We start from the raw sequence: 72,089 nt of genomic DNA, 5'->3' as shown, positions 1-72,089 counted from the left end.
TACTTGCATATTTAATATTTCTAGTTGTTTTTCCATTTGTAACTCTAAGGATTATAAAGTAATGCTGTATTACAAGATAGGATCTAAGAACATAGATTAGGCTTTTTTGGTAAGTTAGCACCAAGTTTCTAATACTGTCTATTTATTGAATGCTTAAACTGCTAGTACTTGAAGCTTTGTTTCACTTTACATTCTATGTGTTATAACTACAACAGCAATAGAAAAATAGTAACTTCTATTCTATGGTTATCCAGTGAACAAGCCCATGTTGCACCTCCAATATATTTCATTTGCCTTGAGGACAACTCAGTAAGATATCAAACTCCTACAGCAGGTAGTATTTGAATTCAAATACATGATTTCTTTCTTCCTAAAGTGAATCTAAACAAATATATCTAGACAACTAGACTCAGATAGTCAGAGTTTATATTTTCCATTTTTCTGTGGAAACAAGTTATGCCTTTTTCTGCCAAAGATGTGTCAATCATCTTTAATCTTCTCAGAAGCTGGAATGGGTTGTAGAAATGCTGCATGTTTATGGTATTCAATGTGCAGCACAGATTCCAAGAACTCCAGATATTTCCAGTTCCAAGACCCCTGGTCCCAAACCCTTTGCTCCTTCTCAGGGGTGTATCAATTGTGTTGATTCTAATTCCTGAACACAATTCTTGATAAGGACTATTTTTCATCAATATATTAAAGCAAAAAGTAAAATGTGACTTGTTTAAGATGAAAAAAAAAAAAAAAAGACCAAATAAACAAAAAAACAGGCTAACTAAATTGGTAGGAAAGTTCCTGATTCCACAAGGGTATTTTCAGTCAAGTGTGGAATTTTTCACTTGGCATATACATATACTTTCATCTTACAAAGCTATTAGACATACATTTATTTCCACTTAAGATACCTGTTGATGACTGTCATAAAATTCAGTGATTTATAATGACAAATATAAATCCTTCATGAATTTTGAGATATTAGAAGGGAATTATATTTGCACCAACTAACCTTAAGCTGGGATGGATTGATGTGAGACTGGAATATTTATCTCTACAATAACTTACTCACAGGCTACTGGCTGGACACCATCCAAAGCTGTTAACTGGGGCCTTCATTCCTCTCCCTGTGGACTTTGCTTGGGCTTCCTCCCATTCCAGTATTTGAGTTCCAGTTACAAGTATGTTAAGAGAGCAAGTTGAATGTACTTGACTTCTTCGTGACCCGGCACCAAATATTGCATAAGTCATTTGGGTTGTATTCTACTGGATAGTAATGAGGTCCCATCTGACTTTGAGGACTAGTGGTAGATCCAGTCATTCCATGAAATAGTTCCAACATCAGATTGTAAGAAGATTATTTGGGATTGTACAGAACATATTCTGGTCTGTATAACCCTCCTTTCTCCCATGTGTAATATACAGCTGTTCCTTTCTCAAGCAAATCAAATTCATTCCATCAGAAAATCAGCTAAACTAGTGAGCTTTCATCACAGGAATCAGGCCTGCTAACAGTTGATCTTTTCAAGCATCTCCTACACACATCATCCTTAAATAAAGATCATAATCTAAGCAAAAAATCTGTTTTCCTATCACATACCACCAAATGACTGAAAATGGTTCAATAACTGCTAGTGTCATATTCTTTTTTACTAGGGGAAAAATGAGAGCCAGAAGATGGTTCTAAAATTTTTAAAGTCTAGCTCTAGGTACACGATTACCTTCGTGACCATATGACTATAAGTCACATCAAGACTTATAGTGGAGAATATTCTTCAATTCCCTTTTCCCTGGCCCCCAAGTCCTGTTCCTATGTGCTCAACGGCTCATCTTTATAGCTGACTTACTTTTTTCATTCTCCTAGATCTCTGGCATTCAAGTATTCATTTTATATGTTATATTACATTTTTTTTTTTTTTTTTTTTTTTTTTTTTTTTTTTTTTTTTTTTTTTTTTTTTTTTGGTTTTTTGAGGCAGGGTTTCTCTGTGTAGCCCCGGCTGTCCTGGAACTCACTCTGTAGACCAGGCTGGCCTCAAATTCAGAAATCCACCTGCCTCTGCCTCCCAAGTGCTGGGATTAAAGGCATGCGCCACCACTGCCTAGCGTTATATTACATTATGTTAAACAAAATAATCATCTTAATAGCACGTGTTTCTATTAATTCACTTTTCTTTATTAGACAGAAGCCATATCCATACATCTTTGTCATTCCTTGAGCTCCCAGTGAACTTACTGCCCAATACCATTCCAAAACTTTTTAAAGTTTCAGTATTAAATATAGAGAATCTGAGTTATAAAGAAGTGCCTTAAAGGGGTTTTTATAGGCCTGGTAGATTTGTTGAGGTATATCCTACAAATGTCTGGTGTTTTAACAAAAGATTTCACAGTAGAGTCCCAGATTAAGCCTTTGTTCTGAATCTATTGAAGGTAAATTGCTATACTGTGATTGAGGATAATTAGCAGTTTTATCTTTGAACTCTGAAACATCAGGTCCCTTCATTATTTAGTTAGTCACTGTGCTATTATAGTTCCATCCTAAGTATAAACAAGAAGCAAAAGAGTATTCTCAATATCTTACTGGGAATTTCCATTAGCTATATTTCTGACTTGAATTTGAATGTTTCCTCCTTTCATCCTTACTGCAGACACCAAGCCTGCCAAATGTCTAGTTCTACATATTGTCCCCCTTCCCCACTGGTGCTAAGAACATTTCCCTGTTCTTCTTTCTGTCTACAACCAACTTCCTCATGCCTACTCATCCTTCCATTTACCAACCCTTCAATAATGTTAAGGCTTTCTTAATGGTTTTTCCATAATCTAACACTTCACAAACCATCTGACCTTAGAAACTACCAATTGTGTTTCCCCATAGAAAAATAACTTCTCTTTACATAATATGTTTTTGGGAACAAAGACATTACATACAGTCTACACTTTAGAAGTAAAGATTTGCGCTCTACCACCAGAAGACTACGTTGTCTATAAACATTTTGGCCCTTTTATTTATATCTCAGTTCTCTCTACAGTATTGATTTAAAACGTTTATGTTTATCTGGATTTGGGGGCACTTATCTCCTAGATTGGGTTATAATGCAATGGTAACTTTAACCAGTGTTTGCTTGTTCTTAATCAGCCCAGCTTTCATTATTACTAGCCCTTCCCTTCGGAACATCTGTCATTTTGCATAGTTATTTTGTATAAAGTTTATAGTTAGCTTTAAAAAAAGCCTTTGGTGCCTGCCTCCCTTTAGTAAGTTGTGATAGAACTCAAGACTTATTACTAGGCGCAATACTAATAAGAGAGTGTGATTTCTTCCAAATTCATTCAGCTGAAATCAGCAAGACTTTTTTTTACTATGACTGAATATTCAATACCTGTTACATTTCTATGTGTTACTACCAATATCATCAATTGTTTCCAACCATGTTTGCCAAATGAATCATTTAGCCATGTTGGTTTTAATTTTCATGTAATTAATATTTTCTTTTTAAAAAGCCAATACAATAAAATAAAAAAAATAAAACTGCAAAGAAGACTGCAAAAAATAGATGGACAACTGAGTTTTTCTCTTGAAGAGAATATTTTGTGCTGTACATTTCAATTACTTTGATTTCTCTAATCTTCCAAAGGTCTAATTATTGGATGATTTTTTTCAATTCTCCAAGTATAGAGAAAGTAGGATGAAGTAGCTACAGTTTACCATTTGAAACAGAGAACCCAAGCTTTTCTAAAATATCAAAATAAAATTTTATTTTGATATAGCTCACAACTCTATTTATGCATTCATAAGGGAAGTTTTCATAAAACAAGTGATCAGCGTGTCACTAGCACTGCCTCAGGCCAGTCGTTGCTCTGAAGAATTTGTTCCTTCACTAGGAAAGGGATTCATAGGGAATAATAAAATTTGTTAATATTTTAGTTCTTAAAGTTATTTTTATTGGATATTTTATTTACATTTCAGATGTTATCCCCTTACCCGATTATGCCCCACACCCAGGAACCCCCTATGCTATCCCCCTCTTCCTACTTATAAGAGGATGTGCCCCCACCCACATCCCAATGTGTTATGAAACTCTCTTCCAAATGTGTTGTGAAAAAGATATCCCCATGTATGGCTTGTGTCCTTGGTAGTACCTATTTAGGTCAATTTATTAGTGGTTGGCCAATCAAAATTGCTAACTTTGTTTATTTCCATAATCTGAGAGGAAATTATAAGGAGAAACTGACTCATTGTCCACCTATGTATCATAATTATGCATTTTCTAGATCTTAAACAAACTGGAATGTAATAAACAATACTTACTGTTCTACAGATATTTTGCTAAAATTAAGAGTATAGTAGGGAATAATTTGAATTTTGTTATTGTAAATTGTAAAATGCACAGCCAGAGAACTTAGGAGTCTTTATGTATATAAACTGAAAATAGTTTTTAAATTATAAAATTATAAAACTACACTATTAACAACTAAAAATTCTGGAACTCATTTAATGGGATATATGTAAATATATTACATGCTACATAATATGCCATGTTTTATATATATTGTATAAATATTTAAATGTGATTTCTGACCAAGAGGGAATAGTTAAAGAATGTGAAGAAAAATAATGGAATTTAGCAATGTAGCAAAAAATATATTTTTTTAAATTTGAGAAAAGACATCACTGAAAAACGTATAGCTAAACATCATCTAATGCTGAAAACTCTGATTTTCTAGAAATATTGGGAACATATCAAGAATTTACTTTCTAACTATTTTTATTCAACATTTATAGGCATTACAATCATGTACTACCCATAAAATTATGAGGTGATTTTAAAACTTATTGCATTATAAAATGTTATTGAAAGTTAAAACACAGCCTAAATATGTACAGTCAATTGATTTGGTACATTAGTAAAAGTATTTTTAAGCATTTAATTATTTTATGTAATTGGATGTCTTTGCCTGCATGTATCTCTAGGTAACATGCAGGCAAATACATGTAGCAATGCCTAGAAAGGTTTAATGGACCATGGAATAACCCAGGATTGGAGTTACAGATCAATATTAGCTAGTGTGAGGTGCAAGAAAATCAACTTAAATTCTCTGGAAGTGCAGTAAGTGCTCTTAAATCCCAAGCCATCTTTCTAGCCCTGATTAGTAAAATTATAAAGAAATCAAAATGTAATGAAATACTGTTACAATAAACAGATTTTTGTAGAGCATGGTACACACACACACACACACACACACACACACACACACACACATATATATATATATGCATACACATTACAAATATAGAAATATGATAAAAATTAAAGGATTTCAAAGTAGATGGGGAGATGCATAAACTTTATAAGTTAAGGTTTTCCTTTTCATGTTAAGCCTTTCTAATTTTTCTGAAGGTTTACTTTAATGACAACTAAAATTTGGGCAGAGTTTTCTTCTGTCAACTTGGACACATTGATTCTAAATAAATAAAAATGTATTAAAAAAATGTGAAATAGTCATCAAGACAGTGTAGTGTTGACATACCGATCTTCGAAAGCACTTCGTCCCATGTCTCCTCAGATGCTCCTTCTGTCCTTCTCTCTCAACTTTTCTGGCGCTCTAAAATCAGCTTTCCTAGGAAGTGTTTGATAGTTACCAAGACTCTGTAACTTGGAAAAACATGTCTCTTTTCTCCCTATCAGGTCAGGTGCTGACACAGCAGTTTAACTCCTTTAGCATTCTTAGTACTTTTGATTGGCCTTCTTGGAGACTTGTCTCATATAAGCTCAGAAATGAACCAAGGATTTGGTGGAATTTGTATATGCAAAATGTGTGGTTTTATCTTTCCAGCTCCATTTTCATTCATCTTTTTCTTCCATCTCCAGAAAGTCTGGTAGGAAACATTGAGCTATGACTTCTCAATCCTCAATCAAATGATAATGCTTTTCTTGCTCAAAACTATTCTGTGTAGAGATGCTGATGAATGCCTTCGGATCAAAGAGCTGGTTCCACGTGGGTCATAGACCCACACACATAGCTTCTTAAACCAAAGGACAGTTTCTATACTTTTGGTGATTTATATTAGCTTTAAAGCACTGTTGAGTAAACATTTATCCTGACATTGCTATTAATAATACCTGTTGCTAAGTACACTAGTATTCCCAAAACTACTAATTATATTAAATTTTCTGGATAACATGTTTACTGGCAATAATAAGCCTATGTTACCAAGTTGATATTTCAACCACATTACATCTTATAAATCAGAAGAGATGTCGTTTTTGTGCAGTAAATTATACGATTTCCCAAAAGTGGCAAGTACTACAGAGGGTTAATGCAAATAAGATCCTTAGACAAAAGCCTGGTAGTATTCACTGGCATGATCACTTACTAAAATGATTACAGATTTTCTGTTTTTCTATTGCACACCAGTTAGGTTCTTCTGTCTTTCTAGCATTCCATACTTATGAAAGACAACTGATTGTAGATCCTTTTTTCAAGGCACATAATTTTCCAAAATTCTCTAGGCAAGTCTTCATTATCTATCACTGTGAAAAATTGAATGAACCACACAAATATGGGTAGAGCTATAATTTAGAGTCAGAAAAAGAGCTCCTTGGCTAATTCCTTACTGATACCCTTGTGTTAAGTATATATCTAAACTGGAATCTCTCACCATGATAATCAGAAAACTTCCTATAATATCAATTGTTGGAAGGTTGATATTTTCCATGTGTTATGACACATGTATTTATGCTTGAGTCCTCTTCTGAAATTTATAGTTTTCATTATGAAGAAACTGGTATCTTTCCTTCAGGCACAGTAACAATATAAGTAGTGGTTCTTGGGATATGTTCCAATAAAGATGGATGTAGCCCCTCCACAGAAACCCCAATATAAATAAAAGATTGGCATATGCGCCTCATAGGGTGTAGAAGAAAAAAGGCAAGTAGCTCAACTGAATTTTTTTTCATGTTTCATGTAAGGATGAGACATCTTTCCTCAAAAAATACAATGGTGGAGGTAAGTTAATGCTTAAGTTAAAGTGTGGTTACACTTTGATGCCATCAATATGATAAGGTAATAATCTATGTCACAAGACAAATATCTCTGAAGGAAATAATGATAATTTACTGAACTGTCTTTGAAACACAAACAGCAAACAAGCATGTACACAAACACACAAGCACAAGCACATACAAAACCTTAGTATTCTAAAATTAAAAGCAAGAAATATGCATGCCAAGACCTGTCTTTTAGATTCTATTTTAGGTATTGATGAAGCAAAGCCATGGTAGTTAAAATGTCTATTAAAATTTACTTTATACTATGAAATAATGAAAAGACCTTTTATATAAGAGTAATAAGATATGGAAACAAAACAAAGCAAAATCATATGGAAGAAACTGAACTGGTTCTTACACCCCCTATAACACCAGATCCCCTGTGAAAGCCTTTAGGCCCTTAAATCAACTGTATTAAATTTGACCAACCCAATGTGATCTCTACTTGTTTTTCTACATGTTAGTTAACAAAGAGAAAAATTATTAGTGCTCTATATGTTTCAAGCATGAGTTTCAGGAACTTTTTAAATGTGTAATACTCCATATACATTGTCAAACTGCTACCTATCCATCTATCATCTGTCTATTATCTATGTATCTATGTACCTATGCATTTGTGCATCTATGTATCTATTTATCTATCATCTATGTCTATTTGTCTTTCTATCTATCTATATGTCTGTCTGTCTCTCGATCTCTTTTTTATCTGTCTATCTACCCAAACATTCACCTACCTACGTACCTACCTACCTACCTACCTTTCACTTATCTGTCCATACAAATTTTTAACGATAATTCTATTATTGTAGATTCTGAGATTTAATGTCTCCACAGTTTAAAAGGCTAACCATTCAATAGAAAATACATTAGTGTTTAGGCACATCATTTCAGAGTCTCTCATTTCCTTCTTTATTTTCCATGAACTAGAGTGGTTAGATTAAGTATAGGCAGTGTACATTTCTCATAAATGTTTTGTAAAATTTAAAGGGATATCAGCTACAAATTCACAGCATATTCTCATTTGACATTGATTGTGTGAGCCCACCTAGCATAGACTCAGATCTGAGATCATTGTGACTTTCTACTTCTCATGTCCCCGCCTACTATTACATATAAGTTGCTCCAGGTGATAACTTTGTGTACTCAAGTTTTCAATGATCAAGATCTTTCTGTCAAATATGCTGAGATCCTTCAGTAAAACTGAACTTACTACTTACTCTCGGCATACAATTGTAGAGATGAAGTGCTTTATGAAGCCCTAGTAAGTTAATCACTATGCTAGGTAAAATTACAGAGAATTTTCGGTTTTTTAACCTTATAATAACTGCATGAAATTAATAATATTAGAATTTCAACAATAAGTAAACTTTGTTGAGTAACACATGTAAATTCTTAGAAAAAATATCTGGAGAGCTGAACTCAAAGACAGACTTTGGTCTGTCATATAAAATGATGCTTCCTCTTGGATACATATAGTAGAAAAACAAACACAGGAAAAAAACGAGACAAATCCACAGAAAATCTAGAACTATGTATGCTGGGTAGTGGACTGTCAAATTCATACAAGCTATAGATAACATCTGGAAAGAAAAATTCTTAATTGAGAGGATGTCTCCATAAAATTGGCTTGTGGTCTAGCCTGTGGTGCCTTTTCTTGATTGGTGAATGATGTGGGAGGGTCAACCACACTCGGGTAGGTGATCCAGAGTTGTGTAAGAAAGCCAGCTTAGCAAGCCATGAAGTGTAAGCTGGTAAGTAGTAGTTCCTTATGTGTTCAGTTTGAGCTTCTGCTTTCAGATTTCTGCTTGAGTTTCTATCCTAGCTTCCCCCAGTGCCATACTATTACTTGGAAGTACAAAATTAAATAAAACCTTTCCTCCCCAAGTTGTTTTGGTCATAGGATTTTACTATAGCAATAGAAACACTAACAAGACACTGTTAATCATTCTGTTTCATTTATTGTCATGCTAACAAAGATCCTTTTAACTGATAATACTTTTTTGAGTTCAAACATTAATTCACTTTTGCACTTAAGCTCAGGAAACATTGCTGAAGTGGAATCAGAAAGATTGTAAGTGCAGAAGGATCAGAGAATGCGTTATGAGACTGTCTCTACTAGTATTGTTGGAAGCTATACCCATAATATCTTACCAGTTTGACTGCATAAACCTGAGCAGCAGGTTTATACACAGCAGCAGGCATGCCAAAATGGACAGGGAAAAGCCCTCAGGTCCTCAAACCTACAAAAGGAACTACAAACAACTGAAGTGCTGAGAGTAGGAGTGTCTTCTCCAGGGAAGAGCACAGCAGTTGGTTATTCAATACCAGATGCCTAGCCTTAAAATCATACATATAAACAATATTCCACAGATTGAACATAAATACATATACGGCTATGCATGTTATAGCATTTAATAGAAAAAGAAAAAGGAGGGTTATAAAAGAGGGTTTGTATGTAGAAACAAGAAAAAGGAGATGCTGTAATTACACTATAATCTCAAAAACAAAAATAAAAAGTAGCAATATAATGTGATATTATGTATATATCATTAATTTAAAATACTACCAGTAGTAAAAATAAAATTAAAATTAATACATTAATTTAAAATATTTTACTTAAACTGGTACAAATAGATACTTAATTTTCTGGCTCACTTTATTATTCAAAGAGCATTGAAAGATCCATTTTAGTGTTGGAGGGTGGAGATAAATGGGGAACTCAGATCCTCATGAAACATGATTTCTGGATTAGAATCGTTTTTCTTTTTAAAATCAAAGATAATAAAGCTGTAATATTTCATGACACATTAAGAATTCATAAAGTCTCTGTCCTTACATCCATGAATCAGCTTTATGCAACATAGTTATTTTTTTCATTGTCTGGTTTAATTTTATGGTGGTTATCATGTAAGAAATAAATAATTGCATCAGAAAACAAAATTTATTCAAGGAAAAACAGCAACTTCAGCAACATGGGTAACTACCTCTAGAAATCAACCTTCATCATAATTAAGATTGCAAACCTAAAACTAAGATAAGCCCTCCCCCTCCAGGACTGTGATGAAGGCAAGTACAACTCTGGGAGCTCATGTGGAGAATCTAGTGAAACAAATACATACATACATACATACATACATACATACATACATGCATGCATACATACATGTATATGTGTATATATATCTTATACATGTCCATGAAAACCCCATTCCCTAGAGGCTTTTGGTTTAGTTTTCTTTAGTTTGGTTTTCTTTGTTGTTTGTTTGTTTGTTGTTGTTGTTGCTGTTTGTGTGTGTGTGCGTGTGCGTGTGCTTGTGTGTGTGTGTGTGTGTGTTTTAAAAGGGATTTCCATGAAATGGCAGGGAAGGGAAGGGATGAAATGCAAAATACATCCCACATCCCCCCTGGCAAAACAAACAAACAAACAAACAAAAATCAATTTGCTATTTTGTCCCAAGAATACAGGTTTCTAAAACTTAATACATTCACAGGTGGAGAGAGGTAGCCTCTGCTGCTATTGTCCAAATGAATAAGCTGGGAGGCTTTTTCTCCTATTAAAACTATGTTATTCTCCTTTGAGATTGAAAGGAAAACTGTGAAACTTGATATTTGAAATGGCTAAAAATAGTCAGCATCCTTTGCCAGATAACAGAAAGGTCATGTTTGTGACGCAAACCTTAAAATTACTTGCAAGTCAGACTTCCCAAGCAGAAGGATCAATGGAGTCAGGAGTACAATTTTATTCATGTGACAATATAAAGTAATGTGCTGTGTGGTTCTCCCTAGTCTCCTAGTCAGTGAAGCATTGTGGGCTTTAATATACAAAATTGTTGAAGTTTTGGTTGAAGATATATCTTATATTTATTTTTAGTACATGTAATCATTTTTATTAAAAATAACATTAAAATTTGATCTCAGTGATGTATGTATGGGCAGAGTTATCATTTACACATAAAGTCATTGCATTTCTTTAAAAAAAATTCTCAGTAAAATCTAATACATATTTTTGCCAAAGTAAAGAGTCATTAAGTATTTATAAAGTTTAAATAGTAGTTAGGATGAAGAAACACATATATACCTACTCATAGACATACATTTTAGGTTGTTATTAAATGTCCTAACTTATTCTGAAATAAATTATCACTGCTAAAGTTATATGAGTGCAACGGTCTCAACTATGATATATGAAAACCAGAATCCACATATACTGAAGTTTTTTTTCACATGTTGAGTTGTTTATGCTAAACATTCATCTTTATCAAATGTATAACTGTTAAAGATTTCTTTTTCATTATCTGAGCTCTCTTCACTCAAGTGACAGTTTCATTTATCACACAACAGGTTTTTTATACTTTAAGATTCTTAAAGACTTGTGTGTGTGCATGAATATGTGTGCATGTGTGCATACATGTGTGTGGACATTCATGTATGAGTGCAGGTGCTGGCTTAGCAGAGTAAAGAAGAGAGACTCAGTTCCTTTGAGGCTATATGTAGTTGTAAACTGCCTGCTGTGGGTGATGGGAAGTGAGCAAGTGTCCTTCAGAAGAGAAGAAGCATGTGTTCATCATTTTTGAGCCACTTCTCCTAAATAGAGAAGGTTCTTGTTTCATGAGATCCCATTTGTCAAGTGTTGCAATACTGAGTCCCAGTAGAAGTCCAGTAGAAGGTGATATATGTGCCTGCAAGATGACCACATTCAGTAGTATTTTGCTCTAGAAAGTTCAGAATCCTTCAAATAAAAATTTCTCCCAGAAAGTCCTTAACTATGTCCATACTGTGAAGTTACTCCCTACTGTTTCATGGTTTCTTCCATAAGTCTTAATGATTCTTGAACTTTATTGAGGTCCTTGAACTAGTTAGAATTGAGTTTTGTGTGGGATGAAAGATAAACATCTAATTTTAGGCTTTTCATTTTAAAATCCAGATTTCCCAGTAACGTTTTTTGAAGATGCTGTCTTTTATATCTAGTATAGAATTTGAAATCTTTGTCAAAAATTAAGTAGCTAAGCTGTGTAATTATATATATATATATATATATATATTGCATATTTATTGTGTATGTGTGAGTTATATCTATAGTTGTTATATATAATTGTTACATATATAATTGTTGCATATGTAAAATTGATACATATATAATTGATACATATAATTGATACATATATAATTAATACATATATATGTATATTATATTAATTTAGTCTGGTATGATTATGTTTTTATTATATTTTTAGTGGCATCAAATATGGTGATAGCTCAAACATTTGTTTTACCCATTATTGCTCTGGCTATTGTTGGCTTTGTATTCCTCTCTATAAAAATTGAGGTAGTTTTTCATATGCCTCTGAAGGAAAACTCTAATTTTTTACTGACTTTGTATTCAAACTGTAGATTGATTTTGGTAGGGTAGCCATCTTTCTAAGATTTATTTTCCTAATATATGTGCATGAGATGTCTTAAACTACTTTAATGTGATTCCATGTCACTCTTATCAGAATAGCTGTATTCAAAGATAAGTGACAACAAATGCTAGCCAAGTTATAGGAAAAGATTATTCTCTATACTCTGTTGGTAGGGGTATAAATAAGAGTGACAACCTCAAAATCATCCTGCGGCATTGAAAAAAGAAGAAAAACTACCATATGACCCAGACGACTCCTCAGCATATAACCAAAAGACTGTATATCTTACCACAGAGATACTTGCATATCATAATCACTGTGTCTCTAGTCATAATGGCTAGGAAATAGAATCAACCTAGCTGTCTCTCTCATCTGAGCCATGATGAGTGGATAAGAAAAACGTATGGTTCTTTCTGTCCTTGTAACTTGTCAGCTGATAAAGTCAAAGGGAGCAGAGATGACAAGTTCCGGGTTTGGAAGCCCTGCGAATATGTACAGTGAATCACCAGACTGGCTCTATGGAGGCAGATCAACTTTTCTTGAGTTTTTTTTTTTTTTTTTTTTTTTTTTAACTTATAAAGTTTTGGGGTACTGAGTATAGGGACATCCATCCTCAGCCATCATTGGCTGGGGACTTAGGGTACTGAAATGACTCATTAGCATAGGAAAGCATTTCAGGAATCTCATAAGTCTTAATGATGTTAATGAACAGGTTTGATCAAGAGAAAGGAAATTGATCCTGTAATCTAACTAAGGCTATGTGTAGGGGTCCTAGAATTCCCCAGACCAGGTCAGAGAAAGAGAAACCCCACTAATGAAGGGAGTCTCCCATTATGCACTAAACCTCATTTATCCAGTCAATGGTGGACTTCAACCATAATTAGCAGAGTTTTCATTCATTAAAATTAATTTAGAGTCATTGTTAATTTTGGCTCAGTAAGTGTCTTTTATGAACATGATCATATTCTTTCTTCTGTGTTGAATATTTTCAGAACTGTAATTCTTGGGAAAGTTTGCTTTAATATTATAGATTTGTACAGAGCATCAGGATGCTTTTCTTATATGAGGCATGCTTGAGCTCATTCTGTTCATTCAGTTTCATGCAAAAAAAAAGAGAAAACCTTTGATTTTGCATACAAGAAATCAAGATGAAAACAGGAGGAACACAGCAAAGAAGGAGTCATTGTCAGCGTGCTAATAACATTTTGATAATATAGCTTGGACTTTATATTTGTTTTGTGAATGTGTCCACATTCAATTAGTGCTTTTTAGTGAAAGACTTTTATTTTTATTTGATTATAAATTATTCAACTTTGAACACTGCAATATATATTTAATGTGAAGGAACTTTATTTTAACACACTAACTAGAAAATAATCTCCTTTTCTCAAAATCTATTTCCTAGTGATATAATATTTTTCAGTTATCTTTTTTAAGATTAATGATATTTGAAGGTCACAGTTTCAAGACATTGAGCAGATCATGGGCCACATTTGCAATTGGACTGATGAACCGTCACCTGGGAGGTGACAGCCAGACAGAGGCTTGGTTAAAGAATTGTAAACCAAACAAGATAAAGGAAGAGAAAAGAAAATGTCAAGTTGACATTTATGTTTTACTTTTGAATATTTTAATTAACTTGCCATCCCTTAAGATAGTCACTTTACACCCTGTCTTTATACTTCAACACAAAGCTCTGACTCCGAATGTCCACAGCATGTATGCCTATTCAGTTTCCTCTGAAAATTATTTGTCAGTAAACAGCTGACTGAAAGCTCATAATTTTTTATTAAAAAGGTCCACTGTTGTGCTCTATTTGTAAGAAATAGGTCGTTTATAACGAAGAAATTCTGAATTTTCCTTGTATCCACAGATGTAAAGATGTTTCAATGGGGAAAACATAAATTGAATTTGCAACTTCTGTTTATCTTCAAGATACATTTTTTTAGATTCACTAAATTTGTTTTAAAAATGATAAAACGTTTCTTACAAAAGAGCATTACATTCTGCACACTGCTCTGAACAAATGCCAGGGACATGTGGACTATTACTTTCCTCCCTGTCCCACCCCCTCAATGTTACAGTGACCACAAAGCAAAATGGTCACAATAATTACATGTGGGGAGTTTTTTTTTTTTTTTAACCACCAACAATGAACAACAACAAAAAAAAAGTCACTCACTCTGTTGCTGTTTCAAAATTTCAATGTTAGTTTTTACATGCCCTCCCCTCCCCCCAACCCTGTTTGTAAGGAACAAAAACATTATATCTGGTGAACAGCAAAGATTTCACTACACCTCAAATGCAGAACACCTATGAAGCAGAGGAATGTTGGCTTTTTAAACAGAAGCAGATAAAAAAAACAATGCAGGACCCCTTCAGTTCTTCACTGGTCTTAGAGAAACTTTCCAGAATACTGCTTCACACTATAAAAAAAGATAAAATATCTTGCATTAGAATCCTTCAACATCTGCATACCGCTTCACACTGTTCTGTAGCAAATAATGTTCATTCTGTATCTGGTCCTGTGTTCCTGTAATGGTAATGATCCGATCTTCAGATCCTTCTAAAGGTTCATCGATTTTGATTGATGCTCTAGACTCATGAAGAATTTGTTTAATCCGCTGACCACCTTTGCCAATAATAGATTCAGCCAAATCTTTGGGACTAGTTACTTGTGTAGTGATAATAGGTTCGCCAAGATCACCGTATGAGCCACGACCCCTTGCATAAGAATAATCATAGCTCAACCACCCGGTGGTTCATATTGCCATTTACCATTCTGATGGGTTCCACGTGTCAACTGCAGAGTCCCAAGTTTCATCAGCACTGAACCCAACCATGCCATCATAGGGGTCTCCAGGCCTTCCTCTTCTGTCATAAGCCATTAGATCGCCCCCTCTGGGTGGTGCTGGAGGAGGAAGAGGAAGAGTTCTCTTCCTGCTGCCACCCTGGCCACCTCGACCAGGAGGTGGTGGCAGAGGTCCTTGGCGAGGGCTCCTATCATCATAATCTCTTCTAGAGGGAGGCATGGGCCTACCACCCCCCATCAGGAGACATTTTGTCAAAACCAACTCTTCCCCGCATGGGGAATCCCACAGGCCGTCCTCCACGGTCATCGAGCACCATTGTAAAACCACCATAATCATAGGTTTCATCATAAAAGTTGGAATCATAAGGTTGTGCACATCCTTTGATGGGAGACTCGGATGTAAGGTCAAGGATGATCTTGATGCATTCTACAACCCTATCAGGTTTCTCTCCAATAAGAACAACTCTGTCTAGTAGAATGAGGGCAGCACTCTTGATTGTTGTCTGAGTGTTTTCTCGAAGTTCTTTGATTTTAGCACCTTTAACACCAATAATTACTCCTGCCAGACTCCGATGAATCAACAGTCTCAACTCGCAGTCAAAGTCACTTCCTTTATAATGTTGGTAATTTATGTATTCCACAGCATCAGATTCGAGCGGGAGCTGGCTGGTTGCAGTGGGTGATAGCAACTGCAGGCCCTCTTCCAAGGTAGGGATGATTTTCTTCAGAATTTCTCCAATCGTCTCAGTATCAGCTCTGATACTCAGTATGCGCTGGGGCCACTGCTGTCTGGAACTGAAACACTGTCATTGTAGTCTGTATGGCAAGCTGTAATATTCTTGCCTCCTTTTCCAATCACTGCCTCAGCATTCTTGCTCTGAAGCAAAATGCGCACTTCAACCATCTCATCAGTATTTCTAGATCTTTTAAAGGCTTGTTCCTCTTCCATATCTTCTGCAGGGCATTTTCCAAATTCACCATTGGTTTCGGTGTTGGGGAAGGTGTCTTCTGGCTGTTCGGTCTCCATTTTCTTGAATTAAATGGATCCACCAATAGGCCGCAATCCAGTGGGAGATGAGCACGGAGGATAATGTCGTCTGCAGCGTCTGCGGTGTCCGAAGCGTCTGCAGCTCTGTCATCTGTAGCGCCCTCCTCCTTTCTCGTTCATTCGCACACTCTGTAGTTTCAAGATACATTTTAAAAATCATGTTTTTTTTTTACTGTGGCTTTTAAAATACAAAAAATAAATTAAATCAGTTTCAATTCAAGTGACAAAGTATTTACACAGTATTTTTGAGATACTCGGAGACTAAACTATATTTTAATATTTTTGCATTTTATTAATCTTATACTATTTTGAATAGTTAGCCTACATGCTGATAACATTAGTAGATCTGTGAAACAGTTAGACAAACTCACTAATATTCCCCAGCCCACTTTTAGTAACTAATTATAAAACAGAATTAAAACCAGTGAGGTCTCCTATGACCTGGTCAGTTAACTTATCTAATGGACACTGTAAAACATTTTATTCTCAACTGTAGACTGTCAGTCCTTCTCAAGATCCCACATACATTTTTAAGAAAAGTCACAATCTGAAATATAAAAGTGTCAGTTAATTTTTCCTTTAAAAAAATCAAGGTGTGGCTCCTATTTCAAGAAAATTAAGCTAGAAAGCAGTCAAGAGTAGCTCAAAACTATTCAAAGCTATTAGATAGAAGATGGCACAGGATATTTGAGAAGAAACAATTATGGAACTTTTAATGGAATTGGGGGTTGTCTTAGAAAACCTGGAGAGAAGCTTTATTAAGAGTGAGAGAAAGATAGGGAGAGAAGGCTAACCACCACCACACGGCTAACTCGTGACCAAAGTGGGATTGCCTCTTCAGGGAGCAGCCAGCAGAGCTCATTCCTGCGCAAACTCTACCTGAGGAGTCTCTAGACCAATCCTTTGATCAAAAAGTGTCTGATGTCTTATAATCTTCTAGGAGTGGTGGAAAGTCGCACAACACATAATTTAGTTCAACATAATATACATGAAAAAGAGTAAGGAAGAACTAGGTGACATAATTCTACCAAGAAAGAAGAAATTAAGCCCAGTGAGAAGGTTTGAATGGGTTAAGTCGCTTATGATAAAATTTCATTACCCTTGTTTTATCCCAGGAACCAATGTAAGCTAGAAGGAGAGACCCAACTCTAATTCAACATGAAAACTCTGGCAGGTATATCATATCACACCATAGCAATAATGATAGTAATGATAAGAAGAATAATAAGAGGAAGAGGAAGAGGAAAGAGAAGGAGGAGGAGGAGGAGGACGAGGAGGAGGAGGAGGAGGAGGAGGAGGAGGAGGAGGAGGAGGAGGAAATAGTTTATTTGAAAATTAAACAATGCCCTCTTTCCTTTCTGCCACCGCCATGCCATCCAGACTGAGGAAGACCCGGAGTTTCTGGGGCCACGTGAGCCACGGCCGCATCAGTAAGCACTGCAAGTACCCAGGAGGCCTTGGGAATGCTGGAGGCAGCACCACCACAGGATAAACTTTGCCAAATATCATCCAGGTTACTTAGATTGTGCATCCAAGAAGTGCAGAAACTATACCCATAAAATGTCACCAATATCAACGCTTAAATGTGAGTTTAACATAATAAACATCTTACAGTAGATAGGGGAAAGCCCATGAAACTTCAACCATACATGAAGCAATACAGGCAATTCAGGAAGGCAGAGAGCAAAGGATATGCTGACTATCCAATACCAAATATAAATGGAATATATATATATATATATATATATATATATATGCATACACACATATACATATATTATGTTACTATATATCATATACATATAATATATTATATCATATACATACAATATATATAATGTATATACACATAATATATATACATATATATAATATATATAAGAGCAAGAGAGAGAAAAGAATAACAGTGAAAAAAGAGGCTGAGAACTTGAGAGAGGACAAGTAGCATTCATTATATTATTGTTCTGATTGTCTCTGAAACAGGTTTCTCTTTTTCTTGGTTTATATCATTATCTTGGCATAATACATTTTCTCTGAATTTCTCTGCATTACAATAAAAGAAGAATTTCATGTACACAAAATATGAAAATGATTTTTTGACTAATTTTTGGCCACTTAATAAATCTACAACCGAAAATAAAGATTATTTGGAATTCTGGGAACATTTTCCAGATTGATTTTTTCAATTTCTTCTGTTGGTACAGAGAGCAATAACGCCATTCTGATGCCAGAGTGCTACAGACTTGTTTTTGTTGTCATTGTGCTTTTTTATGTGAAATTGTTTTATCATGATATGATTTCAGCGTAGTCTCCCTATGAACTATCTCTTTATAAAGAAAGCTATGTAGAGTTCTGAATCTCAACTTTGTTCCCATTTGAATACACCTACATTGTAATTTGGATATTGATGTATCCTAAAGGCACATACATTAGTGTCTGATGTCCTGAGGAGTGGTGGGCACTGGGAGAAAGATGTCAGGCAATTTGAGGTAAACTGTGGAAGGGTATCGCTGGCCTAGCTATCTCCTCACGCTCTTCACTGAGGAACAATGTGGAAATCATCAGCTTTCCTGTGGTACTCAGGCCACCATGCTGTTTTTCGTTTCCAAACAGCCACCCCATCCCCAGGATACACAGCCACTACACATGTCTGTGATCCTCACAAACTGAAATTTAAAATGCACTCTCCCCCCAAAAAACTGATCTTGCTTATTTTTTATAGTGATGGAATGCTGGTAAACACACCACTCTTTAGTTGCCAGGAACTCTATTATTTCTGTTAGGCAGACCCTCAAAGACCACCTCTCTATTGCCAAAAAATTACTGGAGTAATCTGTCTTTAATTAGTTCTTGCCTTCTATTTTTTGATCTCATAAAATACCAACTTTTTATCCTTTAAGCAGAACGTACTAGGGGAAAAGATAAGTGTGTATGTCAATCTAGTATTCTAAATGCAATGTTGTACAACTAATTTAAACTCAATTTAGTAACATATTTCCTATAAAATATCCAATTCACTTATTTTGAAAACTTCTGTTCATTTAGTAGTTTTAGTAGATTTTTTCAAATTTAATTTTATTTTGAACAAAATGTTAGCCTCACGTTTAGGGCTTCTGTATACATAACAACCATGAATTTTATAAGAAAGCCAATGAACTATTGAATAAGAGATTTGTTAAAACTAAATGTTAGTTTTTAGATATACTGTGAACTAGGAGATTATTTTTAGTAGAAATAGTCCTAAATGCATCATCACTGGCTTCATAATATTTGGAAATATGTATAAGCAATATAAAGTTTGCTATTCTTAGTAATTTTCATCCAGCAAAACCAATGATAGGAATAAGAAGACTCATGCAGCTATATTGTGTAGGGAAGCCTGTTACTGAGCAAGCCCCATGTCATTATTAACTTGATGCTTTCTTCTCTGGCTTTTCCTGTCAACCCCTAGAGCCTTCTTTCTTATTTTACTCCCCTTGGGCTCTTGTTTTCAATTTCTTCTTGTGTACTAGAATATATAAACTAAAGAAAAATCAAATTATAAAAAAATTAAGGCAAGACATTTATTTAAAATATTAAAGCCTGTTACTCCAATACTAGGGCCTCATGGCTCTAATGCAGTATAAACTAAATAATGGGCAAACAACAATTTTTTATTTAAAATTTTTGTCTGTTTTCTTGTTTCCTCTGGGTTCTATGACAGGTTTAATTTTTAAGTAGGGTTTTATGATTTTTTGTGTGTGCATGTTTGTCTGAATCTCCATAGATCCTCATTCAAGTTGAGTACCTATCAGAGGCATCTTTTCCTGATACAATGAAATTAAGATTCATCTTTTCCTGATAAAGTCCAATTGTCAAATTAGTCTTTTCCTTTAATAAAAGATAAATACTTAAATTTCTTAAATAATTAATGAGATGTACAATACTATACACTATTTACTGAAAGTACTTAGGTGGTTTCAGGGTCTTGTCTCAGTTTCAATTCATATGTATAGTAGACATACAAGGCAATTAGCTTTTCTAAACTTTTGTTTGCTAATACTGAAAATAAAGATAATGGCAGCTCCTCATACATGGAGTTTTAGTCAAGATAATTAAACAGCCCATGAATTGCAGCTTCCTACATGATGACATCCCCAATATTATAGTTATTTTAAAAGACGGATTAATATTTAACTTATGCATATGAGTGTTTGTTTGCATGATTGTCTGTATCCACATGCATTCAGTGGCTTGGGAAGATAAAAGGTGGCAGGTCTTCAGAAACTGGAGTTACAGATGGTTGTGAACTACCATGTAGGTTCTGTAAATCAAACTTGAGTCCTTTAAAAGAACAACAATTTCTCTTAAAACTGAGCCATCTCTTCAGCTCTTCATAGTTGTTATTGTCACTGTGTTGTCTCTTTGTCAAGACTTGAACAAGGCAGCCAAAACACTACTCAACACTACTCAAAACTTCATCTATCATAAATGATGGTCAGTCCTGGGACAGAGAGTAGTACTGATAGAAACAGTTTCATAGAGTTTAACTGGAATTTGAGTTCTCGTTTTGATGCTTTTTTTAGTTGGTATTTTTGACAAATTATTTAGGATCTGAAAACCTTTTCTTCAATTATAGAATGTCTGGTCTAGTAATACCATTTTTATTTGTCAACAAGAATTATTGAATAAAAAAAAATGGCTATAAGATGACTAACATGGCCTGCTTTATCAAACTTTGCACATTCTTTGTGCACTCCATAGTGTGCTCCAAAGATCATATAATAATGCTCTTCAAAGACTAAAGGCAGGTTTCCAATCAATGTTATACATATTAACTATTATTTATTTTTAGAAAAAATAAATACATTGAAATTAAATTTATAAACATTTTATAAATAGTACATTTTTATGCTTTTTCTAATCTTTAAATTGAATCTTTTGAGAGCTGTTAGTTTTCATTCTTTTGTATTACACTTACTCATTTATTTTACGTGTGGAAGCATGTGAGTCACTGTGTGCCTGTGAAAGATGACAATTTACGGGAGTCAATTCTCTCCTTCTGCCCAGGGGACCTCAGGTCATTGGGTTTAATGGCAAGCACTTTTACCAACTGAGCAATCTCTACTACCCCTAGAATCATTTACATTAGAGAAGATGTTGGTTTGTTTGGCACCAACTCTAAAGGTATTACCTCGGGCGATGAGCAAAACAGTTTGGAACTTTTAACTAGTTTTAGTGTCACCCTTACTCCGGGTTGGATATGTAATCTACAGTTGTGTAGACTGAGAAATGATCCACATGCTCCCTCTTGTTTAGCTCTTATGAGTGGAAATATCTGAATTAATCATAAGAGACAAAGAATGCAGTTGGCAAAAGCCTTCATTTATCTCTATGAATCATAACAATCCAAATGTTGCTGTTTAGTTTTGGAAGAAAAGCAAGTTATCACTTTCAGGAAAATAGATGATACGTAGTTACTACTTTATCCATCTCTCTGCATATAAACAACCCTGACATTGAGGCACCCTATCTGCAGTGTGATCAGTTCAATGAACAATTCTGTGGATTTGGTTCTGAGAAACTTAATTAGATTAATTATACTTCATTTAAAAATTAGATAATTGGTCCAATTATTTTCTGCATTTTCGAAAGCCTGGTGTTTCACCTCACATAGACAGAAGGCAGATAGGAACAATTAAACCCATTGTCTATAGCAACATTCAATACTTTGAAACAAAAAATATATATATATTTGAAAATACATGCTATTATTCATTTCCTTGACTATATTATTATATGATTCAACTGTGGTGATTTTTCCAAACAACAGGAACTTAACGTATTTAAGAAATTAACAATCTAATTTAATTATTGTGGGTCCCTGTTCCAGAGGGCATTCCACAAAGATCTCTGGCCTGGCCTGGTGCGGGCATCTGGACCAAGGGGATAGAGAGCAAGCAGGGAGGGGGAAATGCCTCCACTCCCTCCGCTACTACCTCTGCCTGCATCTCCACTGTCACTACCCAGTCACTCCCAGGTGTTGCACCTGTCTCTCCATGCTGAGCCTGCCCAGGCTGGGCTGGTGAGAAGCTGGCTAGCTAGCAAGGAGGGGAGGGTCCTGAAGGCACTTTGAGGGAGCAGATCTCTTCCGAAGCTTTACAGCTTTTGTGACAGAAACTCTCTGACAACGGGATGATTCTCGCAGACCTTTACTTCTCCTTAATAGGGCTCTTATATACAGTTTTGGGGTTGGCTAGGGTCTGGCAGTAGATAACCCCTATTGGCTTGGTCTAAGATCTTGGAGATACCTCATCTACATGTGGGAGAGCCTGAGGCACTTTCCATTAGGGTCTGGGGTTCGAGGCCTGTGCTCAACCAGGAGCCCAGTTGCCTCTCACAGCCCACTGCCCTACAACTCCCCCTTTTTCTTTTATAAAGGAGAGGTCTCATCAGAATAAGTGTCTCCTATATTGGGAACAGTTTGATACTGAACCAAAACCTGACTGGTAGTTACCTTTGCAATGTTACTCATCTGTTGCTTTAAAAACTGAATGAGGCAGGATGCCAAGAGAAGCAAAGCTCCAATGGCTAGTATGGGGCCAAGGAGGGGAAAAATTCAAGCTATCAAGGGGTTAGAGTACCAAGGGGTAGGGGTGTTGGGAGTATAGCATGCCTGGAGGTTCCCCCGGAGCTCTTTGAGCATTAATTATACTTGTAATATAATACATATTGTACATATTGTACATATTGTTCTACCAGCCCAGATTCATTGACAGAGAAGCAACATTCCTCCCCCAGCAAAACACAAGTCCCACCCCTTGTGTTGACTGTGTTCAGCAGTACAAGTCCAGGGCCCTCCAGTTTTGGAAAGCAACTCCTTCTAAAGAGGTTATCTGGCATTGAAGAGATTCAAGGCTGTCTGTAATAGAGGCCATTGCCTGGTCAAGCTTGTTCTGGAAGTCGCCGGCCAGATGTTGTGTTTGGACAAGGGCTGCTCCAGCAGTTCCAGTAGCACCAAGTGAAGGCCTAGTCCAGTGAGCAGAGAGATGAAGATCTCTCTCTTCTTTCAGCTTCCTCCCACCTGCAAGGTGTGTTCTTCAGGTTCATAGAAATAAACCTGGGAGACAACAATCACGGGGGCACAGGAGCCCTGAAAATGAGGGTTGATACAGGCACCTGTAGTGCCTTTGCACCAGAGGAGGGCAGGAGGGTTAACACATACTGATTTGGTAATGGTGATGTCATGGGTACATGTGGGATGGGGTTTTGAGGAGGGCCCTACAAGGCAAAGAGGTGGGAGTAGGTCAAAGAGAGGAATGTCCTGTGCTTTTTCTCATGGGCAGGGATCCATGGAGGTTGTAAAGGGAAAAGTTAATGGGAATGGCTATTAATACTGATTGGGAAAGAGAGGCACAGAAAAAGCATTGGGAGGAATTTAAGGGAATGAGGTCCGCTGCATATTGGATGTACTATAGCCAGGAGAGTGTAGCTTGTAGTTTTTCCTGAGACTGGTTTTCCTGTTGAATAATATTAGCATGGGTAAAGGCTGATTTGGGGGAAGGGACAAGTTCTTGGGAGACATGTAGGTCAGCTACGGGGTATCTGGCATAGCTATTGGGGTAGAGTTTACCCATGAATCTGGTTCGCCAACATTAATTCCATGGATCGCGGATGAAAAGCTGAAAATGAGTTTTAAGGTTGGTGAGCATGGTGCCACCATGATTGGTGGATACCATCTTGCAGCTCCAATATCTGCAACCTGCATATGTGGAGACCTCCTGGAGACATTCACCTGTGTTTCCGTAAGGAAGGCAGAGAAAAGGGCTGAGGATAGTGGACTGCTGCAGCTCCCCTCTTCCCCCATTGGTAATTATTGAGAGGGCTCCTGCTATGGGCTCTCTTGAGAATAGTTTGGGGTGTAGCCATCACAACAGAGGGAAGGCAGAGGCCCATTTTTCACCAGGTTAATGGTTGTCAATTTGTCCTGGGAATCCTATTAGGTGAGAATGATTTTTGATTAGCCACTGAACGTTGGAGAGGGAGAAGGGGGTGACAAGAACGTCAGGCTCTTTTCCTAGGGTTTGTAGGGCTCTATCCATGCCATTTTTAATCATGCTAGTGAGTGCATACACTTCATTTAAAATTTGGGTGTACCACCCATCAGGGTATGGAGCCATTCTAGCACCCCCTGAGGTTGGTAAAGGGCTCCTACAAGCGTAGGGGGGGAGTTAAAGATAAGGAGAAGTACAGGTATGGTTGGATCATACCTAGCAAGAACCATATCTTTTAGGGTTGAATTGACAGAATTTGGGGTTTAGACTGCTTCTGGAAACAGTGTTCTTGGGGAGAAGGGACTTTTATCTCCTTTCAGGAGGTTGAAGAGGGGTTGAAGGGTGCTTGTGGGAGGAAGGAGCCAAGATCAAAGCCAATTGAGGTTGCCCAAAAAGCTCTGGAGGGAGGCAAGAGTTAATTTTTGAGAGAAGGAAAGGGTGGGTCTGAGGGGGCGTATTGAAGTAAGGGAGATCTCTGTTCCTAAAAATGCAATGGGAAGAATAAGTTGGATTTTTGAGGGGCTATTTTGAATCCTAGGGCAGGTATTAGCTGGTTCTTAAGTTGGGAGGGGGAGGTAGAAGCATCTCCCCTTACTAAGATGTCATCCATGTAATGGTATATGTTGAATTCTTTGTCTACATATGGTTTTAATGCAGTGGCTACAGCCTCTTGACAAATGGTAGGACTGTTAGCAATCCCTGGGGGAGAACAGTCCATTCATATTGTGAGGCTGGACCAGAGTTGTTAATGGGGGGCACTGAAAATGCAAAGTGTTCACAGTCCCGGGGATGTAGAGGGCTGGAAAAAAAAAAGCAGTCTTTTATGTCTATTGCTAATAGAGGAACATTGGCAGGAATAGCTGAGATGTGGGGTAGCCCTCTTTTGGGGGATCCCCAGAGTTGCATGGTTCTGTTAATTGCCCTCAAGTCTTGCAATAGTCTCCATCCCCCTGAGCTCTTTTTTACAGCAAATACAGTGGTGTTCCATGGACTGCAGGGGGGGTGGATGTCTCTCCCACAAATTATGTTTACTGAAACATTTTATTGTTCTAAATTCTGATCTTCTCCTATGTAGATAACTAATTTATATTTGTTACTAAAGAGGAATGTAAAAATATGCTTCCATTTCCATTTAATGACAGACAGGAACTGTGAACAAACATGCCACAGAAAGTACAGAGAAAAAAATAATAGGAAAAGAAATAAACATCACAGAAACTTTTAGAACAGAGCCAGTGAGATGGCTCAGTGGGTAAAAGTGTTAACTGCCTACCCTGACACTTGAGTTCCTTTCTGGGAAGCCACATACTGGAGGGAGAGGACCAGTTTCTGAGAGGTGTTCTTTAACCTCCAGAGGCATATAGATGCACACACACAAATAAACATATAAGTCTTAAAAAAAATCTAAAGGAATTTATCAGCACAATAAATGAAGAAAAAAAGATACTTTTATAGATTGCCCCTTCTAGCAAGTTTAGTGTTTCTTGACATTTTTATTCATCTGTCAGATGTTACTAGAGAATAAATATGGGTTATAAAATTAAATTTCTAATTTATTTGAAACTCCTTTTTTGATCTTTGTGTGGAGGCATGTGTATTGCATGTGTAAATATAGGTACACATGTGATTTATGGAAGTTAGGTTAGTCTTCACCTTTTAACATGAACATTGCAGGCTGCTTGCCTTATGAACTCCTTGGAATACCCTGTCTCTGTTTCACATTTCATTGCTTGATTGCTGAAATTGTAGACACAAGCTATCATGCCCAGTTTATGTGGGTTCTCAGGATTTGTAATAATTTCCTAATGCCTGTTCCCTACTTTATCCATAGGAATTTTAAAAAGGTTTCAGTATTCAAAATAACTGCCATCCAAAAGGTATCAATGACATAAGTTTAAAGACCACCATTGAACTCTCCTGTTTTCAGTGGAACAAGCTAGCTAGTGGCTTTGCTTAGATATGGGAGGTTGGCCTGTCAGTTATTAGCTCAGAATACAACCCTTATGCTCTGTGTTGCCTAAGGACATTCTGGACCAAAATACTTTCATCCTTCTGGGGCTTTTAAGCAAGCTTTTAAGGTCTCTTCCTCCACCAACCTATTCCCTTTGCTCACTGAAAAATCTAGACTACCAGTATTGAAAAGTTGCCAATGCAATTTGTCTTTCAATGAGACTAAGCAAAAGCATGTGGGGGTGTGTATATCTGTATATGCTAGCTGACAGTTACTCTAACTTTGCTCAAAGTAAATGTAGCTCCTATTTTCTAGCAATATTGCTAAATAGTGTTCATTTCCCTTTTCTAAGTTTACCCAGTTGGATAATAAATTTTATGACCTGCATGGAATGCATATATATTTTCATATAAAACATACCCTAACAAGACAATAGGGATTTGACAACTCCGAAAGGACCATTAGATCACCTGTCCTACTCAGTCATTTCAATGTACTCCAACACATTAATATTGGCTAAGCATAACAGACTAGATTAGTGCATGAAAAATGACACTGCTAGCAAGGCTCCATTTGGTGTTTATAAAGTCAGTATAAAAAAACAAGTGGAGATGACAGGAGGTATGCCTTCAACACCAAGCCTTGAAGAATACTCAAAATAAATCAATTACAGAAAACCTTAACAAAAACTCTGCAAATATGGTTTAAATCCATTATCATTGATTTCAAACCTTACTCTTGGAATCTCTGTTAACTAATGAAACTGTAAACCATTACAATTAAGAAATATTTAAGACCATGAGATCAATAAAAATATTTTCAGCAAATCTTTTGTAGCCATCCAATTATCTACATTTAATCCAATTATTTTACAAAAAATATTAAATGCTATTAATCTCTTTACTCTTTTAAATATCAACAATAATTGTTAGACAAGTTGTCTTTAGAATATTTGAATACTCAAAAAATATTTGTTGCTATTAAAATCACTATATAGATGGTAAACATGACTGCCATCATTCTCGGCACTGATTAACTCATTGATCTGGGTGTAGACCACAACACAGCAAGTGCTGAGCATCCATGGAGTCATCCATGAATATTGTATACCCCAAACCAAAGAATGAAAAAATTGATTCTCCATGATTTTAGATAATGTCCTCAAAGTCACAGGAATAATTTTTGGATGCCAGTGGTAGGATTAATTTCGAATAGTATAGTAAATTATTAGAATTTAGTATTAATGTAGTTCATTCAAAAACACAGTATGCATCTAAGACCCTCATATTTGCATCACATGTATAGTTCATAGATTCAAAACAGTATGAAAATCTGAAATTTTCAGTATAACAATTTATTTTAGAAATATAAAGTATATCCAAGTTTAATTTAGCTATTGCATAATTTTTAATGGGATTGTATGAAATGAAGTGAACTGCTACCATTTAAAGATTAGACAAATAAATTACAAAACATATACAAAATAGTGACAGGTTTATAATTATAGTTGCAGAAAAGAGTTTGGATATTATTTGTGTGTGGATATCTTACTATTTGTTACTATTTATGTCATGCTTGCTGTAAAGCAACATAAAAATATTCTGTATCAAAGACTGAATCATTTTTATTGATAGGAAAATTATACACACACACACACACACACACACACACATATATATATATATATATGATTTCATGGATGGTCACAAAGACTAAAAAGTTAACAGAAAATTAAAAGACAACGAGGAGTACGAGTTACCTTAAGATTTCAGAACCAAGGTAGTATAGCTGAATGGGATGAAAAGGAGATTTTTACTTTGTAGTTTTGGGGTGTTTATATGATCTTAATATGCCTAAAATTAAATTAACTAAAAATTTTAAATGCATTGAACATATTTTCTTACAACAACAGCAAGATGCAAGATGAAGTTTTTAAAAAATAACCCGATAGTGATTTACCATGCTTAAAATATCATAGTGACAGATAAGGATGTAAATAAGCCTGCTCAGTAGAAGGCTTAAATGTCAGGTCCACTAAAATGAAGCAAGGAGGAATGGGAAGTTTTAGGTAGTGAGGCAAGAAATCTGTTTGCCTGGCTCTCAGCAGAATTCACATGATCAGGGTGAAATACCTTGTCTTCCATTTCCAATGAGAACTATGGGAACACAGGAAGCTCATTGTTTTCTGAGGAGCCTTATCACATGCATCATGGGGCACAATTACAACTCCAGGTGTTGTTACCTTGTGCAGAGAGATGATCTCAGCATTTTACTTCAGACTGTTAAATTCTTTTCTTTGGAACAATGATGCTTCTGTAAGGACTATAAATGAACACCTTGTCAACAGCTTCCATCTGTACATGAATTTGAAGGATGATGGCTCTTTCTCAACAGCACACAGAATCACTATTTTTTTTTACATCTCCCAAAGTTTCAATTTGAGAAAAATGCTTTTTTTCTGCTTCTGCATCTTTCCAGTTTCCCCACTCAGATACTCTAGTTCTAGCATTGACCAGCACAGCCCTCATGTCATAAATATTTTATTTTACCTTGATAGCAAAGTTATTTCCTGTTTAACTTTCTTCCATGCAGTCTATTTTCTTAATAAGGTATAATAATGACTTTATTTCACCGTCATTCTCAGCTTAGTTTGATGTAAGTTTTGAGCTCATGTATCACATGAACCAAAGGAGAACAGATGTTATAGAGAAGTAATTGTACATTGTTGATCTAAGGTCGCTGCTTCACATTAATCAATATAAATGCTGTCGTGTGCAGTAAAGCAGAGAATAGTACAAACATCGAAAGAATTTTTCAAATGTTATGTAAAAATGTAAGAAACACATTTTGGAAACAAGAAATTGAATCATCAGTTATGGATCATGTAGGTCTCTGAAAGTTCAAGGACCAAAAGCTAATAAGAAATTAAGTTCCATTGTACACTCAAAAAAGACTTTCTATATTCATTACTTCACTGTTTGCATGGATTTTACCTATGACACTTATATACAGTGGTTTTGACTCCTTAAGTTACTACATTTTTGCAGGACGAAAGAATTATGCATCTTATGCCAAACTATCCTTACAGACGGTATGACAAAGTCTCTAGGGTGTTATCAGGAATGTGTAATGATTCCTTTTCCTATTCCAGCACCAGCTGGCTGCATACTTTTCTTTTCTAAAATATGAAAATAATAGCAATATACTGAAAGTAGTGGGTGGATTTCACTGATAGACACTGACAGTGTCATATCACACTCTGCCTCCTGTTTAAGATCATTTGTATTGTGATAACAATGACTACTTCAGTTTTTACCAAAAATACTATCAATTGTCAGGCAGTATGAACTCGGGGTGACCAGGATGACATTTAATATTAATGTGGAGCAGAATGAATTTCAAATGAGTTTTTAAATTGAAGATATGGACTATTGTTTCTGGCACATTAGAGTTTATCTTGTCAGTGCTCATTAGATCCAGAGCTTATTTCAGCTCTGAAAATAATCACAGAGGTCACAAACATGCTATTATGTTTCTGAAAAGCTCCAATATGAATTCAAGTAGTGAGTCTCCCAATTATTTCAGTGGAAGGGAAGCATTGTTACTGTGAAAATATATTAATGTACAATGCATTGCTATTCTGGACAAATCATTTACAGGGGGCATTCAGGAAGATTTTCTCTTAAAATTCATTTTGAAATAGCCAATTGTACTAGAATTGAATAAAGAAATTAGATTATTTCTTGAAATTTTTTCCCTTATAAGTTGTTTAAGACCCCACAGTCTAAGATAAAACTGGCTAAAAATTTAAGACATTTAATTCCATTGCTAATGGGTATTACAAAACTAACCTAAAATATTTTTTTCTACCGTATCTTTAGGTAGAAATGTGGAAAGATATACTAGTATGATTCTTTGAATTTCATTGCATTTCCCTTTATTTCATAAATAAAAGGAGCAGAGAATGGAGGAATGGGAGGATGGAAGGTCTTCCTGACTAGCATGCAAGATGCTAATGTCCAACTAGTGAGCATCCAGCTGGTGTTTGAAATTACTTCTGTTTATCATTGGGTTTCTCATAGCCTTTTGTAAAGTTTCTCTCTTTGAGCATTCTCACCCACAGGTCCTTCCTGTGCTGCAGAGTAATAGTGTTTGGTTGAAAGCTCATAGTCCTCCTCAACCCTTGGCAATCCAAAGTTTTATTCCTACTTCATTGTCAGCAATTCCCCACAGGTGCCCCATGTACTGCACTGAAGTGTAAAACTTAGTCAGAGTTTGTACTCTATGACTAAAAAATGTTGTGTCAGATAGATTATAAATGTTCAAATTAGTCATATCAGGACTGATGTGTTCTCCTTTTCCTATAATTATGAAACAGGACTCATTTCCTGTTTCCAAAGTATGGAACCAAACACCTATCAACTCTCTTCCAAATATCCTAACCTCTGGTTTTGTTCTCACCTGTTCCAAACTTCATTTGGGGGCTACAGACAGTACTCATAGGAAGTCATTACTATCTGCCTTCTTTGGTTCACCTCATGACTTGTGTGGTGACATCCAAATGTATCCACTATGTTTGTGGAACCTAATGTGTAGCATTTACTCATAACTCCAATTCTACTTCCCTTTATTCTTGCTAATTTAAGAATCAATGAACCAAATGCGGGAATAATTTTGGTTCAATATTATATTTCACAGGGTGGCAATTCACCAACAAAATCCTAAATTATCATGACTATTTTTTTTTCAGAAAAATCTGTTATATATTTCTATTTAGTGATAACATTTATGCTCAAATGTTTATTATATAGTTGTATATGTTAATGTAAAAATATAATAGATGGATGAATAGATAGATTATACAGACATAGAGAGATTAAAAAATGATAAAAATATAGACAGCTCCAGAATAGCCATGGCATTTCCCATCTTCCTACTGTGAGACAAAGGATTAGTGATGGTAAACAGGTACAGTCTTTAAGGTTCTGTGTGCACAGGATTGGAACAAAGGAGCTGACTCTAAAATTTTGTTGAGAAAGTCATCTTTGTCTCAGGGATAAGAGCCTCTTTTAAAGAGAGGAGTGAAGAAGTCACCACTCAAATTTCATAGGTCTTCTGCTCATCTTCCTAGACTCACTTTTTGTTGGGATACTTTAGTGCTCATCACAGAATTCTGCAATTTTGTTTCATACATTCACATGCATTCATGTTTTCTCTGTAATTTCACAATCATTCATACATTTCTTCTATGCTTAACAAATATCTCTCTTCCTCCCTTTCTTTCTCTCTCCTTCTCTCTTTCTCTCTCCCTGTCTCTCACACATACACATACACTTAATCACTGCTTAATTTTGTGACTCTAAATAATTATTTGTACCTATTAAAATTTATTCTCGGTGATTATGACTATTTTCAATGACAAGGACAGAGCTGAATAACTGCAAAGCATCAAACACACACACACACATGAATACAAACATGCACATGCACACAACATATGCACACATATGCATGCATGCACATACATAAATACACATACTTTGTTTATGAGAAGTATATATAATTATAAAAATTAAATTCAATATAAAGATTTTTTTCTCCTCCTTCTCCCAACTGTATTATATAGGACAAGGAGAAAGCTACTAGCTGAGGCAGTCAAGGGATGTTTTACAAAGGAAGTTGTGTGTCTTCTGAAGCTTGGAGCAGAGGCACACATTGGAGCTTGATTAAATATTCAGTGTAACAGGTTTGCATGGAATGCATTCCCTGTTCCTTTCAGAGTAGAGAAAGTAAGCAGAAATCCAAGATTTTAAAGTACTGAAATGTTCACTAAGGAACGATAGATAAAATTTTTTACAACAGAGTTTGAGGAGATTGCTCAATGGTTGAGCACACTTGGTAATCTTCCAGAGGACAAGAGTTTGGTTCCCAGCACCAACAATTAGACAGCTCACAACTTGGAACTTGAGTTGCAAGGAATACTATGTCTTTGTCTGACTACCATGTACTTATGAAGCTTACCCAAAAATACATATGTAAGCAAAAATAAATCATTAGGTGATTTTATTAAATTTGATTTTCATAAATGCTCTAAGAACAAATGCCTGCTTAGAGTTTTCACATGACTTGAGCAGGAATGCTACTCATGAAGAATAATCCAGCAAGAGCCTACTAAGCAGGAAAGGAGGGAATAGAGGAAGACTGGAGCATATATTGAAAATAAATGATTAAACATGACTAGAAGAGAGATTATTCCATGATGCAAACAGCTTTAAATCTCTGCCCACTAAAGGGAAGAAATGCCATAGTTATACATGCTTCAAAATGTCACAATGGCATATCCAGGAATTACTTACCTTTGTTAGAAATTATATTTAATTATGTACGGAGAATGGTTTAAATTCGTTTAAGCTTTATATCAATGTTTTCTGACCCACTCTTTTGTTACCATTATTCCAAAGCCCTAATAACATTAATCAGACCTCTCACTTTTTCATAGGAAAAGTAGTAAAGACTGGAATGAATGTACTCTTTTGCCAAAGAGATACTAAAAGTATCTTAGTTCCTGTAATCAGAAAACAAATAAAAGGATGCAATTCTTGAAGCAACAAGTAACTTGATAACAACAAGTGGTAAATAATCAGGGAGTGAGTGAATGGACTCTGCCACCCAAAGTTGTCACTACCTGCTTTGGTAACTAAGCATTGATTTGTATCTGGTCACAATTATCCTTATAACCATTGACTGCTTTCCAATACAAGGGCAGATTAAAGTATGAAACCTGACATTCTTAGCATCTGGCCTGTTCTTATTTGAATCTAAAACATCACCAAAGGATTCACGTGTTGAAGTTGCAGTCCCCAAGGCAATATTCAGAATTGAACCTTTGGTAAAGTGATGAACCATAAGGGTATTAACCTAATCACTACATTAATCTTTGGATAAGTTTTTATTGAATGGCTATAGGGGGATGATGGAAACACTGGAGGCAGGACATAATTAAAGATAGTTGGTCTTTAGGGACTCATCTTCTTCACGGATGCTTCCCCTCACTCTCTTTTTGATTTCCAACTACCATAAGGTTTTCTCTATCACAGTGTGATATTCTGCTTCACTACACACATAAAAACTATGGGTAATTTAGCTAGTGTAGAATTTAAAATAAAATAGTTTTTTCTGTGTACATTCTTCCTACCAGAGTCATATGTACAGTCCTTAAGCAAATGAGGTCTGAAGCCAGACCACCTGGTTTCAAACACATGTTCTCCTTTGGAATCATTTTGTGGTTTGGTCTGGGTTACTTTCTCCTACTTAAATTTTCTTATTTCAAAAAGTATATTAAATCGTACCTCATAAGAATTTGATGAATTTTTGTCTTTCTGGTTCTTATAAATATCAAGTACTATAACAATGTTTTATATTCTTATTCCCATGCTATACCCATAAGACAGAATATTGACTTTGGAGCTCAGGAGGCAGAAAATAAGATTCATTTCAGGGAGTTTCAAAGACAAGCATTTGAAGGTTTTTCTTGGATGTGGTTATGAACTATTGTAGAATGTGCTTCTCTGCATATCTCAAGATGTTCCATTTGCCTAAGCATCATACATGTTATGCTTATTGCATATATTTCTTATTCTTAACCAATAAATGGTCAAAGCCTTTAAATAAATGTGATTGTATATATATTTATATATACATATTTATATCTTTAAATCATTTTCAAATAAATATGATAGTGACATAATTTTCATATGCAATACAAGAATATAGAATTTAATATTGTAACATTGACAGATTTTTAACAAAAAAAGGTGATGTCCCAAGATGTTATTAAACAAACTTATTGAAGTAATTGAAGAAAAAATTATTTACTTACTTCAACAAATAAAAATATTTGAATAGTACTGTAATGCAATGTTAACCAGCCAAGACCAGGGATTTCAAGAGGAGAAAGGCAAGAAGTAAAAAGAAATGCAGAAAGCACACTACAGACTCCTGGAACTCCCAAAAATGTTTGTTTTTTTGATGTCTAAATTCAAGTACCAATAATATTCTTGTGTAATAAACATGCTACTTTAATTGATATATGAGATGGTTCATTATAACCATATTATTTTTCATTAAATACATATTAAAATAATTGAATATAAATGGATAGTGTTAAATATTATGCTAAACTATGTACCATAAAGATCTCTAGCTGTAGAAAAGAAAAAAAAAGTTGAAAAAACTTTACACCTTATATATTGATAAAGTTATATTAGTAAATGTGTTTCTCTTCACCCCCCCCCCCCGCCCCCCCCACTTCCCTTCTCCCACTCTAAAACCAACAAGAGAAAAAAGTTGGTTAGGGTTGTAAATGACAATATTAAAGTGAATAAACATGACAGAGAAAATTACCTAAAATGTAATGGATATACTTCATGTCAAATGTAAATGTAATTAGAAGATGGGATTAGAAAACGCAACTGGAGAAATCAATTGCTTCTATCACTTACAAAGTCATTAGTGTGAATCAAAACGAATGGGATGGTAGCTCACTGACATGTCTAGTTGAACTCTCTCTCAAGCAAGCCAATAAAGTATATTTACTATCAAGCTCCCTTCGCTATTAAGGCTAACAAAAAAAAAATTAACAAAGACTCTCTTCTACTGAGATAACTTTGACAGTTCAAATAGAGGAAGAACATCAAAAGGTAATATGGTGTCAAGAAGGGAGATGCTGGAATGGGGGGCTAGCTGACATGACAAATCAATAGGACTTAAGGAAGATCTAAAAAAGGAAAGAGAAATTGAAGTTAAATAATTAAAACACAGAAACCACACTTTAATTAAAGAGTATACTTTTAGTTATACCCTGAAGGATTAATTAGAATATCAAATCACATAGTCACATTTTTGTAGGATAAATTTTTATTTGTCTCAGTACATATAAATTACTTGACTAAACCGAAGTGAGGCTCATGGTTTGCACCCTAAAACTTCTTAAAATAAAATCTATGAGGATTTCTTCAAATATTAGAAATAGATATTCACATAAATCTATATATTATAACTTTGCTATAGGATAAATATTGTGATGCCTGACAAAATAAAAACTCACTGTTCTGTGTGCTGACATGATCTCCAGAGTGGGCTTTCACCTTCATTTTGCATTACAGTTGATAGAACTTATGTGGCCACCAATCAAATCTCAAGCAGCCATTGTATTTCAAGGTAAAAACAGAGATTGCAACTTTACTTTGGAATACTTTCCTTCTACTGTGTTTGTTTCAAATGTCTGAGTGGTATTCATTATATATAAAGAAGTCTTTGTTTTTATGGTAGCATCTGCAATTCACTAATTACTACCTTTCTCTCCAGAGGAGTTTCTGTGTCACAAATGATCACATTAGCAAATGACTCAAGACTGTGATATTTCCACTAATAAATTTGTTTTCTAAATCAAAAGTCTCTGTTATGGAAAAAGGCCAGAATGTTATTGAGATACTATTTTGTCTCAGATAGTTTCCTAGTTACAGTGTGTATATGATAGACATAACTCTTAGTATGTTCCTTAGGACGGATTAATTCTGCAAGTTCATTAATACCTCATCCTTCATTAAGAAAGAGTTTGTTCTTGCCATTCCTGGTAAGAATTCCTAGACTGTCATTAAAAATCGAAACAAAATACTGGAGGTGCCTAAAGAAGGAAACCGGCATCTATGTGTAGACTTAGTTCATCAATAAATTACAAGAAAGAGTTTTCCTTTCTGTCACTTGAGCGCTCCAAATGAAACTCTGCTCTACTAACTGCTGCTTAGTGGTCAGGCCCAGCCCCCAGGGGAGCAGGAGGACCAGGCACAATGAGTCATTCAGAGCTGAGCACATGGCAGGAAGTGCTTAGATGGCCAAAGTACTGTGTGGAGTTCCATTCACAGCACCACACATTTCCCTGAGACTTAGTGAGGAAAAGATTCGAAGGCTGTTTTTAGTGTGTTCTATTTGTCAATTTGAATCACAACACATTAGCTTCTTTGAACTCCTGGGCACTAAAAATATTTAGGTTACATAAGTATTTTGAGTGAAAGACTAAATGGATCTTTTAACTCAACAAATTCAAAAGCATCTCCTCATTGCCCTAACGAATAGTGAAGCTCTTGTAAGCCACTACGGAAAGCCTTGCAGCCAGCCAACCCATGTTGGACAGTGCAGTGGGGCAGCAGAACCAAGATAAACAGCCATGCATAGTTTCTGCTGCTGGAAAAGAAAGCAGTGTTTTGCAAAAATATATGCTCCTTTTCCTATTGCTTTTTACAGTTCTTGCATGACTTTCTTGTTCAATTGTTGGCTTCCTGGGATGTCCTCACTGACCGTGGAAGGAAATCAGAAGGAAGAGGTATTGCTTTTTTTTTACCTTACATGTCTTGCAAACATGTGGAAAACAGACAGTATGTAAATAGTAAAGCACATGATCTGGATTTGTAAGATGTCTTCGACTCCATTTTTTCTTTCCTTCAACATTTCTGAAGCTTTAATTTACAGTCTAGAATCTTTACATGTGGATAGCATTTCTATCTTTGGTGGCCCTATGTAAGATCTTCTTTGGCTACACACTAATCAGTAATTATGGCAGTTTTTAAATGGACATGAGCACACACATGCGTGTGTGTGTGTGTGTGTGTGTGTGTGTGTGTGTGTGTGTGTGTGTGACATTAAGTGTGGTATGATGAGTCTTTATAGAGCCTTCTGTTGTAAATATTTCTTATTATACACATAAAAACAAACTGTAAAAAAGCATAATAAACATAAAATAGTCATAATTCTCTTCTAGCATGACTAAAAATAAACGTAACACCCCATACACACCTATACCTCAATAAGAAAAAATAAACTCACTTGAATAATTTGCTCTGAAAAAGAAGAGAAGAACTTGGTGTTATAAGGCTCATAAAATATCAAAGACTAAGACTATTTTAGTTCAGTTTTCTTCTTTGATTTTTGAGTTGACTCTTTTGGGTCAACATATGTAAAATCAAAAGAAAAAGCTACAATTGGAGTTTGCTTTAAAAACCATAGCTGTGCCTAATTAATAATAATAATAATAAATGAATACTTGCTATTTTTACTCAATATAGACAGAACTTCACTTCAGAGTAGTTTCTGGAATAAATGACCCCAAAATATTCATACTCTAGGTACGAACAACAAAAGAATTCAGGTGGACAAATTACCCTGCTCCATATTAAAAGCATACTGGTATATTTTAGATATTTCTTAGGTGGAGATGCTTTTAAAGCTTTCATGTTAAAAAGAAGAAGAAGAAGAAAATGGCATTAATTGGTGGCAAAGGCAGATGTGAATAAAATGATGACAGAGGATATAGGAAAATATTTGAACTATTTTAACACTTAAAAATGCCATGCAATCGATTGAGGGTTTGGAAGGTCTTAAGGACTAGCTCTAAAAATGTCTAAGGACTGCTCTCTTATAATTGAGCCAAATAGCAATGTGAATAGAAGATTCTGGAAAATTACGTAAGCATAGAAGAACAAATTAATTGCAATTTATATTTTAATTTTAGAGATAGGGGTCAAATAATTAAGAAGGAAGAAAATGTGAAATCAGAAATATACTACCTTAGAAAAATATTAGACACCCCTCAATAAAGGTTTTATTCCCCCAAAGGGCCATATCTCATTTAAGTTACTTTACATTTTAGTTTGAGTTTGCAAGAACTTTTGGGTTATTTTGTAACACTTCAGATATTAAAGTGAATCTCATTTTAAATAATACTTCTATATTCCACAGAAATATGCCCACCATACATGAGATAACTGATGTATAACTACTTTGAAATCTCAGAAAAAAAGGATTTAACATAACTTATTCAAATCACTTTAATAATTAAAAATCAAGTTATGCAGGTAAATTCATATTTCATTCAATTATATGCATTTTATCTGCTTTCTAAATCCAGTCCTTGTAATTTAACAAAAATATTCCTTCCTATAGAAAGACAAGGTGTTTGTCATAATGAATGATCTAAAAACTGAGTCCTATTGTCTGCATTAGAACTTGTCACTATTTAACTGTCTCGCTTTTTTATTTCAGTATCTTAACTGTAATTTTAGGAAACTGTGGTTTAAGACACAGAAAATTTCTTCATCAGAGCATCTTTTTCCCATTTGAAAGACATCATATTGAGCTCAGTAAATGCATATAATGGCAAAATACAATAACCTTTTAAATGAATAATCAGGACATTCCAATTCCTTTACTAACATAATAACTGGGACTATTATCAGTGGGCAGAGATCACAATACAACTTAGTGTTATTTTCCTTATAAACCCTGCAATTGTTTACACAATTGTAATAAGATCTATTAATTTATTATTGATAACATTTCTACAGCATCTAATGTTTTTTTTTCTCCTATGGAAAAAAACATATTACACTATATGTCAACATGGGAGACAGTGAAAATAAAATTTATTTTAAAAATCAAAAGTATGACTTGAGGTTTTATGTCTTCCTCAAGGTAGTTGTCTCATACATGTAGTTTCCAACTTTCTACATTACATACATGCGTGCACATATGTGTGCTGATACGCTTACTAATGTGGATGCATGTGGAGGTCAGGTGTTGAAATGATTTTCCCAAATACTTCCTCACCTAAGTTATTGTTGTTGTTGTTAACATTATTATAATTAGGAATAGAATAGTATCTCCCACTGAACTTGAAACTGTCCAATTCGGTTAGACTGGAAGATCAACATACTTCACAAAGCCACCTGCTTCTGCTCAGAGGCGCTGGGCCTACAGGCTTGCAGCAATGTACCTCACTTCCACAAATGGGCCCTGGAGATCTAAACTCAGATCCTCAAACCTTTACTCATGGCCATCTCCTTCACTTTTAACTATGTATTCTGGGTGAGCGAGCAGGCAAATACTTTTGTGGTTTAAGATAATAAAAGTACGCACTAAGTTGATCGCTGTTTTAGAAATAATCTTTTTTACTTTTGTTTGGACAACCGACACTAATACAATTCAATTTCAGGAGTTTCAATACAACTCGTGAAAAACAGCATATTTGTGAGTTTGTTCACAGCACATACTCGGCATGCATAAAACCTTTACTGTCTCTGTATATGTCAGGCTCTGGCAAAGCTGATAAAGGTTTCAGGCAGGAATCTGACATTAGGCTAGAACAAAGAAGTAATTTCAGACAGGAATCTAAAAATTAGGCTAGAACAAGAAAATAATTTCAGTCAGGAATCTAAATCTTAGGCTAGAACAAGGAAGTAGGCTTCAGACATGAAAATGACTTTGGGCTAGGACAGGGAAGTAGGCTCAGATATTTTGGTCATCCTGATAAGTCCTTAGAAACAGTGATCATGGAATTGTGTTTAATGCCTTGCTTTGACTATTCATGTTTATTGTCTTGCTTGTTCCTTGACTATTTGCATCTATTGTATTGCTAGTTCCTCAAACTATAACTGACCTTAATACTTGCATGTAATTAAAATGGTATAAAAGCAAAAAGGAGGATGGGGGATTGAATAGGGGGTTTCTAGGAAGGGGAAATGGGGAAAGGGGATGACATCTGAAATGTAAATAAATAAAATATCCAAAAGAGAAAAAAAGTAAATGATTGGGTTGAAAATGGGAGCAATTTTTATAGTCTAATTAATAGATAAAGCCCTGACGTTTGGAGTGTGTATAGAGTTTTTATAAACTAAGAAATGAAAAAACTATAAATAGACAATTCATAAAAGAAAATATCTGCACATACTGTATATTCAGCCAGAGAAATGCTATTAAAATGACCATAAATACATCTGCTAAACTGGAAGAAATGAGAATAAAACACAATATCCACTGCTCCTGTAGGGCAGACAGTTAAGTATTAGCATTCTTCATTGCCAAACAATAGCTATTAATGTTAAAATTAATCTGTACAATCTGTAGCTCATAAAACTCTCATCTAGAAATCTAACTATCAAGATAAAACCATCAATAAAAGATATGAGAAAGTAAAAGAATAAAATAAAAAATACCTTTATCACATTAAGCAGTGGCTACAACTGTTTAAACCACCCAGTGAATCTCAGTGAGTTGTGTGTGTGTCTCTCTGTGTGTGTACCTATGCTTAAGTGTCATGTAGGAATAATTCTACCTCTTATTTAAAAACAATATAAGAATTTTTTTGCTATGGTGATACTCTATAAGCTATTGCATTTTAATGATCTTTATTTCATTGAACCTTCTGTAATTATGGTGTTCCCATAGTGCAATAGGCAATCTCATTAGCTATAAGTTAAAAAAGACAGAGTATGATGGTGTTAGTAAAGCTTGGGAGAGGTTTGATTAATCTTTTTGTCTCTTAGTGAGTTGTAAGTAAAAGCAGTCGGTAAATAACACATTTTCAAGAATGAAACAATCCTGCCTTGGTAAGGAAGTGTTCTGACAGGATGCAGAGTGCAGCCTCCTCGAGGGGCACTTAGTGTATCAGAGTGAGTCACCTTCCCACATGTCATATTGTGGTTTCCTTCCCTTTCCTGTGGCTTCCTCTAAGCTCCCAGAGAAAACAAATCTTTATTTCTAAAAGGCAACTCCTAGACAGTGGACACTTGTTCTCACTAGATACTAACCCTAAACATGAGCAGAACATTTTTAGATATGAGTAGATTAATGTTGGAGCTAAAAATCTCATCTGTGGTTCAATATTTCCCACAATCATCAGTCATCATCAATATATTGTAGTATAAATAGCATTTGATGCATTCAGCTAAACATGTTGACAGGTGAGGTATCTGGTTATCAGTATGTGTATGGAGACTTCTGATTGCATTTTGCTATAGATAATATGCCTGGGAATTTACTGTGTGTTCCTGGTACTTCAGTCAATACTCATGTTTGACCTTTACCCATGAATTTCATCTGCAGGTGTAATAAGTAACCCAGCTGTTCTGATTAAGGCCGTGGTGCTCAGTGTCTGTGAACTCACAGAGGCAGAGCAGGTATCTTTTTATTTTACAATATTGGAATAAATACGGAGCTGGATTAAGTACAAACTCGGGGTTGGTACTATTAGCACATTCATCTGAATACATACTGACATTCAGAACAATTTATCTAACTTTCCTTTGTTTTGACTTCCCGTAAAATATGTTTGAATAATACTTTTACCGAGCTGTCTTACACTCTATATACATCTTATACACTACCTCTGAGAGAGCCGGGGAAACATGAAGGGTTTCTACAACCTCAGGTTAAAAGCCTGGGTGCGGCTTTCATCCCACTCGGTTTGAACCTGTCTGTGGCCACTGACCAAGCAGACTGTTTAAAGTTCCTGTGGCTTGGGTGGACGCCAGGCTTTACAGACACTGTTTCACAGGAGAGATTTTTTTTCCCCCTTCCTAACTTGCCAAAATTAAAATCTTTCAGTGGTAGAGACTGATTGAAAGCACTGGGGGAAGGTGAGATTGAATGCAGGAGCCCTTTAGTTAGTGTATTTTGTTTAACAAATAAGTCAACAGTTGAAAAAGAAAAAGGAAGCCAAGGATTTCCAGCTTCTATTTGAAGTCACTGGTGTTCATCTTTGGTTGGGTGCAGCTTGGACTTCTAGAATGCCTGCATCCTCCCCAGCATGTCAGGAACATCAGGCATTTTGTCCATTCAATCATTTCCTTATGCATTCATCCAGTACTAACTGGAGCATCCATGTATTGTACTCAAGACTCAATAAAACATGTCATTGTTCTAGAACCAGTAGTCTCTAAGTGTATTTGGATCCTGTCTAGAATCACTTAATTCAGAAGCCACTGAATTTGCGGAAATCTAATATAGTGTAAAATGACAGCCTTGCAAAAAATATTCAACATGATATAATGATAACATGATATGATGAAACACAATCATAAAATAACACATACCGTACAATTCAATTTATATGCACAGAAAAAAACCACAGTGGAAAAAATTCAGGAAACAATTATCTCTGGAATGGTGGAGGGGATACTGACTCAAAGGAATATTAACAGTCTATTTATCAAGCTGTAGACTCTGGGAGCTATAGTAAGGACTTGCCTTATACAATGCCTATGTGTGCAAATAAATATTATAGGGGATTTAAGGTCCTCTCTACAAGAGAAAACATAGTTCTGGTCCTTTAAATCTGGACAAGAATCTGTAGATGGGGATGTTGTTATCTCTTTTGTAAACTTATAAGCTACAGGAAACCCACTCAGATCTACCTCTCATTTACCAAATAGACTCCAGCCAGAAAAGTACATCTGCCTAAAGTTCCCACCAGAGGGTGGGATTCCTCTGAGTTTCAAATGTATATCTTAAGAAAAAAAAATTTCTTTCCCCCAAATGTATTTAATCTTATTCCCTACATCTTATCAAGTCCAGGTGCATCCAGAACAGCTCCAGAGAAGCAACCTCCAGATGCTCCATCTCCTGTCACACACACAGATGCTTCTACTGGACCTGTTCCTCTGACCTATCCACAGATCCTTGACATCAGGAAACAGCCAACTCTCCTAAGACTGGACAAACGCCCCATACCCATTCTTCTAGGTTCCCTAGAAACACATTGCCCGTAATGCCAGCAGGAAGTAGCAGATATCACAAAGACCCTATTCCTGCTTCAACCTCACCTCTTTCTAATTTTTCTTTTTTAATTAAACCAAAATGGGGGAATGTTAGCATTCTATCTAAACTCCACCCCCACAGTTACATGGCAACAGCAAGGTATGCTTCTCCCCACAGTTACCTGGCAACAACCAAGTAGGCCTGGCCCACTATAAAAGGTACTGCTTTCCCCTCCTCTCTGTCTTGCTCTCTCCTGCACTCTCTTGCACTCTTGCTTTCTCTTGATCTCTTGATCCCTCTGTCCCCTCACCGCTTCCCCCTTCCCTTCCCCTCTCTCCATGTGGTCATGGCCAGCCTCTACTTCTGTCTCTCTCCTCTCTCTCTCTCTCTCTCTCTCTCTCTCTCTCTCTCTCTCTCCCTCTCCCTCTCCCTCTCCCTCTCCCTCTCCCTCTCCCTCTCCCTCTCCCTCTCCCTCTCCCTCTCCCTCTCCCTCTCTACTACCCTCTTAACTCCCCTCCCCATGCTCTGAATAAACGCTATTCACTATACTGTCCTGTGGCTGCTCCCTCAGCATGGGCCCACTGAGACATCCCCTTCCCCTATACCTCACCACACACCTCCATAGAACATACTCTTTATCTGATTATTTTTTTATAAACACATCAGGGGAATCTATATGTCTCATGGAGTATCTACTAGTTTTATTTTGCTAAATGAAGATAATATCAAACTTACCTCTAAGTTTGTTTCTCTGTCCCCATAAATGTTTTCAGCTCTCAGACTTCATCAGGGAAACACTTTGTGTAATGGACAGCAGTTAATGCAGAAGCTCACAGCTGATGAAGTGCAAAACTGAAAGTGTCTGTGGACTGCTCAATTACAGATGAGAAGGCTATGTCACATCCCTTCACTCCAAAGCTTAGGGAACATAGAGAAATAGGGGACAAAATACTCTTAGAGCCAACATTTGGAGAGGCTCACAGTCAATCTGCATGTGTACTCATGAGCTCACAGCAGCTGAAGTTGCCTGTACAGAACAGGCATAAAATCAAGCCTCAACATTCCATCATGGAGGGCAATGTGGCTGCCTCATTCCCAAGCTACTGGGCAATGGAGGGTCAATTTGGGGTCAGAGATATGACACCTGGTAGTTTGAACAAGCTCCAATGGATGGCCCACAAACTCCTGTACAATAGCAGCACAGAAATTGAAGTCCGTTGATTTTTAAAGAGAGATATATATGGATAACATAGATGATATAGATAGATATAGACACAAAAATAGTATTAACTTAAATATCTTGTTTTACCACCACCACAGTTCTAGCATTTCAGGCACATGATCTCACACCTGGCTTTTATAAATAGATTCTGAGGATCCAAGTAGTCAATTTTGCCCACTCAACTATTTCCCCAGTCTCAAAATAATATCATTATTCAATGACATAAATATAAAATGTGAGGTATTTCTTAATTATGTCTCTGAAAGGGAGAAAAATTTTAAATGTCACTACTAGAAAACTGGTCATTTTTATTCCCTCTTAAACATCTTGAGCATGAAAGCTTTTCATGTTCTTAACTTAGTCCTGCTTAAAATCTCTCTAAAGATGTATTAAGAAATAAATAATATGAACTAAGAGAAATAAAACATAATAACAGAAGCAAGGTGGTGGATATATGGACATCATTATAAAAATCCATCAACTTTTTTCCAGTTATAATTTTCACTAAACCAGATGTCAGACTTGATCTAAGATTATTCTCTGTAAAAATAGTCTTTCTAAAACAAGAAACACCTGTGGAAATGTTTTGTTGTTCCTAGGGTCCTACAGACAAGATACAGCTCATGATCTTATGCTTCTGTGGATTTGAGTGTATTCTATATAAATGACAGAGTTGTGTGAGCACCAAATACATGTTAAATTAACTGTATACTTATTTGTACTTTTTGACAAATAGCCTTTCGGTATTAAGTATAACTCTTAATATGGATAGACTAGTTAAATATATTTTAATATTTTATTTCATTCTCCTCCTTCCTCCAGTTCCAAACTTTCTCTCTTCTACATCACATTTCTGATAGTTTTATAAATTAATTGCTTTTTATATACCCACAGCTATCAAGAAATATCTATAGACAATGAGTTTGTATTTAGAAATTTTATACCTTCTCATGATACCTGTGATGTAACAATAAAAAAAAATAGATATATAATTATAGTTAAAGAGTTCAGAGCCTCTCTTTTAGCAACTGATAATTAAACAGAAAAGAAGCAAGGAAGGAACAGAATGCCACAACATAACTTATCATTTATAATAATTTTCATACAAGAACAAGCTACACGTTCTTCTCAAGTAACTATAAAATATTGGTTAGTATAGACCTTATCCTGCATCATTTAGCAAATGTCAACACATAAAAAGAACTTGACCAATGCAACCAATTAAAAAATGAATATTAAAATAAATACAATAAAATATGAAAAGATACCCAACTACAAGAAATCAATAAATCAAAAATCTCTCAGGCAGAGAGTGCAGTTCAGGAGTATCATGCACACACACACACACACACACACAGAGAGCTACACGAAGGCATCATGGTAGATTCCAGAAACACAATGAAATAATTGAAATGTAAAACAAAACCACAGAAACAAAAAGTGTGAAAAACTGGAGCAGTGCTAAGAGGTATCTGTGGCCCTAAATGAACATATCTGAAAGAGAAAAGTATTGAATCAATGGTTTTAAATGACAGTTAAATAACCTGAGAAGAGAAGAATCAAAATAAATCTAATTGAAACTAGAAAAAATAGAGAAAAATCAACAAATCAATGAGGTAATTTTCTGAAAAACTATTAAGAAGAATGGCATGTCTAGTGAAATGCCCAATTAAAGTCAAAATCAATAACATCAGAAATGAAATTAAATATCTTCTACAGACCTATTAGCTAACAACAAGATAATAAATAAACATGGAAAACAACTCTGCAAATGTCACCTTGACAATCTATAATGGCATATTACATAGAATGTACTACTCCCTTTAAAATAAAAAAAAAAAAAAAAGCACTTCCACTTGCTAAGACTTGAAGCTAGTTCCTGCACTTTTGAAATTTGGTTAAAAATTCTTGCCTTGAAAATATTCTTTATGTTTCTTGGTACCAGATTCAGTGTCTCAGGTTTTAAGATAAGGTCTCTGATCCATTTTGAATTGGTTTCTATATAAGGTAATAGATGTGGACCTAATTTTATTCTTAGGCAGAAGAATATCAGGTTTTCATAGCATCATTTGTTCATTAGGATATCTAAAACTTTACACACACACACACACACACACACACACACACACACATACACACACACAAGCTGTAAGGAAAACAACTACCCCAAGAATGGGGAAAGCCTTTACAAGCTATACAACAGAAAGAATATATCATTCAAAATTTACTAAGATCTACAAAAAACGGACACCAAGGAACTGAAGCTGCCAATCAACAAATGGACTTATGAAATGAACATAATGTTCTTAAACATAAAACAAGTGGCAAAGACATATTCTAAAAATTATTTCATGTTCTTAGTCACCAGGAGAATGTAAATTAAAGCCACTTTAAGAGATGACCTCTCCCAAACCACAATGGATACATTCTAGTTACTTTTTTATTGTTGTGATAGAACACAATGAAAAAGTGACTTCCTACCGAAGAAAAAGTTTAATTTGACTAAGAGCTCCAGAGGGAGAAGAATCCATCATGGTTGGGGAGCATGGTGCAAGCAGCAGTTGATGAGAACTAGACTCAGAAAATTCACATGAACAGCAAGAACAAATCAGAGGAAGTCAACTAGGGCACAGACACATATTCTCTAAACTTTCATTAGTTTACATTTCCCTGCTGTAGCAAGGCCACTCTTTCTAAACCTCTCTAAACAGTGCCACTAACCAAGGGCCAAGTATTCAAATACCTAAGCTCATGGGAGATATTAAGAAATAGAGAACAACACTTATTCACTGATTTGTGATGAAAAATGAATAGTCGTTATAAAAATTAGTTCAGATTTATAATACCTGTTGTTCTTGGAGCATGAAGGTGATCCAATTTGATGTCTGCAAATTCTAGAAAGTTCTTGCTTCCTATTCAAATTTTCATTATTTCTTTGTTCTTATCCTCATATGCAAAAATGGTTTGTTATAATTTTAAAAATCATACAGCTTTTTAATATACTTTATCTGATTTCAGTTTGGGAAGTACTTGTATTCCAAAATCTTTAGAAGAAATTGCTATTTCCTTAGCCATACCCAGGCTACTCATGAACTCACCCAAGCAGTCTTCATTTCTATTAAAGTATATTTCCAACATTTCCAGCGGGAGAAAACTCTGCTTGCCTTAACCATATATGCTTGCATGTCATCTTCACTCACCACTGGATCCTTTAATACTTTACACATGCATACTACAAATTTTTAGTCTTGTGATTCCTAACATCTTTGTTCTTTTCCTTTTCAAAGTGCTTTTATTCTCTTGTCATACATAGAAACTTTCTACTAAAAGAAATACACAATGTATACAAGACAATAGAAACTCCACTATATAACATCTAAACATTGAGTGTTACGTTACCCTGGCCAGGAGTTTGACTAGGCTGTGTATATCCCATACTGAAAGTAGAAGAGTCTGTAAATCTTTCTAATGATGTTGATTTTGGTTCTCTTTCATTTCTGAGGTTTTTTTAAGAGTTCTAAATTCCTTCTTAAATTTTTAATTTTTAAAACTCAATTTTTTAAACAGGCAAGGAAGACCCAATCCTCCAGTCTCAGCTTCCAAGTACTAGGATCACAGTCACATGTCCCTAAACACAGATCGACATTTAGAGATGGAAGCTCAACTTCCTTCAGCTCTAGCTCAGTACTAATATGCTGCGCCTGTGAACTAAAGCAGGCAGGTTCGTGAGTGGAAGAAGCGTTGTAAAATTCTGTGATTAGGTCTTGGCCTTGTGAACCCATGTTCTCAGCTTGTGGTCTCCACAGATTCTCATAAGCTTTTCTGTCTACTCCTATGTAAGACAGGGAGTCTGAACAGGGAGTCTGAAGATAGCCACAGACAGGGAGCCTCCACTCTTCTCTATCAGATGAGACTTGAAAAATGTTAACTTGGATATCAGCCTTACTGATGGAGAACAATCTAGAAATATTTCAAAATTCAATTCCTTCTCTGCTAGACAGAAATATGAGGAATCTTTTGTTTGTTTGTTTGCTTGTTTGTTTGGCTCTTCACTCTGAAAACCTGGGAGGGCTGCTGAAGCTAAAACCCATGAAAATATAATAATATAATGCAATTCTAAGGTAGTCTGTCTCACACAAATGCACACGATTCCAAGTGATTTACAGAAGTTACCGGTCAAGTTCCATCCATGGCTTTAGCAATATCTTCCAAGAAGCCTTTCTTAGTTTTCATGTTCTGTTTTGGTTTTTATTAATAGATATGGGATGGTGATCTGCCCTGAGGCCACAAGTCTGAAAACTTCAGACAAATGCCATAGTTGCTTCATTTAGTTGTTTTGCTTTGTTTGTTTCTTTTGTTTTATTATTCTTATGTATGGGAGTCAAGGACGTCATACCTGCTAAGCATATGCTCAGCCACTGTGCCATACTCTAAATCCTAATGCTACATTTTCCAAATAGTTGGGGGGGGGGAGGAAAAGAAAAGTCACACATATCTCAAAGGGGAGAAAATGTTTTGTGTGCAGATGCCAGATAATCCCAATAATCCTTAAAAGGAATAGAAAGAAGGCAGATGCCCAGCAAAAAAGGAAAGATCTGCCCTGTGACTAAAACAAATAAGAATAGCACTGAAATACACAACAAACTGTGTAAGTCACAAGAAAATTGTGATTTTTAGAACATTACTGCAGACCTGAATTGCAAAATTAAAAATAAAATAAAATAAAATTTTCAACTACTCAAAAAAGATAGAAATATATAATCATAGATGAAACACTTTTGATACTTAATTGCTAAGAAGAATACAATGCTGATAAAAGAAGGCAAAGACCTAAATAAGTAGGAAGAATTATTGTATATATAGACATATTTTATGAATTATTTAAAAACATTAAAGTCTAATATACAGAATGAATGGATAGAAATCTCTAAGACTTAACAGTAAACAAAATAAATATTCCAAGGTGCATATGAGTAAGAATCAAGTCTACCATTATACTTGAGAAAATACACACATGATAAATAAATAACATTAAATATTAAATAATATTAAATACAATTTTAAACAATATTAGACATCTAATATATAATATACTTTAAGTCATAGTGGGATGTTTCCATTCTTAATAAAATACTCACTAATTAATGATATAAAATAAAGTAGTGTCTCAGAGAGAATAAAAAACAAAAAAAGAAACATCAGGAACAGAAATTGTGTATTTCTTGTTTAGTTCTTACAATATTATAAAATGATGTCACAAATACTGTTAGGAGCCGCAGTGAGCATGACAACATTTGCCATTACAAGATGGCGTGGGCATCCTGTGCTCCCACAAGTAAACAACTAACTGCCCAGGTGCAAAAGGCAAAAGCGCGCCAAAGTCACTGCCCATCCCCGGGGTGTAATATGGGGTGATGAGTGAACAGCCAATCAGAAGTGAACACGCCACTCTAGGGTACATATAGCAGTGCCTTTCCTGGGCTTTGGGTCTTTCCGCTTCTGCTGATACAAGAATAAAGCCTCGGTGTAGTAACTACCCGAACACTGCCTCACGTGTCTCTTTCACAGGCTAAGGGGACTCGAAAAGGGGCGCGGAACAATTTGGTGCTAAAACCCGGGTATTTCAAGGCGCCAAGGGAGACCCCCCGAGATTCGGGGCGGGTCAAAAGACTACAGGATCGAAGTATGTCTCTGAGAGGTATGTTTGGGGTGGAAGCCTTGGTTGCAAGCAGATTTTCACTCATTGCACTAGTTGGCCTCTTGTTTGCGTTGCTTTCGCTTTTAGCTTATTTGTGTTGTGAGGATCCAGCTCGCAGCAGAGCTATTACAATATAATATTGTAATATTGCAAGTCAAGAGGTTTCAAGAAAGGTCCACTCCAGGCTATCAGAAACAGAGCGTGTTAGCCGGCATCAGGCCAAGGAGCCTGGGGAAATAGATCAGGCCAAGGAGCCTGGAAAGGAGAAGCAGGCAAAAAAGCCTGGGCAACAGAGGCAGGCCAAGGAGCCTGGTCATAGAAAAGAGTACTCAAAAGGAACAGGGGCCACTGCAGGGCCTATTAAGGTTAAGGACCCTTCACCCGTTGGTGGAGAGAGAGTGGAGGTCAAAAGGACCCCTCTATATCCCATTAAGGAGCTTGCCGCCATAGACCTTGGCAGCTCCGAGGAGGAGAGCCTAGAGGAGGAAGCAGCCACCTATGCAAAAAAATAGCCGTTCTGGGATAAGACTAAGAAAGACCTTGAATCCCTCGGCCCCAGCCTTGCCTCTGGCCTATGCCCCGAGCAGCATCTCTAATTCATTTCTCAGCCCAGGAGATCGGAGACAGCTACAGCTTGCATTTCCGGTCTTTGAAGGAGCAGAAGGCGCTCGTGTTCATGCCCCAGTAGAGTATAGGCAGGTCAAAGAATTAGCTGAGGCAGTACACGCATATGGAATTGGGGCTAATTTTACTGTATCCCAAGTGGAGAGATTAAGTACAGCTGCTATGATGCCAGGAGACTGGCAGGACACAGTGAAGGCGGTACTTAACAATATGGGCCAATACCTAGAGTGGAAATCCTTGTGGCATGAGGCACTGCAAGCACAAGCCAGGATTAATGCAAACACTGAGGGACAGCAATTATGGACTTTTGACATGCTGGCTGTAGTTGGCATACACGTGAATGACCAGACCACTCACCCTTGGCAGGTCTACGCACAGATAGCATCAGTTGCAATAAAGGCATGGAAGTCTCTCCCTAGGAAGGAAGGCAGTAACCTTTATTTGTCAAAGATAATTCAGACATCTAATGAGTCTTTTTCTGACTTTGTGGCCTGCATGACCGAGGCAGCTGGCAGAATCTTTGGGGAACCAGAGAAAGCAATGCCATTAATTGAACAGATGATCTTTGAAAATGCCACAGATGAATGCCGTGCAGCCATTGCTCCTCGGAGAGCCAAAGGGCTACAAGACTTGTTAAGAGTCTGCCTTGGCTTGGGAGGTCACCTTACTAATGCCGGACTTGCAGCAGCTAACTTAGAAATGGCTGCAGTCCTCCTTAAGGGTCAAAATCGTGGAAAATTCCCTTCAAAACATATGGCTCGATGCTTTGCCTGTGGAAAGGCGGGACATATGAAGAAGGAGTGCCCAAATGTTGGGAGCCGACTTTAGCAGAAAGCGGCTAGATCAACCTTGCAGCCATCTGGAACCATATACCCTGACGAAAGATTTGGTTTTCAATAGCCTACAACAGCTGAAGCACACTCTGATATCCCACATATTTTGTGTTGCTGTTTACTGCCCCCAGCTGCAAGGTGCACTTGGTGGCCACGCCTGCAAGGCATGCAGTTCACATGCTGTCCACGTGCTATCTACACCATACATGCTTATAAGGTGCATGTGCTATCCACGCCTGCAAGGCATTGCGGTGCACGTGCTGTCCACACTATAGACGCCTGTAAGGCTTACGTCATATCAACACCTGCAAGGCACGTGGTATCCACGCGCCTACAAGGCACGTGGCAAAAGCCTATAAATAGCTCAGAATTCCCTTCAATAAAAGAGACTTGATCAGAATCTCTGTCTTGTCTCCATTCTTTGCGTCTCTTCCCCTTTATCCCCACTCTCTCTCTCGCTAGACCCTGACCCTCAGACCAGAACAGGCAGTACGGGCTGCAACAGTTTGGCGCTCAATGAGAGGCAGCGGGAACGAGAGACCCAGTGAGGGACGTTACTGGAAGAAGGTGATCACGAATCTGCTGAGTTGAGAAAGGTAAGGAAAATGGGATAAGAAATTAGTCAACCTGAATCCAAAATTAGTCAGCTTGAATTCAACTCTCTGTTTTGGTTTTGTTTGCTGCTCACATGTGTTAATTTTCTGCTTTTGTTCTTGAATGCTGTCATTTTGGTTCAAAATAAAAAGAAGCGTAAGTTAGAATCCAAAATACAACCAAAGGTTGATGACAATTTGTCAGAGCCAGATTGTGCTGACCAAGAGGAAGAGGAAGTTAAATTTTATGACGCTGAAATGCCCTTTCCCTATGTGCCTCTACCTCCAAGTGCTCCCCCAATGGAGACAATGGTTGTAGATCCTAAAAAGGAGTTACAGGACAAAATTACTACCCTTAAACAACTGATAGAGTTAGAAAAAGAGTATCAGGGCTTAAGTAACCAGTTACAAAAATTAAGGACAGGAAAGAGGTCTCAAGAGACTAACTGCGAAAATCCCCCGGATTTTCATGTTCCTCAACCTGGTGTCCAAAGGCAGTCCCTATCCTCTAGCTTTAGTTCAGCTAAAGATCAGCCAGAGGAGGGAGACGCTAAGGCTTTCCCTGTATCAGAGACCAGAGACGCTCAAGGGGTTGCTTGGAGACATCACACAGGGTTTAATTTTCAAATTATTAAAGAATTAAAAAATGCAGTATCTCAATATGGTGCCACTGCTCCCTTTACTCTTGCAATTTTAAAATCTGTTGCAGAGGAGTGGCTAACTCCTAGTGATTGGAATATGTTAGTGAGGGCAGTTCTTAGTGGTGGAGACTATCTTATTTGGAAATCAGAGTATCATGAGAATTGTAAAGAGACAGCTAGGAGAAACATTCAGGCAGGCAATGGTTGGTCCTTTGATGCCTTAGTAGGAGAAGGGCAATTTGCTTCTAGTGATAACCAGATGCAATATGACCCAGGTTTATATGCTCAAATTCAAAATGCAGCCATGAAGGCTTGGCGTAAACTCCCAGTAAAGGGAGACCCTGGTGCATCTTTAACAGCAGTCAGGCAAGGGCCTGATGAACAATTTTCTGACTTTGTTCATCGATTAATGACAACAGCAGGGAAGATTTTTGGCAATGCAGAGGCAGGTGTAGATTATGTGAAACAACTTGCATATGAAAATGCTAATCCTGCCTGCCAAGCGGCCATTAGACCTTATAGGAAAAAGACAGACCTTACGGGATATATCAGACTCTGTTCTGACATAGGTCCCTCTTATCAACAGGGCTTAGCTATGGCAGCTGCTATGCAAGGAAAATCTGTAAGAGATTTTTTGGCAAATAAAGACAGAAAGGCATGTTTTAAATGTGGTAAGCCTGGACACTTTGCAAGAGATTGCAAAGTAGAAAATGAGTTAAGCCAGAGACAGCCCAGAAAACAGCCTGGGCTCTGCCCACGTTGCAAACGTGGAAGGCATTGGGCTAGTCATTGTATGTCTAAAAGAGACGCACAAGGTAACACCCTTTTCTATGATCAGGGAAACGGGAACAGGGGCCAGCTCCAGGCCCCGAACCGACACAAGCCAAAACAGGCTTATGAAGCAGTCAGTGTCCTACCAGCAAATACCAATCCCTTTCTGAACTTAGTCGAGCAACACCAGGAAGCGCAGGACTGGACCTCAGTTCTGCCACCCACACAGTATTAACCCCAGAAATGGGACCTCAGGCTTTACCCACTGGAGTGTTTGGACCACTCTATCCAAATGTGTTTGGCCTGATAGTGGGAAGAAGCAGTACTACTATGCAGGGATTACAAATTTTTCCTGGAGTTATAGATAATGATTATCAGGGTGAGATTAAGGTAATGGCGCAGGCAATTCAGAACATAGTCACCATTCCTACAGGAAAGAGGATAGCTCAACTATTGTTACTTCCATTGTACCCTACTAATCACAAATATAAGAATCCTAAAAGAGGGGATCAAGGTTTTGGTTCCTCTGATGCATACTGGGTACAGGCTATAGTTAAACAAAAACCTATGATGACAATCTGGCTAGATGGAAAGGCATTCTAAGGCTTGGTTGACACAGGAGCTGATGTGACTATCCTAAAACAAAGTGATTGGCCTGCTACCTGGCCTCTGACCCCAACCTTAACCAATTTAAGGGGTATTGGCCAAAGTCAAAATCCACTACAAAGCTCTAAGGTGCTAACGTGGAAAGATAAAGAAGGAAATACAGGAAATATACAACCCTATGTCATCTCAGGCCTTCCCATTAATCTCTGGGGCAGAGATCTGTTATCCCAGTTGGGATTGATTATGTGCAGCCCTAATGAAGTAATCATGGCTCAAATGGTAAACTCTGAGCTTTCCCCAGACAAAGGATTAGGAAAAGGTGAAGATGAAATTATTCATCCTACTGAAGTTTATGGTAACAATGAAAGAAGAGGCTTGGGGTATTTTTGATGGGGGCTACTGATTCAGCTGCACCCCTAGGACGTTGTGCGGATCCCATCACCTGGAAAGGGGACTCGCCCGTCTGGGTGGATCAGTGGTCCCTAACCACAGAAAAATTACAAGCTGCCCAGTTGCTAGTGCAGGAGCAATTACAGGCAGGGCATTTGGAAGAGGGTAACTCTCCCTGGAACACCCCAATATTTGTCATTAAGAAAAAATCAGGAAAGTGGAGATTGTTGCAAGACTTGAGGGCTGTTAATGCAACCATGATTAAAATGGGAGCCTTACAACCTGGGCTGCCCACACCAGTGGCCATACCTTTAGGTTATTATAAAATAGTTATAGATTTAAAAGACTGGTTTTTTTACTATCCCCTTACATCCTAATGATAGAAAACGTTTTGCTTTCAGTATTCCCTCTATAAACTTTAGAGAACCTATGAAAATATATCAATGGAAGGTATTGCCTCAGGGTATGGCTAACAGTCCTACCTTGTGCCAAAAGTTTGTGGCTTCTGCCATAGAGGGTGTTAGAACTATGTGGAAGCAAATTTACATGATTCATTTCATGGATGATATTTTGATAGCTGGAAAAGATGGAAAACAGGTACTCCAGTGCTTTGATGATCTTAGAACAGCTTTACAGACTGCAGGGTTACAAATAGCACCAGAAAAGGTGCAATTACAAGACCCATATACTTATTTAGGATTTCAGATTAATGGTCCAAGTATTATTAATAGTAAAGCCACACTGAGGACTGATTCCCTTAAGACACTTAATGATTTTCAAAAACTACTGGGAGACATTAATTGGCTAAGACCATATTTGAAACTTACAACAGGAGAATTGAAGCCTCTGTTTGATATTCTCAAGGGAGATCCTGACCCTAAATCTGGCAGGGCTCTAACAGAGGAGGGTAGAAAAGCCTTACAGAAGGTAGAAAATGCTATTTCATCCCAATTTGTAACTCATATTAATTATTCTAAGCCTTTATATTTTCTTATTTTTAACACTAAACTGACTCCTACTGCAGTTTTTTGGCAAACTGCACCCATATTATGGGTTCATCTTCCCTCATCCCCCAAGAAGGTTCTTAATCCATACTATGCAGCTGTAGCAGATATGATTATGTTAGGCAGAGATAACAGTCAAAAATATTTTGGAAAAGATCCTGATGTCATAGTACAACCTTATGCAAGGCATCAGGTTGATTGGCTTATGCAGAATTCTGAAGTCTGGCCTATTGCATGTGCCTCATTTGCTGGTCAGATAGATAATCATTATCCACCAGATAAATTGGTTCAGTTTTGTAATCATCATGAATTTGTTTTTCCATCTCGTACTGCACATGAACCTATCAAGGAAGCATTGCTAGTTTTCACTGATGGTTCCTCATCAGGAACAGCTGCTTATGCCTTTAAAGATCAAGTAATCTCCTTTGCTACATCATCTGTGTCAGCTCAATTGGTTGAATTACATGCTGTTATTGCTGTGTTTCAAGCATTTCCAAATCAACCCATTAACATTTATACAGATAGCTCATACATAGCTCAGTCTATCCCTCTGCTAGAAACTGCTGCACAAATAAAGCATTCCTCAGAAGCAGCTGATTTGTTTTTACAGTGCCAACAATTAATTTTGAAGAGAAAGTGTAAATTCTTTATAGGACACCTGAGAGCCCACAGTGGGCTACCAGGTCCTCTCTCTGAAGGAAATACCAAGGCAGACCTAGCTACTCGAATAGCTGCAGTGACTTTATCAAATCAAAAATCTAATTTGGATCAGGCCATAAAGGCTCATGAGTTACATCACCTTAATTCTAAAACTTTAAGAGTTATGTTTAAAATTACCAGAGAACAAGCTAGACAAATTGTCAAACAATGTCAATCATGTGTTAAACTTTTACCAGTTCCTCATTTGGGTGTAAATCCAAAGGGACTGATACCAAACAGTATCTGGAAAATGGATGTTACTCATTATAATGAATTTGGCAAGCAAAAATATATACATGTATGTGTAGACACATACAGTGGTTTCATCTATGCAACATTACAAACTGGAGAAGCAAGCAAGCATGTGATTGCTCATATGTTTGCTACAATCGCTGTAATGGGTGTGCCTAAACAGATAAAAACTGACAATGGCCCAGGTTATACAAGCTCCAGTTTCCACCAATTTTGTGAAAGATTGGGAATACTACATAAAACGGGTATTCCATATAATCCACAGGGCCAAGGTATAGTAGAAAGGGCACATCAAACCATTAAATGTCAATTTGAAAAAATTAAAAAGGGGGAATGGTACCCTACCAAGGGATCCCCCAGAAATATCCTTCATCATGCACTCTTCATTTTAAATTTTTTAAATTTGGATTCTGAAGGAAAATCTGCTGCAGATAGATTCTGGCATCCTGATACAAAAATAAATTTTGCAACAGTCCTCTGGAAAGATCCATTAACTGGAACCTGGAATGGGCCAGACCCAGTGCTTATCTGGGGAAGAGGTTCTGTTTGCATATATTCCCAAACTGTAGATGCTGCACGTTGGCTGCCAGAGAGACTGATTAAACAAATAGACAACAATAACAAATCCAGGGAGGAGAAACCCCCTGAGAAGCGTATTTTTTCTTCACAGGAAACATGAAGATGCTTCACAATTGCCTTCAAATTGGAACAGATCAACGAGTAAACCTGACTTGGGAAGTTATCAGTGCTGAAGAAGACATCACCACCCATATCTCCAGGGTGGCTCTATTGGACTCTTGATTCCCTGACTTATGATTTAGTGGGGAACTAGATTGTTTTAGATTTAGTGGGAATTTAGATTAGGAGAAAACCCACTACCACAGTTACTATAGTTGTTTTTTGGGGGTTGAGATTGACTAGAGCAGGAACAGTGATTTCCTTAGTTTTCTTTAGATCAAAGCTATGATCAGTTTTGTATTTATATAGATTTAGATTCTGATATAAGACATTTATAAACAGAATAGAAGAGGCTTACACTTTTTACTCCTCTGATAGAGGGAGTTATGTGTTACCCTTAAAAAAGAGTGTTGCTTTTATACTGACTGTTCAGGCATTGCTAAGTCTCTTGTCTCTTGGGTTAATAAGGTTCAACAAACTGATGGCTTTTGTACGAGATACTATACAAATGAAACCCATACAGGTCCACTATTACAGGCTGGAAGTAGGGGACTATGAAACCTCTGTCATCAAGACTGATGAGGATTAACCCCTAACTTACGCGCTAAGCTGGATAGTCAGTGACGGGTAAGAGAGCATACCGAGACCCTTGCCCCTAAAAGAAGGGAGGCCTCACCATCCTAAGACAGGAGCTCAACCAATGGCTGTTGAGTATCCAAGGACTGGAAAGAGAGGCTGGGGTCCTTTGTTCCAACCTAGGACAGGCACGGTTTCCGTAAGTTTTCGCAGCCTTCCCTTTTGAAAAAAAATTTTAAAAGGGGGACCTGTTGGGAGCCGACTTTAGCAGAAAGCGGCTAGATCAACTTTGCAGCCATCTGGAACCATATACCCTGATGAAAGATTTGGTTTTCAATAGCCTACAACAGCTGAAGCACACTCTGATATCCCACATATTTTGTGTTGCTGTTTACTGCCCCCAGCTGCAAGGTGCACTTGGTGGCCACGCCTGCAAGGCATGCAGTTCACGTGCTGTCCACGTGCTATCTACACCATACATGCTTATAAGGTGCATGTGCTATCCACGCCTGCAAGGCATTGCGGTGCACGTGCTGTCCACACTATAGACGCCTGTAAGGCTTATGTCATATCAACACCTGCAAGGCACGTGGTATCCACGCGCCTACAAGGCACGTGGCAAAAGCCTATAAATAGCTCAGAATTCCCTTCAATAAAAGAGACTTGATCAGAATCTCTGTCTTGTCTCCATTCTTTGCGTCTCTTCCCCTTTATCCCCACTCTCTCTCTCGCTAGACCCTGACCCTCGGACCGGAACGGGCAGTACAGGCTGCAACACCCAAATAATCAAATACCATCAAAGCTGTGCACTAGGTGTGGAAAGGGCTATCATCTGGCTCGGGATTGCCGTTCTGTTAGAGATATAAGAGGTCAGATCCTCCCTCCAAATCCCTCAGCCATTAAGGAAGGAAATTTTTCAAAAAACGGATATGCGGGCCCAAGATCCCAGGGCCCCAAAAGATATGAGACACTGCTGAACACTCAGGGGACTCTTTTTGCTGCAGAGCCACAAGAGGTTCCACATGAGTGGACCTCCATTCCACCTCCCGAGTCCTACTAATGCCACACATGGGGGTGCAGCCGATCCCGGTTGATTATAGAGGCCCCCTGCCAGGGGGAAGTGTCAGCCTTATTTTAGGCCACCCCCTCTTACTTTAAAAGGGCTCGTGGTACACCCCGGTGTAATAGATCAGGATTATACCGGAGAACTTCAAGTTCTCTGTTCTAGCCCACAAGGTGTATTCTCCATCTCCCCTGGGGACAGGATTTCTCAATTGGTTGTCCTTCCAAGCTTACATGATTATTTTCCATCTACCGAGAAGCCTAGAGGTGCTCACGGGCTTGGTTCCTCAGGAACTGACTTCCCTCATCTGGTGGTTGACCTTAAAACTAGACCCACCTTACAGTTAGCAATAGAGTGGAAGAACTTTACTGGAATTCTGGACTCCGGAGCAGATAAAAGTATTATTTCTTCTAATTGGTGGCCTAAGGCATGGCCTGTAAAACGATCGTCCCACTCCCTACAAGGATTGGGATATGGGGCCAGTACCACAGTCAGTTCTCAATCATTGACTTGGCAGGCACCATAAGGTCAAACAGGAAGTTTTATACCTTATGTGCTTCCTCTCCCTGTCAATCTCTGGGGAAGAGACATCTTACAAGACCTAGGGCTAGTTCTGACTAGTGAATACTCCCCACAAGCTATAAACATTATAAAGAGAATGGGATTTAAAGAAGGGAAAGGTCTTGGCAGGAACGAACAAGGAAGATTAGATCCTATCTCACAAGAATCAAACACAGGAAGACTAGGCCTGGGTTTTCCCTAGTTGCCATTGAGGGTTCTATGCCCATACCCTGGCTCACAGAGGAGGCCGTGTGGGTTCCTCAGTGGTCCCTATCCTCTGAAAAATTGGAAGCTGCTACAAGACTAATTAAAGAACAAGTGCAGCTCGGTCATTTAGAACCTTCTACCTCTCCCTGGAATACACCCATATTTGTCATTAAAAAGAAATCCAGAAAATGGAGACTTTTACATGATTTAAGAGCCATCAATGCACAGATGCGACTATTTGGCTCTGTGCAACGAGGCTTGCCTTTACTCTCTGCCTTGCCTAAGCAGTGGAAAATCATAATTATAGATATTAAAGATTGTTTTTTCTCTATTCCTTTGTGTCCACAAGATAGACCAAGATTTGCATTTACACTACCTACTATTAATCATTTTGAACCTGATAAAAGATATCAGTGGAAAGTTCTGACTCAGGGCATGGCCAACAGCCCCACTATATGTCAGCTGTATGTACAAATGGCCCTCGAGCCAATTAAGAAACAATTCCCCTTGCTGCTGCTGGCCCATTACACAGATGACATTATTATGTGTCATAAGGATTTAATTCCTTACAGACCTCATACCCCTTATTATTAAACACCTTGGAACAGTGGGGTCTACATGTTGCTACTGAGAAAGTTCAATTTTCAGAAATTGCCTCCTTTTTAGGGACGGTTATCTATCCAGAAAAGATAATTCCTCAGAAATTAGAGATTCATAGAGACCATTTACATACTTTGAATGATTTTCAGAAATTATTAGGTGATATAAATTGGTTAAGACCATTTTTAAAAATTCCCTCAGCCGAGCTGAAACCTTTATTTGATATTTTGGAAGGGGATGCTCATATTTCCTCACAAAGGGCCTTAACACCGGCTGCGAGCTGTGCTCTGCAAGTAGTAGAAAATGCTTTACAAGATGCCCAGTTAAAACGCATAGATGAAACCAAAACCTTTGACTTACGTGTTTTTAAAACTAGACACTTACCAACCAACTGCTGTGTTATGGCAGGAGGGACCTTTGTTATGGATTCATCCCAATGCTTCTCCCACAAAGATTATTGAAAGGTATCCAGATGCAGTTGCTCAACTTGCCCTTCATGGACTAAAAGCAGCCATTACCCATTTTGGAAGGGAGCCTAAGGTTTTGATAGTGCCTTATACTGCCCATCAAGTCCAAATACTAACAGCGACCTCTGATGTTTGGGCAGTGCTGGTTACTTCCTTCAATGGTCAAATAGATAATCATTATCCTAAGCATCCCATCTTACAATTTGCCTTAACTCAAGCTATCATATTTTCACATATTGTGTCTCAGGAGCTACTCCCAGGTGGAATGGTAGTTTATATGGACGGGTCTAAAACAGGAGTGGGTGTCTATGTGGTTAATGATAAGGTTACATCCAAACAATACCATGAAACCTCACCTCAAATTGTGGAATGCCTAGTGGTGTCAGAGGTTCTGGAAATCTTTCCAGGTCCCTTAAATATTGTTTCAGATTCCTTCTATGTGGTTAATGCAGTGAAAGCATTAGAAGTTGCTGATTTAATTAAGACATCTAGCAGACTTGTAGAAGTTTTTCAAAAGATTCAGCTTACTCTAGCTAAGCGAAGATTCCCTGTCTTTATAACTCATATTAGGGCTCACTCACGCTTACCGGGACCTATGTCCCGTGGAAATGACCTGGCAGATCGAGCCACAAAGTTGATTGCAATTGCCCTTTCGCCAAAATTGGATTTGGCTAAAGCCTTTCATAAAAGGTTTCATGTGACAGCTGAGACACTACGATGTCGATTTAACATTACTAGAAAGGAGGTTAGAGATATTGTGACTCAATGCCAAAACTTCTGTCAATTCCTGCCTGTTCCCCATACCGGAATTAACCCTTGGGGAATTAGGCCATTACAGATCTGGCAAATGGATGTTACTCACATCCCATCCTTTGGCAAATTACAATATTTGCATGTCTCCATTGATACCTGTTCTGGAGTTATGTTCGCCTCTCCATTGACCGGAGAAAAAGCGGCCCATGATATTCAACATTGTCTCGAGGCTTGGAGTGCCTGGGGAAAGCCTAAAATCCTTAAAACTGACAATGGACCAGCCTACACTTCTCAAAAATTTCAACAATTTTGTCGCCAAATGGAGGTGACACACCTGACGAGTCTTCCTTACAACCCTCAGGGACAGGGCATCATTGAGCGTGCTCATCGTACCCTTAAAACTTATTTGATAAAACAAAAAGGAGAAGTTGAGGAAGCTCTGCCCACGGTGCCAAGAGCTACTGTTTCTCTGGCACTTTTTACTCTCAATTTTTTGAATTTGGACAGTCAGGGCAATACAGCGGCTGATCGCCATTGCCTGGCACCAAGTAGGCCAAAAGAAATGATAAAATGGAAAGATGTTTTGACTGGTCAATGGAAAGGCCCGGATCCTATTTTAATAAGATCCAGGGGAGTGGTTTGTGTTTTTCCACAGGAAGAAGACAACCCATTTTGGCTGCCAGAGTGACTGACGCGACGACTCGCGGTTCCTGAAAATGACCTCCCGAAGGATTCATCTGCAGACACTCTCAGTTCTCATTTGGACTCTTCTAAATTGGGTTCCTAGTATATATAGTGAATTTAGATGGCTATCCTATCTGCTTTTCCAAAACCTATGCCCTTGCCTTCTTAAAAGGCGCCACTTTTGCTAAACAGAGTTTCTCCTATACCCTTAACTGTGATGCCTCACTCCAGTTTGTGTGTATCTTCCATTTCTTTTCATCTTATCCAACAACTCCTTTAATACTTGTACCAATGTAACTTGCTTTATGTCCCAGTGCTGGTCTGCTCTTGTCTATAAGCAGACCCTAATAGCCAGTATACCACTATGGATCCCTATCCCCATTCAGACGTCTGGGACCTTGACCTTATTTCGACAGAAGAGAGATTTTGATATAACTGCAGCCATTATCACTGCTGTTGCCATCTCTGCAGCTGCAGCTGTGACAGCAGGCATGGCCTTGGCTGATCAGGTTACAGCAGCTACTGTTGTTAATCAAATTTCAGAAAAGACCTCTGAGGCTTTGACCACTCTACAGAAAGTGGATGCATACCTGGCATCAGGCATACTGTTGGTCAATCAGAGAGTTGATTTGCTCCAAGCCCATGTGGATCAGCTCACAGATGTGGTTCAAATGAGCTGCGTGTCAGCAACCCACATCTATGTATTACACCTCTGAGATTTATGAACGATACATTTATTCAAAGCCATAATCTTTCTTCTTATTTACAAGGGAATTGGACTGGGGAGTTGGACCAGATGCAGCAGCAATTGCAGATCCAGATTTCGAGCCTTGATGGAACACGAGTGGACCATGTTACCCCTGGCGATTTTACTTCTTGGCTTACCTCTGCTTTTTCCTTCTTTCTTAAAGGGTGGGGATAGACCTGTTTGGTGCAGCCCTATGTTGTGGATTAGTGTTCATGTTATGGTTGGTCTGTAAGCTCAGAGCCCAACAAAAACATGACAAGGCCGCTATCGCCCAAGCACTCGCAGCCTTGGAGCAAGGATCTCCCCCTGAAATTTGGCTATTTATGCTAAGAAAGTAACTGATTTCTGAGACCCTCAGTCGATGCACCCCAAGGGTTCAGCCCATTGCACTGGGTCGATGAGAGGTCTAAGTCTAGTCAGCCCTTGCCTGAATAACTGTGGTACCTGAATATTTAGAGGTGTTTGCGAGTGGGTACTCGACAGGGAATGTTCCACGACTGTGGATAGATTTCCCGAAATTATGCCTGATTGCACAAAGGTTTGATGCCAAAAACCTCCTCTCCTGGTCTTGCCCCAGGGCAGAGGCTCCCTTTCCCCATCAAAAGGCATCGAGATGGGTATGGGAAGTATTACTCATTGCATGATGACAAGAGAAGAAACCCATTACAATATCTCATTTTGCACAGGGGATCAGGCCTCTGCTTTCCCTTACTGAGTTGGTGCTGCGCTTGATAGGCAATAGGCTGTTCCATCTTAATAATATTGATAGGGGGAGATGTTAGGAGCTGCAGTGAGTATGACAACATTCGACATTACAAGATGGCGCGGGCATCCTGTGCTCCCACAAGTAAACAACTAACTGCCCAGGTGCAAAAGGCAAAAGCGAGCCAAAGTCACTGCCCATCCCTGGGGCGTAATATGGGGTGATGAGTGAACAGCCAATCAGAAGTGAACACGCCACTCTAGGGTACATATAGCAGTGCCTTTCCCGGGCTTTGGGTCTTTCCGCTTCTGCTGATACAAGAATAAAGCCTCGGTGTAGTAACTACCCGAACACTGCCTCATGTGTCTCTTTCGCGGGCAAAGGGGACTCGAAAAGGGGCGTGGAACAAAATACCATGTATATACTAGAAACTAAACCATAGAAATATTAAACCTTGCAACCAGGCCTTGTTTCTCTTGAGTCCTTATACTAGACAAATAAAATCTTATTTTCCTTTATATCATGAGAACAAATATGTTTACTCTTATTTTTTTTTCTCTTATTTGTTTTAATTTTATTTATTTATTTATTTATTTATTTATTTGCTCTTCACTCTGAAAACCTGAGAGGGCTGCTGGATCTAAAATCCGTGAAAATATAATGAGATTCTAAGGTAGTCTGTCTCATTAGACAACATTAGGTATCTGATATACAATATAATTTAACATTGTATTTATATGTATTAGAGTATCACATGGTACTAAATGTAAATAAAAAGCCTTAAATGGGTTCCTTTTTGTATGAAGTCCTACAAAGTAATTTTACAGCATTTTTTCCCATAACACTAAAGCACAGAAATAATTCAGATATCCTTGAAGGAGCAATTTTTCTAGAGTACACCTATACAGAAAGCATTAGTCACAGTAACAAGGAAGTATGGGCCCATGTAGTAACTCAGGACTCTCCAGAGGAAGATGCTGTATGAAAAAACAACCCCAAAATGGTGAAATTTCATATTAGTTCCTTGATATTTTTAAAAACTACAAATGAAAGAAACTTAAACCAGATAAATGTTTACAAGTGGTTCAGGTGTGAATATGAAGTTTGTGCTTGTCTACAAAGAAATGGGACAGAAATTAGAATATAGAGACAGGAATGTCCTGTCTCAGCATTGCAGTATCTGCATGCTATTTATGACATGATTCAATAACATTGCAGGAACTGGATAAAGAGTATACAGGATCTGTCTATGATGTTGCTTTCCTTTGTTTTCTCTCGTATTGTTTCTCCTTTTCTTATAACTCTCTTAATCAAAAGAGAACAGAGAAACTAAGGCTATTGCTTCTGTATTTTTCCTTATGATTTCATTTAAATTTATATTTCTCTCAAAAAACATTTCATTTAAATTAATGTAAAGTTAATTGTGTCTATTGAATGGAAAATGGACCGATAAGTAGTATGGGAAGTAAGAGATGAGGAAGCTCCATTAAATACAGTACAGGTAGTCTTTGGTTCAGGGTAATTAAGCAGAATTTTCATTTTACTTGGTGCAGAACTGACACTTATTTAGTGGAAACTGTTCTTCAGATTTTGAATTTTGCCTTTCCTAAGTCTAGCAAGATGGTCCAATACTATCTGTTGACTGTGGGCATGATTGAACTGAAGATCTTGATCAGCCATGTGTCAACAATAAACAGCCATCAGTCTATACTGTCTCTATTTCTAAACTATCTAATTTGTTAGATTTGATTGTTACATTCATTTTTCCATATGCTATACTTATGTTATCATGGATTATTATATCACATCTCCACATTCACAAAGTGTCTAACTAGGGAGTAATGGGAAAATGAGTGCAAAGTGTCTGGTGAGTAGTAATGGTGGCAATTAGAAGTACAGGACAGATTCAAGATGAAGCCTAGAGGGACTACCAATAACATGCATCATATTTGGGTATGGAAAATAAGAAGAAGGCACTAATAAAATATGACTGACAATTTTTAAAGATCAGCCATTAACAGAAGAAATGTGAGCTGGGTGAGTATGAAGCATCCAAAGGGAGGATGTACAGAAATTACCATGTACCTCTTCAAAGTGGGGCAGATAAATAGAGAAAGAATAAATATATAATAGTAACTTTAATTGTCACTGCTGTATTTAAATGGATTAATTAAGAACTGGAGCATTTACAGATCATGAGGATTTAGTGACTAAGATGGCAAAATGAATGAATATTACTCAAGACAAAATTAGTCACTGAGAATCCCCAAGAAGGTTGTAGGTCACCTGAAATGGTGACCCAGAATAACATGGACTTGTTTGTGGTTGAAATGTAGAGTCTGGGCTGCTAAAGCTTTTATAATCTTCTAATTGAATGCAGATTTCTATGATGAAAGAGAAAACAAAAACCAAGGGCACATTAACACATGCACAAATAGGGCAGAAAATTAGCCATTTAAGTAAAATATCGAATTATGGTTGGCTTTTCATCTGAATTCTTTGATGGAAGCATTATGTGAGAGGTGAATACAAAGGCATCATTAGTGAGGTAGAGGTCACACAGAGCCAGGAGACAAAGGCCGCATTTATCATCTATGAGCAGCAATCATGGAGCACCTTGCACAGCTTGCTCTCTTTGTTCATGTGCCTTGTACTTCAGAATAGGAGTACAGGGAGCTCAGTTGGTATCCTAGCAACAGGTGAAGGATCTAGGGCTCCCTGCAGAGGTCACAGCTAGATTGAGGTGGATCCATTTAAATGTAATACTTCATTACAACATTGTTGTACTTATTTGCATTTCAGGTTAATCCGAATAAATTAACAGATAAGCTAATCCCAGCCCCATGCACAACATGAACAACAGTTGCCTATGATCCTTCCTGTTCTCGTTTGTAAAAGGTGTTCCCATGCCCAACTCTTAGTCATAACATTAAACTTTTTTCTTCTTTTTAAAAATTCTTCTCTCATCCAATACTTCCCAAGTGCAGTTTCTCCTCACTCAACTCTCTCCAGTTCTCTCTACTCCCCGCCCTTCCCTCAGATCCACTCCACTACATACAAGAGCAGGCCTTCCAGGAACAGCAACAGAGCAAGGCATCACAAGACAGACAAGACATAAGACTAGACATTCCTTTATATCAAGGTTGTTTCTGTGAGCCTAATTCTCTTGATGCCCTTGACCCTTCTGACTCCTACAATCCTTCCTCCCTGTCTAGTGTGGAGTTCCCTAAACTCTGAATAATGTTTGGGTGTGGATCTCTGCATTCGCTCCCATCAGCCTCTCTAATGATGACTGGACAAGGGACTGATGGATGAAAATAACAGAATATTATTAAGCATCACTCTATTGATTTATTTTATTTTATTGCCAGTTGTGTTTGGTTCTATCCTAGGTCTCTGGGTTATTCCCAAACGCTTTTCCCCCTGCAAACTGAATTTGATATTTGTTGTTGTTGTTGTTATCATTATTATTTTAATCTCTTTTTTACAGTCCAGTCTTTATCCCCCTCCTGGTCCACCCTCTGTTTGTTCCTTATCCCATACCTCCTCCCTGTCTCCTAGAGGATGTCCCCACCCTTCCTCCCACACCCCACTAGGCCTCCATACTCCCTGGAGCCTCAAATTTCTCTAGAGGGTTAGGTGCTTCTTCTTGCACTGAGGACTGCCAGGAAGTTCTGTGCTGAATAAGTGTTGGAGGCCTCATATCAGCTGGTATATCCTGCCTGGTTGGTAGCTTAGTGTCTGAGGGATCTCAGGGGTCCAGGTCTTCCTATGGGGTAGCTGTCCTCATCAGCTTCTTCCAGCTTTTCCCTAATTCAACCACAGGGATCCCCAACTTCAGTCCATTGGTTGAGTGTAAGTATCTTGGTCTGCCTTGGTCAGCTGCTTGTTAGACCTCAGAGAGGGTACCCATGCTAGACTCCTATGTCTAAACACACATCATCAGTATTACTGTCAGATCTTGGAGCCTCCCCTTTGTTCTGGATCCCAATTTGGGCCTGTCACTGGACTCCTTTCCCTCAGTCTCTTCTCCTTTTAATATTAAATATTTCTGTTAATTCTTTGAGAATTCTGTAAAATATATTTTGAGCATATTTGCCTCTCTCAACACCATTATCAACCCTCCCATCTCTTCACACTCGACTTGGAGCTTCTTTTTCTTTTTGTTTCTTTGCCCATCAAGTCCAGTTAGTATTGCCAGCTAGTTTTGTGATTGTGATTTGCTATGGTGTATCATCAGTCTGCCAGGGGTTAAGGGAACCTGAACTTCTCTCTCTTTCCCAGTAGCTCCCAAAGTCCAGTAGCTTCTCAGCTATTCTTGGATTCTCTATCTACCTTCCCCTGTCTATGCTCAGATTTTTATCTGAGCAGAGCTTCCCCGGGTCTTGTACATGGTGTCACATAACTCTGAGTTTATGTGTGTATCTGTCCTATTGTTTCAAACATTTTAACTGGAGGATTTTTCTCTAAAACTTATGACTAGAATTTCTATATAGTTATAATCAGAATTTGTGAGCTTCCATTATAATTTTAGCATGAGATTTCTATCTACAATATTTTATAATAAAGCTTATAAATTTTAAAACAATAAGAAATAGAAATCATTTCCTAATCTAAATAAAAATAAAAATCTAAAGAAAAACCTAAAGAAAAAATATGACTTGACTATGTTACATGCTATCTCAAATTGCAATATCTATTCCAGCTTTAACCACATGAAGCCTGAAGAGTGAATTGGTCACTTAATTGTGCCCTGGCCAAGCCAAACATCCTCACCTTCCTTTCTGCATTCCAATATATCACAGCATGCTATGCATCAACATCTTAGGATTTCCCTAGACATTCATGTCTGAAATTTAAAGATGAACCAGTCCTCTACTTTTTAACATATATCATTGTTTTCTAAGCAAATTTTGTTTGGCGAATTTTGCTGTAATATTTCTAAGACTTTCATCTATATTTCTGTGTTTTATACTCACTCTCCTTGCACATATAGAATTATTTGGTATCCTATAAATTCAAGTGAAATAGTCAAACTCACCACAATCTTAGATAAACACTTCTTTGGCTTGTCTGTAACATAATGATCTGAAACAATTATGGTATACTTCATCCCCCCCCCCCCCAGGACACAATTTATCAGCTTGCTTTATCAAATGATAATTTTCTGTGCATTTAAAGGGTTTTATTAACGCTAGACCCTTTCATAAGACATACAACTCTTTAAAAATACCATTTTTAGGTGTTGCTATTAAGGTTTCTAATTTTGTGTAAATAGAATTAGGACAGTTGTGGGTTTGGGAAGGAAAAATAAAGTAGCTACTTATCCCTAGAGATTAGGAGGGGGCATGGTGAAAAAATGTCACAAAACCAAAAAATGGAGATTTGGGTAAAATAATAGGTGTTTATTCCTCAGTGTCATACCAGTTAGTTTCTAGTACTCAAGTAAATATCCTCCAATGAATATGTATGTAAGCATCCCTGACCAAATGTTATGGGGCACACAGAAACTCGAGATGGGGGACAGAATGGGAAGAAGGTGGTTGATAAGAGTGAGAAAGGGTAAGAAAGAATAATAGTGGAAAAGTATGGTCAGAGTACATTAGATATATACAAAATTGTGAAAGAATAAAAAGATTATGATGATAGTGATATGATGGTGATGATAACTGATGATGAAATAATGGTGACGATGACAACAATGATGACAATGACGATGATGATGATAGTGATCATGATGATAAAGATTGTAGCTAATGATGACTGATGATGAAATAATGGTGGTGGTGGTGGTGGTGATGATGATGGTGGTGGTGGTGGTGGTGATGACAGTGATGATGCTGATGATAATAGCCATGATTTTGATGGTGATGATGACCATAATGAACAAGCATAACTAAACACTATCAAAAGTGTAAACTAATCTATACTGGAATATTCTGGTAAATTTTCAGAAAATTTCAGCCCAGAGTTAAGACTTCAGTCTTTTTGGAGACTCATAATTTCTTTCTCTCAGAGTATGCATATGAACAAAAAACCCTCTATCTTTATTTAGTGGAATATCATAATTTCACAATGTACCAAAGAGGAAAACATAGAAAATATTTGTGTGCTTATACCACATAACTACAGTAGTGTTTTATAAATTGTTGATGTTATGCAATAGTATACATAAGAAAAGGATAGTGATTACAGCCATCATTAGAACTGCTAAAATGATTTTAAATGATTCTATGAAACAGTATTGTGTCTTTTAAAAGGTCTTTTAATTTTTTAATTAAAATATATAATTTCCCATTTTTATTTTTCTCTCTTTATCCTGTCCTATATATTCCCATCACCCCCATCTCTAATTTATGGTTTCAGACCTCCTTATAATTGGGATCTTTTGTGGTTACATATAAATTCTGGAGAGTATTTTTTTTCTATTTTTGTAAAGAATGAGATGGGCATTTTGGTTGGAATTGCATCAGATCGCTGTAAATTACTTTGGTACATTTCTACAACGTTATTTCTATGAATTCATGAGCATGACATCTCTTTTCATTTTCTATTGTCTTCATCTTTTTCTTCAGAGGTTTAATGTTTTCATCATAGAGGTCCATTACTTTCTTGGTTAGGTTTATGCCTAGATAGTTTATTTTCTTTGAGGCTATTCTGAATAGAACTGTGTCCATGTTATCCTTCCCTGTGTATTTGTTGGTGGTATATAGAAAAACTATAGTTTTGTGCAAGTGGATTCTGTGTCTTGCCTTGTTGCTGAATTCGTTTATGATTTCTAAAAGTTCCCAGATAGAGTCTTCAGGATTTCTAATGTACCATATCATAGCATCTGCAAATAGTGATAGTTTAGCTTATATCCTATTTGCATATCTTTAGTATTCTTTTCTTGCCATATTAGCCCACTGTCATTTTCAGCACAATATTGAAAGAGAGTGAGGAAGTAGATATGCCTCGTTCCTGACTTCAGTGAGATTGCTTCAAGCTTTTCTCCATTTAGGACGATCGTAGCTGTGTGTTTCCTAATATAGCTTTTAATATATTGAGGTATATTCCTATAACCCTTCATTCTCTTAAAAAATACCAGGGAGACATGCTGAATTTTGTCAAAAGGTTTTATTCTTCTATTGAAATGAACATTTTTTTAATGATACCTTACATCTTTGGGGTAAACATTTCCACTCCACATGGAAAACACACACATACATACATATATATGTATTATAGTATGTGTAATTTTAGGTAATTAGATAAAATCCAATTTTTATGAATTTTTTTAGTCATCATTAGAACCACCTGACCGTACTTATGATAGTAACACATTAGAAAGAAGGCAACGAGGAAAGGATGCAAGCTGACCTTCCATTTGCATCTGCTGGAATATAAGGTTATTTTATTACTCTAAATAAATCAATTTTGTACTTGAGATCTAGTTAATACTTACTAAAATGTATATAAAGAACTGGCTCTTGAGTCTTGAAAACTGAAAGAAGTATCTATGTCTCTTGTGATAATTTTCCTTATTTTAATTTTTTTTATAAATTCATAGATTCAAGGTCACTGTGCAAAACTTTTCCATTTAGCTGTGTGCTTTCAAAAGCATGGGGTGTGGGCAGAGGATGAACGCTTGTGGTGCAAAGCAGACCTTCTAGATTAAAAGATTTAGGGATGAACATAGTGATTTGGATTCTAGAGAAGCCCAATAAATATCATCCCTCCTCTGTCCCCAAGTTCAAAGCCAATTGCAAGCTAAACAAACAGCTGAAGAATGATAATATTAGCTTTATTACTGATAAACCTGATCTAGGCAAACACCCCTGACATCTGTAATTTAGTAAATTAGCTAACAGTGAATAACAGTCCACTAGAATGATGGACTCCAGGTTTTGGTTGGTACTGAGTAAGCCTTTGCAACACAGGAGTACAAACAGCATTCAGTTCTGCTGACTTGCAGTTGCTTGGTACATGGTTGCTGTCCTACCCTTTTCAGAGTTGGAGTCTGAAGCTATAGAATGTATAACACAGTTCCCTTTGAAGAAGGATCTCTACTGCATATCATCCTTGAATCATGACACTCTGGAAAAAGAACTGTATCCAATAAATGCTGCTCTTTTAGGAATCCACATTATATCTACTCTGTCTATGACTTTATGAAAATCTCTCTCTCTCTCTCTCTCTCTCTCTCTCTCTCTCTCTCTCTCTCTCTCTGTGTGTGTGTGTGTGTGTGTGTGTGTGAGTGTGTGCGTGTGTATGTGTGTCTTTATCTCTGTTCTATTTTCAGCATATTTGTATTTCATAGAATAATAGTTTATTTGTGTAATATAAACTATTGAATTGCAATAAAATATCCACTCTTGAGTCTTATTATTTCTCATCCTCTTTGATTGAAGCTTTCTCACAAGAAGGGAGCTAATCGTCTAATCATTTTCATATACCATGATATCACACATGCCTACAAAATATCTATCTCAATGAACACATGAGTTGAATAGTATCCCAGATATGTCAGGCTCAGGGTGGGAAATATAAACTAAAATAGAGCACTTTTTTTCTCAATACTATACAGGCTGTAGGCTGTCAGTCAGCTGGTACATGTCAGTTTGTCATACTCAACAAAGACCTGGGACATTCAGAAATTCTGCAACTCTGTAGCCATAGTGATTTGTTAGATGCAAAATGTAAATATTATTTATCTTCCAATGTTCAAGAGAATTTAAAATTCTATAACTTACATAAAGCAATAAACACCAAAGATGTGTCTAATGAGTAATTAACTTGTAAATGAAAGTAGGAAATAATTGAATAAAATATTTTTGCTGATGTTTTTACTGTAAAATGGGAGTCTT

The 72,089-nt window shown here is 37.1% G+C and overlaps 1 pseudogene across 1 annotated transcript; it reads right to left on the bottom strand.

The window, feature by feature from the left end:
- Positions 1-13,731: 13,731 nt before the first annotated feature.
- On the bottom strand, positions 13,732-60,357 carry LOC117693454 (heterogeneous nuclear ribonucleoprotein K pseudogene; annotated as a pseudogene). The gene is made up of 2 exons (XR_013105553.1): positions 60,273-60,357; positions 13,732-16,428 (listed from the first exon to the last, which is right to left on the bottom strand). The product of XR_013105553.1 is annotated as a heterogeneous nuclear ribonucleoprotein K pseudogene (transcript).
- Between the last annotated feature and the right edge of the window lie 11,732 nt (positions 60,358-72,089).

This window comes from Arvicanthis niloticus, chromosome 21 (assembly GCF_011762505.2).
Source record: "Arvicanthis niloticus isolate mArvNil1 chromosome 21, mArvNil1.pat.X, whole genome shotgun sequence".
Classification (NCBI taxonomy): domain Eukaryota; kingdom Metazoa; phylum Chordata; class Mammalia; order Rodentia; family Muridae; genus Arvicanthis; species Arvicanthis niloticus.
Note: the sequence above shows the minus strand (reverse complement) of the source record. Positions and strands in the feature narration are given on the sequence as shown.